Source organism: Pristis pectinata, chromosome 8, assembly GCF_009764475.1.
Source record: "Pristis pectinata isolate sPriPec2 chromosome 8, sPriPec2.1.pri, whole genome shotgun sequence".
In the NCBI taxonomy this organism is placed as follows: domain Eukaryota; kingdom Metazoa; phylum Chordata; class Chondrichthyes; order Rhinopristiformes; family Pristidae; genus Pristis; species Pristis pectinata.
The window spans coordinates 52,789,437-52,861,525 of NC_067412.1; the positions used below are offsets into that span (position 1 = coordinate 52,789,437).

Genomic DNA, 72,089 nt, shown 5'->3' on the forward strand with positions numbered 1-72,089 from the left:
TGTCTATGTCCCGGTGTAATCTATGACAGCCCTCCACACTATCCACAACACCTCCAACCTTTGTGTCATCAGCAAACTTACTAACCCATCCATCCACTTCCTCATCTAGGTCATTTATAAAAATTATGAAGAGTAAGGGTCCCAAAACAGATCGCTGAGGCATACCACTGGTCACCGACCTCCATGCAGAATGTGACCCGTCAACAACCACTCTTTGCCTTCTGTGGGCAAGCCAGTTCTGGATCCACACTGCAATGTTCCCTTGGGTCCCATGCCTCCTTACTTTCTCTATAAGCCTTGAATGGATAAACCCTATCAAATGTCTTGCTGAAATCCATATACACTACGTCTACTGATTTTCCTTCATCAATGTGTTTAGTCACATCCTCAAAAAATTCAGTCAGGCTCATAAGGTAGGACCTGCCCTTGACAAAGACATGCTGACTATTGCTAATCATATTATATCTCTCTAAATGTTCATAAATCCTGACTCTCAGGATCTTCTCCATCAACTTGCCAACCGCTGAAGTAAGACTCACTGGTCTATAATTTCCTGGGCTATCTCTACTTCTTTTCTTGAATAAAGGAACAACATCCACAACCTTCCAATCCTCCAGAACCTTACTTGTCGCCACTGATGATGCAAAGATCATAGCCAAAGGCTCAGCAATCTCCTCCCTCGCCTCCCACAGTAGCCTGGGGTACATCTCATCCGGTCCCGGCGACTTATCCAAGTTGATGCTTTTCAAAAGCTCCAGCACATCCTCTTTCTTAATATCTACATGCTCAAGCTTTTCAATCTGCTGCAAGTTATCACTACAATCACCAAGATCCTGAAGAAGGGCTGCAAAGAAAAACTAGGGAACTACAGACCTTGAGCCTAAAAGCAGTGGTGGAAAGTTACTTTAAGTGAGTCTGATGGGCAAGATCAACCTGCATTTAGAAAGGCAAATACTGGTCACTATGTTCCAGGTAAATCGTGTGTCCCGAATTTAATTGAGTATTTTTGAAGAGAAGTGACATGCACATGGTGGTAGACGGTGTCTAATCGCGAGGAATTTCTGATGGGGTTGCATATTCAGTGGGTTTGGAAAGTTAGATCACTTGGGATTTAAGTTGAGCTAGCCAACTGTATAGAAAATGGCTTGGTGGTACAAGTCAGAGTATGGTAGTGGAAGGGTTATTTTAATATTACAGACCAATGACTAGTGGTTTGCTGTAGGAATCAGTGCTGGGTCCGCTGTTGTTTGTCATCTATATTAATGATTTGCATGATCATACAGTTGGCATGGTTGGTAATTTCGGAATGACACCAAAATTGCTGGTGCAGTGAACAGTGAAGGCTATCTAAGATTACAATGAGATTGCGATCAATTGGGAAATTAAGTCAAGGAATGACAGATGGAATTTCACTCAGACAAATACGAAATGCTTTTCTTTTTGGGAAGTGATACATTGGCAGGTCTTACACAGTTAATGTCAGGACCCTCCAGAATTTTGTAGAACAGACAGACTGAGGGGTACAAATGTATAGTTCCCTGAAAGTGTCGATACGTGGAGACAGGGTGGTGAAGAAGGTATATGGCACGCTTGTCTTCATCAGTCTGGACACTGAGTACAAGAGTTGGGATGCCATGTTATAGCTGCCTAAGATGTTGATGAGACTGCAGTTGGAATATTGTTTGCAGTCCCAGTCACATATCTGTAGCAAGGATGTCATTAACTTGGAAATGATGCAGAGAATATTCACAGGTCTATTACTGGGATTGCAGGATTTGAGTTAGAAGGAGATACTGGATTGGCTAGTTTTTCCCCTGGAGCCTTGAATGTTGAGGAGTGATCATTTTGAGGTACATTAAATCCATGGGGATACAGATACGATGAATAGTCAGTCTTTTTTATCAGGGCAAGAGGGTCTAAATCTGGAGTGCATACATTCCTGGTGAGAGGCGAAAATTTTAAAGGATACGTGAGAGGCCGTGTTTTTTCCATACAGAGCCTCGTGGGTATATGGAACGAGCTGCCAGAGAAAATGGTAGAGGAGGTATGGTGACAACATTTGAAAGACATTTGTACAGGTACTTGAGCAGGAAATATTTAAAGAGATATGGGACTAATGCAGGCAAATGACACCACCACAGGTTGGCAATTTGATCAGCATGGAGGAATTGAGCTGAATGATCTGTTTCCATGACTCGAAAACTCTATGTGTAATTTGTTGAACAAGCACATATATTTAGTTATTTCAACGATAGTTATTGCCTTCCAATGGTTGCTTTTTCTACCTCCCTACTTCCACAACACACAGGCCCAATAAATCATTTCCAGTCAGTTTCCTGCCGATGCCCCTCTTGGAGTGTTTGCTCTTACAGCAGCTGTTTCATCCAGGTTCATTGTTACTGGCTCAAAATCCTGGAACTCCCTGTGCAGCTGCTTTATGGATGCCCCGTTACCAGAATCACTGCAGCATTGGGAAAGTGGCTCAGCACACTACTTCCAGATCCTCAATTTGGCAATAAATTCTGGTCTTTTCAGTAATGTTCACATTTCATAAGAGAATAATTTAAAAATGCATTCTCCTCTACAGTCCCTCCGCATTCCCTTCACACAGTTGGGTCATTCCTCATCCATTGAGATTCACAATTTCTGGGAGAGAATCATCGGGTACATCAACTATCTTGTCATAGACTCATGTCATGAAAAACATGTCATTCGGCCAACTGCGTCTATGTCAACCAGAGGACACCCATCAATGTTGAAGTGTCTTGTGTTACTCATAGGCTTCATGCATAGGCGATTTAAGAGCTCGTTAGATTTTCTATATTTCCTTATGATACAGAAAGCCATTCTACCATCCAGTCTGTGCTGGCTCACAGAAGAATTCCATTCTCCCATTATTTTCCCTGCAGCCTATTTAACTTACTCTCATACATTTCACGGCAGTATTCTCTGCACTATTGCTGGTCAATTCGTTTGCATGGTCTTTATTTGGATTAACGCTCCCCCATGATCATTTTCACCCTTGTCACATACTCATCTAATGTCCTGCTTTGCATCATGCCTCATATTTCCACTACCATATACCTGCCAACGTGCAACGACCACCAATGTTTTCGGCAGCTTTCTGTTTCGTAACTCCACCCAAGTGTTTCTTGTCGAATCCCAACTCTCTGGTTTTTTTCTTCCGGCAATTATTAACACATGTCAGACCCTTCCGTTCAATTTTGCTTTTCTTTGCTGCAAACGAGGTATCATGGAATATTTTACTCACGACCTTTGTTAAATGGAAAGTGCAAGGCCGAAAAATCGTGTCTGTTTTTTACCTTCGAGATGGCCCCAGAGCGTCGTGACTCCTTGCAAGCTGCTCTTACAGATCCACTAATTATTTCTGAGATATTCATTCTACTCTTTTAAATTTAAATTATATGACACTAAGTATTATTAATAATGTTCTTTTAAATCTTCTTGCAAGGCTGGCGATCCTCTGAATTCCAGGAATGATTGAGCAACTGACGCGACTCCCAGACCCATATGGAAACGACCAGCAAGGCTCAGCACGGTCTGTCCACGTGGAAGCAGCGCAGGGTAAAGAGGCGATCCCACAGAGCCACCACCGCCGACACCCGACTCCCTGACCCCACTGGAGCTCCCAACTCTGAGACCCGAGGACCAGGAGTGAAGACCCGACCCTCGTGTACCGACCTATCCGGAGCCTGACCAGTTCAGGCCGAGTCTCGAGGCCCGACCCGACGTGGGGCTCGAGCAGCAGAGGCCGAGTCCAGAGGCCCAACCCGACGCGAGGACCCACCTGCCGGAACACCCGATGCTGGGCCCGACACCTGGCCCCTCCTGATCGGAAGCCCAGCCCTACGGAGCACCTGGAGCCAGTCCTGATGCCTACAGCCCCTTAGACAGAGCACACAACAGTCCCTCAATTCTCTTTGGTTGGTCAGTCTCGACCGTAGTTCATCAACTTTGTTCTCAGTGGCCTGTACGTTAGCTAGTAGTATGCTGGGGAGTGGGTTCCTTTCCCCACTATCACTGATACATCAGTCCTCGACCTTCTCCACTGCCAGGAGAATTCCAAGTGCAAACTGGAGGAACAGCACCTCTTTTTTTCTTTCTTGGACACTTGCAGCCTAACGGCATGAACGTTGAATTCTCCCACTTTAGGTAATCCCCACTGCCCTCTCCACAACATCCCCCCCCCCCCCCCCCCACCAACATGCTTCTTGATTTCTTCCCTTTCCTAGCCTATGTCTTTTTTTTCTCCGCTTCCTTTTCCTTCCTCTACTTACCTTTGATCCAACACCCGGTGCACCTGATCTCACCTCCTCCCCCACACCTCCCCATCACCATCTCTTACCTGCATCTACCTATCACTGCCTTGTGCCCACCACATCTCCCCTCTTTCATCCTCCTATCACTGCTCTGCTTGTCTCTCCTATATATTGAGCTTCCCCTTCTCCTATCTTCATTCCTGAAGAAGGATCTTGACCCGAAACATTGACTTCCTGCTTTTCTCCACGGATGCTGCCTGGTTTGCTAAGTTTCTCTAGCATCATGATGTTTTTCACATTAAAGAAAAGTCATTTAGGACCTTGACCACACACATATGATCATATTGATCTTTATGGGGACTAATTCCTTCCCCTGTCAGCCATTTGCTCTCAATGTACTCACAGAGTCCCTTAGGATTCTCCTTTAACCTAACTGCCAACGACATCTTGTGTCCTCTTTTTGCTCTCCTAATTCCCTCTTAAGTGCACTGCTAAAGCCCTTACACTCATCAAGGGATTCGTTCAATCCCAACTACCTATAACTAACATACAGTATGCCTCCTTCTTTCTTTCCCAAACCAGAGTTTAATATATTTCATCAACCAGGATTCCATCATCCCTCCTGTTTTACCCATTAATCCAACAGGTACATGCTTTTGCTAAACTTTCCCTATATCAGTTTGAAAAGTCTCCCATTTTCCACAGATCCCGTTACCTGCAACTACTCTCTATCAATCAGCTTTTGTATGTTCCTTTCTAATTCCAACAAAATTAACCTTGCCCAATTTTGGACTTTAAATTGTGGACCAAATCTATCTTTAATTAAAATAATATAATTATGGTCACAGGTCCGGAACTGCCCCTCCCCACTGACATTTCATTCACTTGCCTTGCCTCATTTCCCAAAAGGAGTTCCAGCCTTTTCCCCTTGCGAGAAAGGCCACGTACTGTATATATTGCTTGAGAAATTTTCTTCGACACACTTAACAATTTTTGCACCATCCAAACCCTTTGCATTATGGCAGTCCAATTTAGCATTAGCGAAGCTCAAATCATATTATTCTTGCCTTGAATAAAAGACTGAGTATTATTCTTACAGCATCTGTAACCTTCCTACGCATTTTCTGCGCTAATTTCTGGAGGAACAAACAAGGAGGAACAACCTGTCACCAACTCACCAGGAAGAAATTTGCAACATGTCTCAAAGGATGCACTCAACTTTACTGGAAACGCTCATTAGCCCAGGCAACGTCTCTGGTAAGAGAAATAGTGTAAACCTTTCAAGTCCAAGACCCTTCGTCAGAAATGGATACGTAATGACGAATGGTCTGAGCACTGAGACACTGATTACTTGCCTCAGGTGCAGCCTGACTTCTCAACGTTTCTTCTATTTTCTGTTTTCTTTTAATTTCAGGGTCACAGCATCCACCATTTCTTCTGATGTTCACGTTCAATGTCATTGCATTATTATTGATGAATTTTGACATTCATTGAGACCAACATTCACATTCTGTTTTTGCTCTGGGTAGAGAATTGGACAGAAATCAGTGACGTATTCGTCCTTATCCTGAGCCACTTGAGATGATGTTCAATGTGTTTATAATCCAAGAAAGTGTGATGAGGTGTGGGTGTGATACAGGTGTGTCCTCACAATTCCTGGGTTTGAAACTGGCCTTGGGTGTTGCCTGTATGGAGTTTACATGCTCCTCCATGACTGGGAAGCTTTACCTTGTGGAGCTGCTGTTTCCCGCCACACCCCAAAGACGTACAAGAAGTTAATTGGCCTAAGTATATTAACCATTAATAAAGGTTAATGAAAAAAATAAAGAGTTGCCGGTGGGGTCGTGCAAGAGAGGAAGTTGAAGGAGCACAAGGAAATAAGGAGTGGAGATACAAGACTTAAAGTGCTGCTCCCCTGACAGCTGTCATGAACTCGATGGGCTGAATCGTCTCTTTCTGCGGCGCTAAGACCTTAAGAAAAATGGGCGAACATTCTGTCATGGTATCATAGAAATTGTGGGGATTTGTTGTCCTTCTGTCCCCTTGGAGTAGAGCCAACATGTGAAACCCAGGCTCGCGTAGGCCACAACTCCAGGGTCACTGTACCCGAGGGAACTGTCTGCACTCTTTAAACACTCGACCAGCATGACGAAAAGATTAAAGTCACCTGGCAACAACTGATCTCACACACATCTTTATTTCTCATTGGATAACACACATAAATCTTTCCAATCCCATGATAGGGAAGCAGTGTGAGTGAGGAAGAAAGTGCAGAGGAAACAAACCGGAATGGAGTGCTGATCACAGCGGACCTCCACTGACAGAACCGCATTGATCAAAGACCGAGTGCAGGTAGGGACACGAAATTGAACGACAAACTGAGTCCATTTATTAGTAGTACAGTGTGGAATCGTATTAGAACCAGTCAATTCAAGGCAGCATATCCTGTCTCTTTGCAGACAGGGGCTCCGTGTAATCGACGGCAAAGCCAACATATTCCATGAAAAGACTGAGAAGACTCACGAGCCGGTGTTACTTCTGTAATATTTTCTGTCCGTCTATTAATTGCGTATGAAGATTTTACATCGAGGATCTGCCGGATTTCGAGTGAAATTGACACTAAACATGTCAGGACAGCAGCAAAATACCTTGAGCTGATAATAAACAGGGCGTGGGGTTTCTTGGAAATGTGAGTGCTGAGTAACACAAAATAAGATTAGGAGAAATCGAGGGTGTTTAAACCAACTAAGGGAACTTATTCCAAACCGCCCAGAAAACAAGTGAGGGAAACAACAAGCTGCAGCTCACTATTGGTTTCACTTTCCTAGCCTTTCTGACGATTCCCAGAACTATATGAGAGATCACTGCTGATGTCAGAACAAGACTGTTTAACGCAAGGAACAGGTCGAACGACATAATCCTCTGACTCACGGGCCTTGTGGAGAGGATGTGGAGGGCTGGTCGATTGCCTACCTCCTCTTCCAAGTTTCCGCCTGAGCCGGGTGCCCCTCGAATGGGAGCATTCTGTTCGCGATGGCTGACTCGAACATTTGCGAGGAAAGTGACCCAAGAGATTGAAGTAATTCCAGAGAGTGAAGCTGACATTTTAACGACAGCATTGTTATTTTAAATTGTTATTTTAAAAATCTAAGGTGAACTTTTGGGGACAGAGCTAGGGCGGATAGTGAGAAGATGTTCCCTGTAATGGAGATGTGAAAAACCAGAAGGCCCAGGTTTGCTGTGAACAGTAAGCTGTTTAGAGAGTATTTCAGGGGGTAATTTCCCTCAGTTGGGACCGGCAACACAATGCTCCAGACTTTGTTGGAGCCAGGCACTCTCACAATATTAAAAAAAGAACTATCCATATGAACACTAGAATCGCCAAATATAGAATGCTACGGACCAAGTGCTGGTGCATGGCATTTCCTCAAATGGACACCGAATGGTCGTCATGATCATGGTCGGCCAAAGGCCCTATTTCTATGCTGGACTGCTCCATTGCGAAAAGGAACTTCACAGCTGTCCATCAAAATTACCTCAGCCAATCGCTGACTTCGCACAAACGTTTCAATTTTCGTTGCAAATCAGATGAAGGAGGACAGAACTGAGAATGTGTTGTGATTCATTTCCAGGATGTGGGTGTTGCTGGAAATGCCGGCCTGTAATGCCTTTGAAAAGGCGCTCATTTGGTACCTTCTGGAATTGCTGTCAGTCCAGAGATGAAGTTACTTCCAAAGGGTTGTCAGGAGCTTTCCATATTTTGACCCAATCACAGTGAAGGAACAGCAAACCAAATCCAGTCTGGGATGGGGCGTGGCACATAGTGGGACTTAATGTGGTGGTAATCTGCCTGGTGCCCTTTTCTTGAGGGTGGAGTTCCTGTGGGGGTTGTTGGCTGCCAATCAGGCGACGGGGAGCTGCTATGGTGCATTTTATAGATGGAAGGAACGAAATAATATGCTTATGGTGGGAGGAGAGAATGTTTTCCGGATGCAGATTGTGTACCAATCGGTTTTCCCTGGAGGATATCAAAGTGCTTGATTGTTGTTGTAGCTAGGTTACCCTTGCGAAATGGAAAACGTTCAGTCAAATTCCTGGCCACATTTTCATAGATTATGGGAAGGCTTTGGAATGTCAAAAGGTGTGTACTTGAATTGCCTGGACATTAAATTCAATGGGCCAAATACTGGATAATGAGATTAATATGAATGGGTGCACTCTGGTCAACGTTGACAGGTTAGACTGAATATCCTGTTTGAGGGATGAATGTCTCTAAGACCTTATGGCCCACTGCAGGGTGTCAAAACTCTGATCTCGCTGAATCACAGTATTTCTGCATCTGCTCAGATTGTCTTCTATTCTCGCAACGTATTGATGGTTGGGTATTTGGCGCAGGAAATACTGATGCCTGTCAGGCAGTGATGTAAATAATCGGACATTATCTTACTGTCGATGATCACTGTTTGTCACTTGTGACTGTTACTTTCCACCGAATGTAGTCTGGGTCTTGCTGCATGCAGGCACAAAATACTTCATTATTAAAGGGTGAGTGTATGAAATTAAACATTGTGCAATTATCAGAAAATATCCACGCCACTGAAAAAGAAAATGTAGTTTCCAAGAAAAAAAGTGCTGTTTGTCCTGGGAAACCGTCCAGAGGAATTCCTGCATATCTGTCCTGGTGCTGGTGTGAATGACCTCCAACAACCAAAGCCATCTTCCCTTCTGTAAGAAAAAAAACTAAACTCATGATGTCCCTTGCCTTCAGTTTTATCAGGAGACTCCGTCAGCTGCTGCATTGGTGCGAAGGGCAGTCATTCTCTCCATGGCTCTGCAATTCATCTCTCTTGTTTTATTTTTGGACCTGAATGGTTCAAGCAAATTCCAAGAAGAGCATAGGAAGCAGGTTATTGGAGAAACAAATGAAGCATGTGACACAAATGTGTGGCGTCAAGGGTAAAATGTCTCACGATAAGGTTGCTGTTGTTGTTGGAGGTCAATCATCCCAGACTCAGGACATAACTGCGCGAGTTCCGCAGGGTAGTGTCCTTGGCGCAACCCTTCAACAATGACCTTCCTCCCATCATAAAGTCAGAATTGAGATGGTTGTTGATGATTACACAATTTTCCGTTCCTATCAAAAGTTCTCGGCAAATGTTGTCATTACCTCTGCCCACAGTAAGGCCCAAACGATGTTTAACCAATGGAAATCAGTGGGTGCTAAGTCTTGTGCTAGTGCAGCGACCAGTTATCATTAGAGAATGTCCAACCACCCACTTACATCACTCTCTGACACTACCATTACTTAATCCATTCCATCAGCATCCTTGTCAGTACCATCCACTAAAGATTCACTGTAACTACTTCGGATACAAGTGCAGGCAAGAAGCAGTCCGTAACTCCTGACATCCAAAGCTATTCTTTCCCGCAAGTACATGAGTGAACCACCTCAGCATTGATGTTACTCTGGTTGTCTAATGATCATTATGATGCAAGATCAATCTGCACTCCACATTTCAGTCAAATAAAGTTACATTTTTCTGGTGCTGCAGCGAGATTTGAACACATTGCTGCGAATCCTTCGACCAGGTCATTTCACTCATCATCCCATAACAGAATTCTTATGCATTTTTTGTCACTTGACCAAATGCTTCTGGTCATCAATTCATGATGCCCAAGCCCTCAGTCCTTCACAGAGCAATAATAAACTTATGGATGTTTCGCACAACAAATATCAGGTTAATCGGTGTTAGCTTGAGTTTCCTTCTCTTCACTTTGTTAAATAATGGCATAAATGGCTTTAGAATCTCAATAGCGTTTCCAGAATCAGAGAAGCTGTCGAATATCATGACAGAATCATCTTTTAATCTGCTGATCCTGGAGATTATTGAACCTGTGGAAATGATTATATATTGTCTCATTGTATTCTCACATGTCAAAGTTTTATGGACGTAATCCCAAATAATCTTATCCTCTTGATTCAGGTTTATATTTAACCGAATCTCCGGTATTTTATTCCGTTCTGTGAAGACAGCACAAATATTCACAAGGTCATCATTTTCTTTTAATTTGGTTGTAATTTCATTGATATCTGCTGTATATAGAAACAACAACTTTCTGCGAATTTGAGTGCAAAATGGTGTTTTTCCAAAGTGATTGTGACGGGCCTTATATTCAGACAGAACAGTTGCATTTCGCAGCGCAAACATTTAGGTCACCTCACTTCAAGATGATACCTGATTTGTGGATTAATAACGACATTTGAGAGTCCGACAGACAACTTTATTTTTTTGTTAACCATTTCCAATCGCCTGCAGCTCTCTCTGTCCTGTGGTGCATGATATGTCTTTCTTCCTTGGAGCATTGAGAAGGAAGCACAGTTTCCCTCACACTCTCCTTCCTAAGGCTGACTAAGGCAAGCAGAGTCTACGTTGTTTTTTATTTTATAATTGCTTGCATTAACCCCATCCTTATTTTGGGTGATTTGCCTCGGAGTCTCAAACATGTCTGGCATACAAATAGCCACAACTCACTCTCTGTCCTGTCCTGTAGAAGGAGCAAAATCACATACCCGAAGGAAAAGAGGCTCTCCGAGCACCGATTGAAGTCCGGTAATCACTGGATCGTTACATACCAGCCAACAACAGACAGAGATCGAGAATGGGAGGAGCGAGCTCCAGGTAGGTCATCAATAACGCTCATTGTGTCTTCCCAGCTCTCTTGCCTCAACACAACCAGCCAGAGCAGTACACGTACAGTATTTAGCTTCCTCTTCTGAAGTGGACAGCACTGGCCATTCAGCAACTTGTCCCTTTTGTTTGTATTCATTTGTTTTGAGGATGTGGGTATTGAAGTCAAGACCAGCATTTATTACTCCTTCTTAACTGCCCTTGAGTTTGTGGTTGGATCTGCTTTCTTAAAAAGTTTCATTCCTCATTAATCTGATCCCATTATGGGGTTGGCTTGGGTTTTTCCTGAGTATAGACCCAGTAACAATAACAGAGCAGTGATACCTTTCCTAATATGCATGCTGTACGATGGAGATGAAGACATATGTGGTAGTGTTACCTCAAACTAAAGCACTGGTACATTTTATTGGTGGACATTGCAGGTTTGGAGGTGCTGTTAAAATAGCGTAGACAAGTAGCAGCTTGGAATCCTGTGAGTGCCACTCACAGCATCCTCTGTGTGGTCGTGGTGGAGGGTGTGACTGTATCAGGGAGCAGATGGTGTACCAGTACACTTTGTGTGTTGTTGTAGATGCACTCATTTCAGGCAAGCGGGGGTTAATCCCACATATTCATGACTTCTGTCTTTAATGTAGTAGAAGGCTTTGTGCTGTCAGGAGGTAAGTCACTCAGTGCTGGATACCAGGCCTTTGATATGACTTCTCGTCTAGCCATTATTTTGATTTTTCTGATCCAGTTAAGTTCTTGATCAATAACGAGGAATTTAGCAATGATACTTTCTTTGAATGTCAAGAATAAGTGGTTAGATTCTCCCTCTTTGCATATCATACAGGCTGGCATACAGCTGCACGAGTGTTGCCAGTTTTTTTTTCATTATCCCGTACTGAATGCTTTCTATCTCTTTCATATATTCATGCCATTACCTTTGTTATTTAGACTTCACATGTTAATTTATGAGACCTGGAACTATTTGGGTCATGGGATCTTTGCTAGCTCTGGAACAGTCCCATCTTTCCAAATAGCCTTTTTATTTCCTTCTGACCTATTCCTTTCATATGCCCTTCAAGTCGCATTTTCTCGGACCACCCAAAGGATCTACCAATCAGCAGATATTTAGAATGTAAAGGGTTGGGGGGGGGGCGGTGGGTGTGCTGAATCACCCCTGGGAAAACGACATGGTCGCAGGAAGAACATGCACACTCCACCCCTCCACACAGAGACAGCGCCAGAGAGAATTGAACACAGTTCACTGGAGGCATGAGTCAGCTGCACGACCTGAAGTGCCACAACGCCACCTTCTGTCAACTTTTAACATGCATGTATGGACTGGTTTTGAATCATTTTGAAGATAATTGAATATTGTGGTTCTTCAGCAAACATCGTACTTCTGACCCCGGAGTGGAAGAAAGGTATTTATGATGCACTTAAAAATGGCTGAGCTTGGAACTATGAACTGGTGAATGCCTACATTGATATCATCGGGCTGAGTTGAATTATCTGCAATAACGTACAGCTCGGGTTCCATCCTGTCCTCTGGTTCTGTCTGCATAAAATTGGTTTATTCTCCCTACGATTGAGTAGTTTTCCCCAATTTCTGCGGTTTCCTCTCATATCTCAAAGATGCCTGAGTTGCAAGGTTAGCTGGCTACTCTAAACTGTTCACGTGTGGGTTAGTGGAGCGTGAATTAGTGTGTCAGTTGATTGGCGGGTGTAAGATAATATGCTGCAGGGAATTAAGTGGAATAAAGATACTGCTCTGAGGACCAGCCTATTCAATGTGCTGGATAACTTCCCATGTCATAAAAAAGGAAAAGAGATACAAATAAGAAATAAGGATATGAAATAGCAATACACACAACCATCTTCGTTTACGTGGACTGCATCTCTTACCATTGGTATGGATTCTCCCTAGTGCCCACTGAAATAGTGTGGCTCTTTTTTTGCCACACTCGATGAAATTATGCCCTGGGATCAAAAACAGATTTTCATTACCGATGGAAAATTGATCTCTGGTCCACGATTGAAGTGTCAAAAATGAGGTTTGAAGATGAATTGTGCTGGAAAAATCCAAACTGGGCATAGGTGCACAAGTGAATCTGTGCCTCTTGAGATCCCCAATGATGACATGACCCATTACTTTGCTGATGTTTAAGTGTCGACAGATTTGGTGGTCATTAGCCCCATTGGATTTGTCACACATGAATAATGAGTTCTGGAGCGCGGGTGTTCTGTGCTATATCCTGGATGTTGCCTGGTCCCATAGCCTTTGTTTTTAATCAGTGCAGGCAGCCATTTCTTGGTATCACGTGGAGTGAATTGACGTGTCTGAATACTGGTTTCTGTGAAGATACAGACCTGGATGACGGACAACATGCTTGTGAATAATTCAGCCTTGTCCCTAGCACTCACAAAATTTGAGGACAGACATGTTCTTGGAAATTGACTCCCCTTATTTCCGCTATTTAACTGTGCACCAGCATTCATAACTACGTGTGCTGAGACTGTCAAACATTGGCTATGGAATGACATATCAGTGTTAATAACATGCCAGCTCTGATGTGAGCCGTTCCTATTACAATTGCTGTGCCACATTGCAGACAGAGTGCATCCTCTGCATGAGAACCTCTGATAACCTCGCCTCTTCCCCACCCCGTCAACAGATTAGGAGCGCCCCGCACGATACAGGGTTTCATGGACTCCAAATCTCCCTTCACCAACTTCACTTACGATATCAGTTCAGGGAGGTAAAATCTAGATAGCTTTGTTGGACTGAGGGGAGATTTCATGGTGAAGCAACGTGGGAGAATGGAAAGAATATGCTAGAGGGAAGTTAAGTTGCTGCTGTATATTTGTATAGTTAGGCGGACGCTTCTTAATACAGGATTTATAAACATAAGGTCGAGCTCCACAAGCGCCATGGGTTAAATCAAGGGTGGTTAAGCAAAATCGAAGCATATTAACTGATACTTATCCCTATTCACATTACACTATGTTATACTACCTAACAGCTCAGAGCACTTCGACTGTAACTCGGAGGGATTGACATGAGGATGTTCGGTAAATGTCACGATTTGCGATATAAATGGAAATTGTTTCAGTTGGAAACTTTCATGGAACGTTTTTCCTTTCAGTGAACAGACGGCGAAGACTGAGACCCCCGCATTCTTCACACAGGAAGAGCTCAGCAAACTGAAGTCTGAATTTGAAACAGGTGGGGTGGAAAAAGTTAAACCTCTGATAGAGAAGAAGGTCACTGATCTGAACAACACAGAGCTTAACATCGCAGTGACGGGAGAAGCAGGTGCAGGAAAATCCGCCTTCATCAACGCCATGAGAGGGCTCCGGAGCACCGATCCGGGTGCAGCTGAAGTTGGGACCACAGAAACAACAATGGAGCCAAGCGGATACCCACATCCCAATTTGCCCAATGTTTGCTACTGGGACCTGCCAGGGATCGGAACTACACGATTTCCAGCGGGTAAATACCTGACAAAAATGAAATTTAAAAAATACGATTTCTTTATCATTATCTCCGCTTTTCGATTCAGAGAAAGTGATGCAAAACTTGCCAAAGAGATTAAACGACTTGGGAAAGACTTCTATTTTGTCCGCTCTAAGGTTGACCTCGATCTTTATTCCACGAGGAAGGAATACAAGGTTATTAATGAAGAAGAAGAGCTGGAAAAGATTCGGAGCGATTGCATCAGGAAGTTGAGAGAGGCAGGGTTCCCGGATCCAACTGTGTTCCTGATATCCAATTTTGAGCAGGATCAGTATGATTTCAATGAGTTAAATAAAGGACTTGAAGGTGATCTAAAGAATGTAAAGAAAAGGATCTTTGTCCTGGCGCTTCCGAACTTAAGTGTGGAAATAGTTCAGAAGAAAAATGAGATTCTGAAGAAGCATATCTGGATGTTCGCAACGCTCTCGGGAGGATTGGGAGCGGTCCCGGTTCCGGGCTTCTCTCTCGCTTGTGACATCGGTATAGTGATTGGAGCCATAGTCTATTTCCGTAAATGTCTGGGTCTGGATGATGCTTCTCTTCAAAGACTGGCCGAAAGGGCAGGTAAACCTGTGGAAGACCTGAAGGCGGAGGTAAAAGCTTCCCTGCTGGGGGAAATAACCTCAGATGTAATTGTAAGGTTAGGTTGGGGCGCTGCTGTTGTTACCGTTTCTGCCCTGGAATTCGCTCTTGACTTTGTCCCAGTCATTGGTTCCATTTTTGGAGCAGGGTCATCATTTCTCATGACCTACAAAATACTGAGTGCTGCACTGAAGGATCTTACAGAGAGCGCAGAGGGAGTGGTGAAGGTTGCGTTTGCGTCTGAATAACTGGTCTGCAGAAACATCGATCCAGTGAGTTCATATTGTCTTGTGGTTAATATTTCGATGCCGTCTAACGCCAAATCCTGCTGTAATTCTATTCGACATGTTCACTTATGTTGTATTCCTGGAAATATTCCTCATGCATATCCTGGGGATGGGGGGAGGGGGTTCTAAGTTTCAGCATTTGGGGTAAAACATGATGCAAGACTAAAGGAGTGCAACTTTGTCTATGAAACATTAAAGTTAAGACATATATGCCCTCAGAATTGAACTTAAGAGATCGGTGACTCTATTTTGAAAAAAAGCTTATGTGATTTCCCCACTGCGCTGGCCAATATTCATGTGCCAATCAACAGCAGTATTACAGGTTGCCTTATTATTAGGTTGCTGTGTGGAAACTGCCGCTCACAGCATTGAATGCTTCAATATCCCTTCAGTATCTGTGAAGCACTAATTATGACCACGGAAATTCCACCGGAAACAAATGTTTACTTCTGGCAGAAGTGTTTGCATGTTGTCCGAGGAGTAAAATTTATAAATTTGGGATTCGAAAGAATCGTTTCCAATTCCCACACAGGCTGTGCTCAGGCAGTTCTGTATATCAATTGCAAAAAAATAGTAAATTTGGCTTATTCCTGGAACTTTAGAATTAGAGAGCGGAGGAGGCAATTATTCCCCCTCTGACAGTAAAACCTTGGCCCTCTTCCCAATGATTGTGACAAACCATGCCCAGTCCCTCTGTGGTGTCTCTGTTTATTGCCAATCCAGAATATCGTTATTGGTATGGGTTTACCGAAGAGACAAGCCCAATGGTTTTGGGGGCTTAATTTGTTTTGAGAACTGGTAGTTCGTATACTGGTGTATGTTACCACTCAGGTTAGTGCTGCTCACTCCTATTGCATTCCAAGTAGGAGATAAAGTTCATCATTACAACCTGACTCCCAGTGCGCAGTGAACATAATCTGATCACCGATCGACACCTAGGTTAGTTGTCCAATGCAACTGAAAACAATTTCTGTCTTCACTGCATGATTCTCCAAGTGCTGACTTTAAACAGTGGCTGCACCCAAGATGTCTGTCCTGAGTTTGAATAAGTTTTCTGCAGTTCCTCCGCAATCAAAAATATTGTTTTTTCCACTGAAGGAGCATCAGATAATGTAGCAACTGAGGGAAGTGACCATTAATAAAACAAAGCTTATCACAGTGGGAACTGAAAACCTGTGTTGGATGTTGACCCTTCCATCGGTATTCCCTTTGACAGGCCACACCTCACACAGTCATCTGCCCATATTTCAATCACCCCAAATTCTCTTAAACAACCGCTCCTTATGTCTAGAGCTTGATAGAACGTAATATTCGTAGCAATCAATAAATTCTAATACAAATCACTGATTTCTGCCAGCCTCCAATAGCTCTCTTATGGTCACCTACATTATAAGAATGACTAAGTCCTTCATTGGTTATAAATCAAATTGGCACAATCAGCTCAGCTCCAAGGCATGTAAATGTTAGGTACTGCATATTTGTTCTCTGTTAGAAGGCCTGTTGAGTGAGATATTCTTCATGTAATGGTGAAGGGAAAACTTGCCTGAAATTCCGGTACTCATTGTCTGCAATTTTTACAGATGTAAACAGCTGTGAGCAATGAACTGAAAACCAATACGAGTGAAACTTGGAAATGTAGAGGGACGTGTATTGTCTTTAGTTTCAGTCAACATGTCGAATTTTGAATGTTGTTGAGAAAAGCTAGATCTAATATTACTTTTACGAGCACTTTCTTGCGACGGATCAGTATCGTTGCTTGATCATCGGTAGCTGACCGTTAAGAAGCATTTTTGGGCATGGGCATAGGGAGATCGAGAGGTGGAAGAACAACAGCAATGGCCTCCAACCTCCAGGATATGACATACATCTATTTCAGTTCGGTTACTTATGAGAATACAAATGGTCGAAAACACTGTAACTGGGGTCTATGCTTTCTTGTAGCCTTAAAAGCGAAATGATCAATGATAAACATTAGTCGAAAGAAGGCACAGCTAGGGGGACTGCAATATAATAATAAGAAGCACCTTATATAATGCAGCCAATTGCTTCTTTATAAAATTAACAGTGCAGGAAAAAAAGACAGCTGAAACTTGGGGGTAATGTATATATGCCTCTAACAATTGGGATGTCATAAACAAATGGTTGAAAAATCAAGTACCACCCCACCATCTGTACTAACCTCTGAGGTTTATAAAAGGACAGATTTTCACAGCCTGTGTTCAGTGCTCATTGATCAGCTAAGTTTCACTGACCTTCAACAGATCCTCCGAATAAAAACATCCTTAGAGAATTTGACCCAAAGTTCATGGCAAGTGCCGGCGTCTAGGAGGGTCTTCCATATTTAAATCTCGTTTAAAATCTTCAAACAGCTGTAGGTAGTTCACCCTGACGCAGATTCTATGAGTTTATCATGAACACTTCTCGATGGGGTAAAAGGATTCATGACTCATACAGCACAACAACTAAGAATTATTCTAAAAAGTTTATGAACAGTTATTTCAATTATGAATTCATAATGCAAAAGGCAATGAATAAACTAACAACATATTCCAAGATGTCAGAAGAAATTGCATGATATTGAAATAATAAACATAATTTTTACATATTAATTGCAACTAAATTAAACTCACATATTATTCTTTTCAACTCTAATACTGGGTGTGAAAAATCCTTTAGGATCACTTGGAACAAACTGCTCTGGTTGGTACCCGTGCTGTGTCATGCCTAATATCTCTCAAAATATTACAAAGTCTTAAGAAAACGAAACTCAGTCTTGAAAATTGATTGAAAACCCTCCCTTTATGATTGTATAAATGTATCTAGGCTGTTCCACTATAAGTCCAAGTATCCATGAATTTAGTTGGATCCTGCCATTAATTTTAACTGGAGATTTGTTTCGAGAGTAAGAGACTTTGAGGACCCTTGTGAATGCTTACTTGTTGACATGAGATTTCTGTGGCAGTCCTCCCACAGAACTCTTTGTGGAAAACAGATGGATAAATTGTAGCCTTGGATGAGTTGTTTGTAAATGAATACTCATTTCATGGATTACTTTGCTTACTCCCTCGTGTAAAATAAAAAAAAATAAATACTGCAGTTGCTGGAAAAGTGAAGAGAAATCCAAGCGTGGGAGATACTCAGCAGATCAGGCAGCAGGTATGGAGAGAGAAAGAGCTTACAGGATTCAAGACAATTCCCTTCATTTGAGACTGCTTCAAACGTTTTATCAAACATTTCAATGGTTTCTCCTTATAGAGCGGATGAACATATGGATCAATTTCTCGTCAATGTTGGTTTACCGTGAATTGAATGTATTCTTACTTTGACTAAACCATCGCAAAATATAGTTTCATTGATGAACGAATACAGACAAAACAATGAAATACTTTTAAGTAAACACAATTCTTTTAATTTTCTCCAATTAATTTGATACTCTGCTGTATTACATGGTTCTTTATTTTGTTATGGGGAATCTAGATGGATATAATTGAATAAAATGGTACAGCATGATGACCTGGATATTTATGGTGAGCATTGAGTACTCCCAAGCTTTATTCCCTTTACTTTCATCTTCAGAATAATTGGCAGGTCTCCAGCGAAGACGTGATGCGGTTAGCTTTACACCCGATCCGTCAATAATGTTATTACCAGGAATGGTGCCATCAAAGATGACATGAATTTGGCAAGTTCCCAGAAAATTCACCAATAACAAACATAAACAAAACAGCTTTGGATCACTCAACAGGGGCATTGCTTTAGTACTTGGTGAAGTGAAGTGTAATCTATGTCGGGCCATAATGTATATACATTAAAAGACAGGAGTTGTGAAATCGCTGGGAGTGGGAACAAGGAGAGGAAAATGATCCGCAAGAAGCACGTTCAGAATGGCAGCTGCAGTGGGATTAACGTGTGGAAGCATCTTATACCAGCTGACTGGAAAGCTTCCGCTGCATTACGGATTCGAACAGCCGATTGAAATCAGTGATATGATATATTGTCGTGTTCTTCTGTGATAAATTGACAATGTTCCAAATGTGTATATTGTTGATTCATACCATGCCTTAGGAGGCATTGACATTATAAAACATCTGAATAAGTGCAAACTATCGGCGCGTAACTTTTTAAAATTCAGTTTCACCGTGCAGTTTCATCTCAATACCTTCTACATACCATATCAATTGTTGACCCTGCAAAAAAGTATTTCAGCTCGCTGCCAGATTTTAGTCAATAACATTCTGGGCCCACTTTGAACAAATTCTGTCCATTCTTATGCATGCAATATCTATAAACATTAAAATCAGTATCTACGCCCTATTCTAAAGATTGTGGAAGAGCAAAAGAATTGATTAAAAATGGGTAAAAAATGGTTTTCATTACGACCCAGATATGTACGACTTTAAGGAGAGATATGAATTCAGGTTTGTTTTTGGCCGGGGTGGGGTTATATTTGTTCAGAATGCAGCTATTCCGAAATAATTCATTTTGTGAAATTCAGTTCTCTTCAGTAAATGAAATGAAACAGCATTCAAGAGCTGCAAAGACTTTTCTTTGGGCAAAGGACAGGCAAGCAAAACTGGTAATAACAACACGAACAGGTCAAAGTCTTATCAAATTTCAAAACTTACTGCCACCAGCCGGACATCCACTGTCAGGCCACTAAAGGTGCCTTCATGAGCAAATTCGATTGATCAGTAGCTCAGATCAATGGTTGCAAAAATGGTGCAGTTGTTAAGGTTGTTAACTCAGTACTTCAGCGAGCTGGGTTCAATTCTGACAGCAGGTGCTGTCTCTTTGACGTTTCTATGTCTCTTTTTCCGCGATGGCATGGGATTCTCCCAATTGCTCCGTTTTAAGTTATTTGGCCACTGTATGTTGTCATAAGTGCAGGCGTATGGTTGAATTGATGGGAACATGGGGAAAGTTGGTTACAGGGCAAATTACTGGGGAAGAGTATTTTTCTGTGCTGGCATAGACTCGATGGGCAGAATGGATACCTGCCATAAGGATACCTGGAAATATACCTCATGTAAGTTTTTCAAACAAGAAGAAATACGTAAATTATGCCCCGTTAATCATATGAGACTTTGTTGATTATAAAGAACAATAATCCCAAGAAATCCTATCGCTGTACTTTCTTGTGATTAAATGTTAGAAAACGTAAGGTGCAACCCCTTTATCTGGTTTGACTGTTGCACAGATTGTTGGGTGCCTTAAGGCAATGGCTGATGCTGTAGGGCTCCGTGGTTGTGAGCTGCTTCATTCGTACTCTGCCTCTTCAGTAACTTCGAAAGGAAGCTTGATCTGAGTCCTTCAGTATCAGGGAAGGTACAGTCGTGCTTGCTGCAGTTGGTGGGAGTTGTGCACAGACGTAAATTGCTCAGAGAGTACTTGCATTGCCTGCGCTCCTGCCCACCAGATCTAAAATCCAGCAAGGAGGACATCCAAAGAGCTTTGGTTTTCATAGCGTCTGATCTTCTGGGAATTGTGCGAAGTCCCACCTGTAGGAGAGAGTGGAAAGGAAAAGCAAAGTAAACTAGGTGGGGCCCGATGAAAAACAAAATGTAGATGCTGGAAATCCAATACAAAACAAGAAAATGATTCACGTTTTTAGCAGGACAAGCAGCAGCCAAGAGGAGAGAAAAAAAAGAGTGAACATTTCAGGTCAAGAACCTTTCCTCAGAACTGGTAAAGTGACAAAACAATGGTTTCATAAGTTGCTGAAAGTGGGGGTTGAAAGGGTGGAGGAACGAAAGGAAATGTCTATCACCTTTGGGGATCAAAGTTGGCAAGGTCACATTTAAGTTAAAAACTGGCAGGTAGCGACGTATTAGGGAGATGAAAAATGAGTAAGATTGAAGGGGAAAGACCCACTCACATCTATGGAGATAGATAGACAGACAGATAGATGATAGATAGATAGATAAGATAGATAGATAGATAGATAGATAGATAGATAGATAGATAGATAGATAGATAGATAGATAGATAGATAGATAGATAGATAGATAGATAGATAGATAGATAGATAGATAGATAGATAGATAGATAGATAGATAGATAGATAGATAGATAGATAGATAGATAGATAGATAGATAGATAGATAGATAGATGATCAAACATAGAGAAAGAGAGCGCAAGAGAGAGAGTGAAAGAGAGAGAGGGAGAGGTGGTGATTATCTGATATTGTGAAATTCAGTATTATGACCTGAAGGCTGCAATGTGCCCAGAAAAAAGACGAAGTTTTATTTTTCCGTGTTTAAAATGAAAATGAAAACAGGAATGGGACGACGACAAGGAGATCAGAGTGGGAATGGGAAAGAGAATTTACCTGACAGACAACTGGAAACTCAGTGTTGCTCCTGCAGACCGAATGGAAGTACTGTGAGAATCTGTTACCCACTCTTTGATTTCTCCAACGTAGAGAGGAACTGCATTGTGAGGTCTGAAATAAAGACACTACATTGGAGGGTGTGGATTCAGGGAAGGGAAGAAATAAAACGGCAGCTGTTTCCTTTCCAAGGGTTTCAAGGGAATGTGTCGTGAAAAGGGACATGATTGTGAACATGAAAATTTTGACTGGTAAGTCATGGGGGAATTACTCTCTCGGGAATGCTGAAAGCTGGTGTGTGTGTGTGTGGGGGGGGGGGTGGTTGAGCTGAATGGTCCTGGAATCCGATTAATCGTGATGGAAATTATGGATAACACTCCATTGAATGTGAAGGCTGGTGTGCTGGAAGGTGACGACAAGCGATGTACTTTCCTTAATATAGGTTGAGATGGGTGGGTGGGAGAGTAGAAGTGTGGTAAATAGATGCAATTGAGAGCCCCTTCCATTCTGGTAGAAGGGAAGTGACCTCTGAGGATGGAGGACATCTTAAAGGCATCAATGCAGAAGCAGTGGAATTGGGAGAATGGAATCCTTAACAGGAAGCATTGGCGGGGTGAGCTACTTTCAAGATAAGCGAGGAAGACATTGCTCTTAAAACGGATGTAGGTGTCAACCTGTCCCCTGAGATGGAGATAGAGATGACAAGGAAATGAAAGGACAATCGAACAACGGCTATGTGAAAGGGAGAGCAGCCAGGAAATTGGACACAAAGCTAAAGGAATTTTGAAAGTTTTTATATGTGCAGTAAGCAGCAAACGTATGTTCATTAATATAATGGAAGTTGAGGGAGGGATATGATAACGGTTATAACAATGAGTTACCCCATGTACCCAATGAATTGAAAGGCACAAAATGTGTCCATGCGATCTGCAATAACTGCATATTTGACTTGGATAGGTGAGTGGAGTTGTTCAATGTAATAAAATATTTAGAGAGGCAAAGTAGAGAGGTGGTGAAAGTGCACTGGTTAGGCCCCTGTTTAAGTAAGTAATTGGCTCTGAGTCCCACTTTGTCTGGAATGGAGATACAGAATATTTTGATATCCATGCCGAAAACGAGTTGGGACCCGAAAACGGGAAAGTGTTTCACATGTTTCATATTTCACGATAAACCAGAAGGAGGTTATCAATCTCATTGAGTCTATGCTGGGTCTTATATTAATCTGCTCATTTCCGTCCTTACGTTTATTTCCCATATTCTAGAGAGATGATTATTAGCACACACTGACCTCGCACTCAAGCCCCACGATTTTCCTTCGATCTGCATAAACTAGCATTAAGTTGCAGCAGCCAATTAACTCATCAGCCTGCAGAATTTAGGGATGTGGGAGGAAACGGGAGAAACTAAAGGAAATCCACGCGGTCACAGGCAGAATGTGCAAATTCCACACAGATCGCACCCGAGTCAGAATAAAACCTGGGTGGTTGGAGACATGAGGCAGCTGAATTAACTATAGCTTCATTGTCAAAGTATCAGAAAGCATCCGAGATGTGATGGATGCAAATTAGAAGAAACTGGACAGTAGAGAAAAGAATAATGTTAATGTGTAGGAATTATTATGTGGGGAAGTGAAGGTGAAGACAGTAGGTCTGCCATGAGTATTCCGCCCCTGATCTTGGGGAAGGGCGAGAAGTGGATTGAGGGGCCGTGAGACTGAGTCTGGAGGATGTGGCAGAAAGACCTCCAGAAGAATTGTCGTCAGTGTACTGTGGAAGACATTTGCCTAACGTACAGATATGGGTATAGTCCAGCAAGTGGAACGATGTGGTTTCTGATTGGCATGTTCAGTTTTTGTGAGTTAGAGGCAATTCGTCGTACCACAACAGCTCCTACATTTTCGACAATTTTCATGATATTGAGGTGGTCCTTAGTGAACGGAGTGCTGCAAGTCCAGAAGGGGATAGACGAGAGGGATGCGTGCAGTGGACATCAACATTTAGAAGTGGATAGAACTGGAGAGGGAAGAAGCAGAACAGCAGTGGTACAGTTGGATCGGGAATTCTAGATCCAATTATAGAGGGCCAAGGGGTCCTCAGTCTGGTGTATGGTCTCCTAGGCAAAACGATAGGCACATAAGCAAATGTTGGGAAAGAAGAGCTCAAAATCATACTGGAATCAGAACTTAAGAAGAAGGAGGTGAGGGTGATATCATGGATCAGTTTCAATTCGAGGGTGGTGTGAAAACATAAGAACTGTGGGAGAGATATGCTTAGAAGGAAGTGAATCTGGGTGGGGATGGATATTGAGGAGTGTTAGAATTCAAGAGCTGTTCAAATTTGGAAGAAAACGTGATGTTTTTCTGTTGAAAACTCAGATGAAGGATAACGTAGACCTGCGGACAAGGATAGTTTGGACATCGAACTACTTGACATATTCGCCGAGATAAGGCAAGTGCATGAAATTATCAACGAATGGCATTAAGCGTGGAAAGTGGTGTGGCTATGTGTAGTATGAATGGCCAGGGGTCAGATGACCGTGACAACACTACTGACCCCCATGGTTGGATGATAGCATTGTCTATCAGGTCGGAAGCTATACCATTGTCAGTCAGGGGTCCGGCTCCGCCCCACCCGTTAAGAGTACACCTGAGGACTGGCTCATGAATCACCTTTGTTCTTGACCCCGAATCACTGGTTTGTTTCATCTGAGCGGGCTCCACCCCGCTACAGCCCTATAAAAGAGGGTGCATGTGGGCTCTCTTTGTCTTTTCCGATTGCTGCTGGGGTCGAGACCACAGGTGAGAGGGTGCACTGCCACAGGGGTCTAGGAGTGTCCTGAGTAGATTCCCAGTAGCGTAGAGCCGTTGCTTGTCCCGATTCAGGGGGTCCAGACAACGTATTTGCTCGTTCCCTGATAGTTTGTACTAGTTAGTTGTGTGTGTGTGTGTGTGTGTGAGAGTGTGTGCACTTCACCCCCGTTGCGACATCCCCCCCCCCCCAACGTTTCGCTGTCACCCTAGTGCGTGTGTGCGAGTGTGCATTTGTTCCTTCACATTCTGTTCCCGCGTCGGTCTTTGTGGATAAAATCCTCCTTTTAAAGTACCAAGGCTGTGTGTCCAGATACCTTTATATTTAAAATACCAAAAGGGCCTTTCTCATAACACTATGAAAACAAGTTTTGGTTGCTCAGGAAGAAGAAATAAATTACAAATGGAAGGTAAATCATGTTCATAGAGAGGATGAAAGATGCTTTCCTAATTCATGAATTCACCATTGGGTACCGATAGTTACCATATGTCCAGGCTGTTCCTCGAGCTTCAGTTATGTCAATGGAGAAGGTAACATTAGGATTAGTCTGGAGAACTAAAGTAACAGGCATTTGGAGTTTCGCTGTCGCTCTTTGCGATTTAAATTGTAGTGCTCCCGAAGGACTGTTTAGCTGCGATATGATGGAAGGAAAGATGACACAAATACAAATTTAACATTTTCTGTGGTTTCATGGTAACCTGTCATGAGGAATGGAATAGTTGGTGGACTCTGATTTTTCTGCCTTCTGTCTCCTACATTGGTCCAAAAGTGCCCAGAGTAAGCTTGAAAAACAGCAGCTCATCTTCCATTTAAGCATATGACACACCCCTTAGGATTAATGCTGAATTTAACAATTTCATGTATCCATCCTCATTGTCGCTCTCCGTTGATAAAGCTGTACGACCCGGTTTCAATTTGTCTACTTTTCACTTTTACTCTGCCTCCAATTTCTTATGTTTGATAAACATAATTGTCAGTTCTTCAACTTTTCTGCACCGCACCGTTGAAACTCACTTTGTTCCCTCCATTCTTTGTCCACTTTCTAACTTAAAACGTGCTTTTCAACTCACCTTATAATATCTGGCACTTATCCTGAAATGGTGATCATAATTGTATCCCCATGGATGCTGCTTGACCTGTTGTGTGCTCCCAGCATGTCCTTTTTTTTCTTAAATTCAGAATCAGCGTAAAGTTTTTCATTTAACTCGTAACATTACCCCCATGGCAACAATATTTTTGTGTTGAAAGCTGGCGGTGGAAAGCTCTGTCAGTACAATTTCTGGGAGATCTCCTCCTTCAGCTGGTTACCCCTCATTCTCCAACTGAAAATCTGTTCTTGAGTGAGATCTTACCAACTCTCGGATCGTTGCCCACTAACAGTGCATAGAGCAGAGACCCCAGTCCCATTATTCACGGAATCCCAGAAAATATTTCAGACAGAAGGAGGTCTTATGGGCCATGATCAAGAAAACCAGGAGGAGCCGAATGATATCTTCCCGTAAAAGGTTCGTGGCCCTGTAGACCCTCTTCAACAACATACTGAAATTATATTTAAAGTTGAGGTAAAATTCTGACTCTGTCATCCTTTCAGATGCTTTTTAAGTTCCCCACCATCCAGACCATGCCATCGCAACTACCATGGCAGCTATCATTGCATTGGAGGTACAGAAGCCTGAAGTCTCACATCGTCAGGTTCAAGAGCACCAACGTCCCTTCAACCATTCGGTTTTTGAATCAACTTGCAAACGATAATCATGAAATTTTACAACACTATGATCACATTGATCACTTTGCCCTAAAATGGACTTTGAATTCTTTTGTTCTACTTGTGTTTTTTCATGAGCAATTATGTATGATTTATGTTCAATTTCTGTTTTACTTTTGAATACTGCTTATGTGATGCTTGGTGTCTGTGATGCTGCTGCAAATAGAGTTTTCATTGCACCTGTGCATACATGCACGTGTGTGTATCACAATAAATTCGACTTCAATTAACAGTTCAGGAGCTCCAGATCCCTACAACATTTGACTGAACCTGCATGTCTGGATCCAGGTCATGGAGTTAATCCGTAGTTTCATCAATCCCACTCAAATGTTTCACGCCAGTAATTTCTGGAGGTGAGAGATTTTTGTGAACCCTTCCGGAATACACTCAGGTTCAACTTTCCTCAGTGATGACAGAAGGGGACAAATGACTTCACATTCTGACCTACAATTACCATTTGTGCAGCAGAGTGGAACAAATTCTGTGTTATATACTGCAGATTGCAGGGAGAGACCACCAAACTGCATACATGGGCTAAAACTCCTGGAAAACGAAGCGTCATCTCACTCAGCGGTGTGAATCCAATCTGAATTCTGAGTGTTTAATCCAATTGAACAAAATAGGATCCACAATGGAAATCTATCGATAAAGGCCGAGTCCAGCACTTTCACCAACATTATCCAAATAATTCGAATGGAAGCACTCAATTTGCACACTTGCCTAGACAAGGACGCACTTTAGACTTGCATAATCTGCTATGTGCGTGGAGCTTTCAACAGAACACAAGAATGGCACGCCCCAGTGTTGGAAGTGGAATTGCTGCAGATGCTGATTCTGGTGCCTTGTCCAGATCCAGTATTTTTCATAGACTTCCAGCCCAGTGTAATTTTGTGTATTTGTGGCTCTCAGTGAAAAATGAGAGACATTTTATGAAAAATAGTGGATTCAGATGTCACACCAAGAACTTATCAGTATGGAACTCCCGCTATCAAGCATATTATCCCCTCCACAGCCCTTTCCTCTTTTCACAGGGACCATTCTCACCGTGACTCCCTCCTACACTCCTCCCCCCACCACTCATCCCCCTCTGATCCCAGGAACTTTGCACTGACCCCGCCATAGGTTCAACACCTGCCCCTAAACCATCACCATCCAGTGACCCAAACAGTCCTTTCAGGTGAGACAGATTCACCTGCACCTCCCTTATTATCATGTATTTCATTCTGGGCCCCAAGTGTGGCCTCTTCTAAATTGGTGAGACCAAATGAAGAAGAGGTGACCGTTTCACAGAACAGCTGTAGTCTGTCCATAACCATGACCTGCATCTTCCCGTTGCCAGTCACGTCGATAACTTCCCCCACCCCCAAACTATCACTGATATTGTAGTCCTTGGCCTCCAGCACTGATAGGAGAATTCCAAGTGCAAACTGGAGGAGCAGCACGTCATTTTCTGCCTTGAAACATTGCAGCCTCACGGCATGAATGTTGAATTCTCCTATTTTAGGTAATCCGCACCCCCATTCCCCACAACAACCCCCCCACAATGCTTCTTTTTTCCTTCCATTTCCCAGCCTTTTTCATCCTCTCTCTTACCTTTTACCTATCCTCCGGTGGATCTGCTCTCTCCTCCTCGCCGCACTTGCCTATCACTATCTCTTACCTGCATCTACCTATCACCACCCTGTGCCAACCACGACTCCCCTCTTTTGTCCACCTATCACTGCTCGGCTTTTCCCTCCTATATATTGGGGCTTCCCTTTTACGATCATCAATTCTGAGGAAGATTCCTGATCTGAAACGTTGACTACCTGTTTTTTCTCCACGGTTGCTGCCTGGCCTGCTGAGTTCCTCCAACATCATGATGTTTTTCATCTAGATTCCAGCATCTGCAGTCCTTTATTTCTCTAGTATCACTGCTCCACTGCAAAGTCTTTTCAAGGATGCCCACTTTGGAGAAGTTTTCTTTCTCTCTTTGACGGGAGATTCCTGAGTCCCTCTGCCACTGCTCCACCTCTGTGATCTCCTCTGCTCTCCGACTCCTCCAGCATGTGCTCACTCATACTCCGTTCCTCAGCCATTTGACCTTCCTCGCTCTGTGTCTACGCCGCTATCTTGTCCCACGTGGATTCCAGGGTCCATTTCCAGGGCTCCCAGTTCAGCTCCAGCTTGGATCTCAAGTACATTCACTATCCATTGTTGCTCTCTCCGCTTCTTCCTCTGTGCCCTTCGCTCTACCCTCTCTGCCATGCGCCGAAATCTGCCGGCCCTCTTTCGTTCTCTTTCAGAGCTCCGGACCTCGCTCTGAACGATGTGCCTGGGACCCTTATTTTTCGTCATTCTCCGCCGTATCCACGCTCTCAATGGACAATCCGTCGCTTTCCTCACTGCCATCAAGGATCACATGATTGCCCGCCTCGAAACCCCTGTTAGCACAAGGTCCTCCGACCACCACCCCCTTCCCCGCCCGGCCCGAGTCGGAGTTCGCCGCCGCCACGCAGCCCTGCGGCACCCCCATCCCCAGGCTGCCTGGGCATCCCCGCCCTACACCACCACTCTTTGCTCCTCCCACCCCCTTCATCCCAGGGACCTCGCTCTCTTCAGCCTTCACCTTCTGTTCCCTCTGCTCTGCTTCTTCCCCCCATCTACTTCTAATTCCACATCCAACCTTGCACCTCCAACAGCCCACTCCCAGTCCCCTTTATCCCCTACCCCCACCCTGAACTCTCCTTTTCTTATTCCCTCCCTACATCAATCTCTTATCCAAAATCTCTCTTCACCCCATACCACTCCCAACCCCTCTCACCCCTTTCCTCACCAGCCCAGCCCCCACCCTTCTTTCACCCCACAATTCCTCTTCTAGCCCCAACTCTAACCCCTGCTGTGTCTTTACCATCCCCCTGACGTCCCCCTCTGAGGATGAGCGTTCTGTTCTCATCAAAGGCCTTACCTTCGTACCTCTGCAACCCACCTCAATAAAATTCTGTGTCCAGCATGAAGCCGAGGTCTTTTTCCGCCGCCTCTGCCTCCATGCCTTCTTCTTCAGTTAGAAGTCCTCCCACCCCAGCCCTCTTCTTCCACCTGGACTCCCCCACCAGGCCTTTTACCTTCCTTGGACCTATTCATAGCCAACTGTCAGCACAACATCAACCATCTTGACTTTTCTACCCCATCACCAATTCTAACCTTACCCCTTCTAACCACGCTGGTCTCCACACTAATGCTGATATTGGCACCAAACCAGTGGAGAAAAGTGGTGACATCTGGTTTACTGAACTCTACCTTGCAGAGACTTTCTCCTACCTACCACTGAACCATGGCCCCACCGAGGACCACCAAGACATTATCTCCCTACCATCGCTGACCTCATCACTTCAGGGCATCTCCCCCCACCCCCTTCCCACAGCTACCAACGTGATAGGTCCGCGACCTGGGACTGCACGATTCTATCTCCTCCCCGAAATCCACAAGAAGGAGTGCCCCAGTTGTCTCCGTATGCTCTTGGCCAACGAAGCTCATATCCTCCTACCTGGAAACTATCCTGTCCCTCTGGACCAATCCCTTTCCACCTATTTCCGTGACACCCCACATGCTCTCCAACTCTTTCATAGCTTTAAGTTCTCCGGTATTCACAACCTCAGCTTCCCCATGGATGTCCAGTCCCTATATACATCCATTCCCCATAATGACGGACTCACCGCCCTCTGCTTGTTTCTTGACCATAGACAGAACCATTCCCCTTCCACTAATACTCTACTCTGCCTGGTTAAGCTTGTCCGCACCCTTAACAACACTACTTTCAATTCCTCTTACTTTCTACAGACCAAGGGCATAACTATGGGCATTCTCATGGGCCCCAGCTATGCCTGCTTCTTCATTGGCTACGTTGAATAGTCTGTTCCTACTCTGGCCCTATTCTTCAACTCTTTCTCCGCTATGTCGACAACTGCATTGGTGCCTCTTCTTGTACCCGTGTGGAATTCAATCGTTTCATAAATTTCAGAACTAATTTTCACCCTTCTCTCCAATTCACTTGGATTATCTGTGACACCCCTCTCTCCTTCCTCAGTCTTTCCGTCTCCATCTAAGTAGATTCCTTATCCACTGACATCTTCTACAAACACACTGATGCCCACAGATAATTCGATTACAGCTCCTTCCACCCTATCTCTCTTTCTCAATTTCTCCACCTATGCCGCATCTACTCTCATTATGAGGCTTCCACTCCAGAACATTTGAGATGTCCAATATCTTTTTGAACTGGGTCTTCCCCCTGACTGTGGTCGAGAGAGCTCGCACCAGTATCTATGCCATTTGCCACTCCTCCGATTTCACCCCACCCCTCCCAGACCCAACAGGGAGAGAGTCCCCCTTGTCCTGACATTTCATCCCACCAGCCTATGTATCCAACACATCATTCTCCGCCACTTCTGTCTTCTAATGGGACCTGACCACCAAGCATATCTTCCCCACCCCATCACTTTCTGCCTTTCGGATGGACCACTCTCTCCATGACTCCCTTATTCATTCCTCACCCCACCAACCATCCCGCTCCCACTCCTGGAACTTTTCACTGACCCCGCCAAAGGTGCAACACCTGCTCCTACACTACCTCCATCAAGTAACCCAAACAGTCCTTTCAGGTGAGACAGATTCAGCTGCGCCTTCCTTAATATCATCTATTGCATTCGGTGCTCCAAAGATGGCCTCCTCTGCACTGGTGAGACCAAAAACAGACTAGGTGACTGTTTCTCAGAACATCTGCACTCTGTCTGTAACCACGACTTGCATCTCCCCATTGCCAGGCACTTGAACAACCACACACTTCCCCCCCCCCCCACACACACACACACTGATACTGATATAACAGTCCTCGGCCTCCTCCACTGCCAGGAGAATTCCAAATGCAAACTGGAGGAACAACACCTCACTTTTCGTCTTGGACCCTTTCAGCCTCAGGGCATGAATATTGAATTCTCCCGTTTTATGTAATCCCCACCCCCATTCCCCACAACATCCCCCCACCATGCTTCTTCTCTACTTCCCTTTCCCAGCCCTTTTTTCATCTCTTCCTGCCTTTTACCCATTCCCCAGTGGCTCTGCTCTCCCCGACTCCATCGTACCTGCCTATCATTATCTCTTACATGCATCTACCTATCATTTCATTGTGCCTGCCCGACCTCCCCTCTTTTGTCCACCTATCACAGCTGTTTTTCCCTCCTACATTTTGGGCTTCCCCTTTTCCTATCTTCAGTCCTGAAGAAGGGTCCTGACCCGAAACGTTGACCCTCTGCTTTTCTCCATGGATGCTGTCTGGTCTAGCCTGCTGAGTTCCTCCAGCATCATAGTGTTTTTTTCATCTAGATTCAAGCATCTGCAGTCCTTTGTTTCCCTTATCAGTATGGGATTGGGTATTTCACTCACGTGGACAGTGGGGCAGGGGATATGCCTGATTAAGTGATAGTTGTCTCATATGGGTGGATTAGCAGGATTATGGATGACAACAAGATTTGTGGAGTTGTGTACAGCGCAAATAACTATCAAATAATACCGCGGCATATAGATCATTTACAGATATGGACAGAGAATTAGCAAATGGAGTTCAATCAGAGTAACTGTAAAGTATAACCATAAAACACCACAGCACAGAAAACAGGCCATTCGGTGCTTCTAGTCTGTGCCAAAACGTTATTCCGCTAGTCCATTTACCTGCACCCAGTCCATAACCCTCCAGACCTCTCCCGTCCATGTATATATCCAATTTATTCTTTAGAGTGAGCCCGCATTTGCCACATCAGATGGCAGCCCGTTCTTCACTCCCACCACTCTGAGTGAAGAAGTTCCCCCTAATGTTTCCCCTAAACCTTTCCCCTGTCACCCTAAAGACATATCTGCTTGTACTTATCTCTCCTAATCTAGGTGGAAAGAGCCTACTCGCATTAACTTTGTCTATGCCCCTCATAATATTATAAACCTCTATCAAATCTCCCCTTATTCTTCTACGGTCCAAGGAATAAAGTCCTAAGCTTTCAATCTTTCCCTGTAACTCAACTCCTGAAGACCCAGCAACATTCTAGTAAATCTCCTCTGCACTCATTCAATCGTACTGATATCCTTTCTATAGTTAGGTGACCAGAACTGCACACAATACTCCACATTTGTCCTCATCAATGACTTATACAACCTCACCATAACATCCCAACTCTTATGCTCAATACTTTGATTTATGAATGCCAGGATGCCAGAAGCCTTTCTTACAATCCTGTCTACCTGTGACACCACTTTCAGGAAATTATGTATCTGAACTCCCAGATCCATTTGTTCCTCCGCACTACTCAGTGCCCTACCATTTACTGTGTATGTTCTACCCTGATTTGTCCTTCCAAAATGCAACACCTCACACTTGTCTGCATTAAAGTCCATCTGTCATTTTCCGGCTGATTTTTCCCAGTTGGTTCAGATCCCTCTGCAAACTTTGAAAGCCTTCCTCGCTGTCTACAATGCCTCCAATCATAGTGTCATCAGAAAACTTGCTGATCCAATTTACCACATTATCATCGAGATCATTGATATAGACAACAAACAACAATGGCCCCAGCACAGATCCCTGAGGCACACCAGTAGTCACAGGCCTCCAGTCTGAGAAACAATTATCCACTACCATTCTCTTCTCCCACACAGCCAATTTGAAATCCAGTTTACAACCTTACCATGGATACCTAGTGACTGGACCTTCTGAACTAACCTCCCATGTAGGACCTTGTCAAAGGCCTTACTAACGTCCATGTAGACAACATCCACAGCCTTACCTTCATCTACTTTCTTGGTAACCTTCTCAAAAACTCCACCAGATTCGTTAAACACGATTTACCACCCACAAAGCCATGCTGATTATCCTTAATCAGCCCTTGGCTGTCCAAATACTTGTATATCTGATCACTCAGAATACCTTCCAATAATTTGCCTCCTACTGATGTCAGGCTCAGCGGCCTGTAATAACCTGGTTTACTTTTAGAGCCTTTTATAAAAAACAAAAAAAAACTTGAGCTACCCTCCGGTCCTCCAGCACTGCACCCGTGGCTAATGATATTTTAAACATATCTTCCAGGGCCCCTGCATTTTCTACACTAGTCTCTCTCAAGGTCCGAGGAAATATCTTGTCAGTCCTGGGGGATTATCCACCTTTATGCGCTGTAAATACGCAAGCACCTCCTCCTCTTTAATGCCTATATGTTCCATGACACTTCTGCTTGTTTCCATTCCTTCCATATACACTATGCCAGTTTCCTGAATAAATACAGATGCAAAAAACTGTTTAAGATCTCCCCCATCTCCTGAGACTCCACACATAGGTGACAGGTCTGATCTTTTGGGGACCAATTTTGTCCCTAACTATCCTTTTATTCTTCATATTCTTGTAGAAACCCTTTGTGTTTACCTACACATTATCTGCCAAAGCAACCTAATGTCTTCTTTTTGTCTCCCTGATTTCCTTTTTTATTATTTTCTTACTTTTTCAATACTCTTAAAGTACCTCATTTGTTCCTCGTTGCCTATACCTGCAATGCAGCTCTCTTTTTCTTAACCAGCGCATCAATGTCCCTTGAAAACCAGGGGTTCGTATGCTTGTTAACTTTGCCTTTAATTCTGGCAGGAACATGCAAACTCTGCACTCTCAAAATTTTGCCTTTGAAGGTCTTCCACTTACTGAGCACATCCTTGCCAGAATACAACTTATCCCAATCCACTCTTCCTAGATCGTTTCTCATTTCCACTAAACTGGCCTTTCTCCAATTTAGAACCTCAACTCGAGGACCAGACATATCCTTATCAATAATTAACTTGAAACTAATGACATCATGGTCACTGGACCCAAAATGCTCACCTACACATACTTCTGTCACCTGACCTGTCTTGTTCCCGAATAGGAGATCAAGTATTACAATCTCTCTCGTTGGCACCTCTATATATTGATTTAGAAAACTATCCTGAACACATTTGACAAATTCCAAGCCATCCGGCCCTTTCACAGTGTGGGAGTCCCAGTAAATACATGGAAAGTTAAAATCCCCTATTATTACAACTTTCTGTTTCATACATCGGTCTGCTATCTCACTACAGATTTGTTCCTCCGATTCTCCGACTATTGGACGGTCCATAATACAACCATATTAGTGTGGCTACACCTTTCTTGTTCCTCAGCTCCACTCATATGGTCTCTGTAGACGAGCCCTCCGGGCTGTTCTGTCTCCGCATAGCTGTGCTATTTTCCCTGACTAGTAAAGCCATTCCTCCCCCTCTATCACGTCTGAAACAATGGAACCCCAGAACATTAAGCTGTCAGTCTTGCCCCTCCTGCAACCAAGTCTCACTAATAGCAATAATATCATAATCCCACGTGCCAATCCACGCCCTAAGGGTCATGTGCCTTACCTACAATACAGCTTGCATTGAAATATATGCAACTGAGAACACTTCTATCACTTACAAACCTTTGATTTCTGTCTAAACCTGCAGTCCTCGCATGACCATTTTCCTCCTCCACCTCATTATCTGCTCTAACACTCCGGTTCCCCTCCCCCTAAAAATCTAGTTTAAATCCCGCGGAGCAGCACTAGCAACCCTACCTGCAAGTATGTTTGTCCCCCTCCAGTTCAGGTGCAAACCGTCCTATCGGAACAGGTCCTACCTTCCCTGGTGGAAAGCCTAATTGTCCCGAAACATGAAGCTGTCCTCCTGCACCATCTCCTTAGCCACGTATTCAGCTGCATAACCCTCCTATTTCTACCTCACTAGCACGTGGCACTGGTAGCAATCCTGAGTTTGCAAACTTGGAGATCCTGTCCTTCAACTTTGCACCTAATTCTCTAAACTCTCTTTGCAGGACTTCCTCCTCCATCCTCTCCACGTCATTGGTCCCTACATGGACCACGACATCTGACTGCTCACCATCCCTCCTGAGAATATCGAGAACTCGATCCGAGATATCGCAAACCCTGGCACCAGGGAGGCAACAGACTATCTGGGATTCTCGATCTCTCCCACAGAGCCTGCTATCTGTCCCCCTAACTATCGAGTCCCCTATCACTACTGCTCTCCTCTTCTCCCTCCTTCCTTTCGGAGCGGAGCGTCCCGCCTAGGTGCCAGAGACGTGACCACTACAACTTGTCCCTGGTAGGTCGTCCCCACCAGCAGTATCCGAAATGGTATACTTATTGTTGATGGGAGCGGCCACAGGGGTGCTCTGCTCTTTCTGTCTATACCCTTTCCCTTTCCTAACAGTCACCCAGCTACCTGCCTCATGACTTTTAGGGGTGACTATCTCCCTGCAACTCCTGTCTATGTCTGCCACACAACTGATCCGAAGTTCTTACTCCTGCTCCAGTTCGCTAACACGGTTTGTCAGGAGCTGCAGCTGGATTTACCTTTTACAAGTGTAGTCATCAGGGACAAGTGTGCTCTCTCTGACTTCCCACATACTGCATACGGATCACACGACTGCCCTAACTGCTGCCTTCATTATCTACTCCTACGTTAATTAAATTAAAGGAACTTACTCGACCTTACCTCTCTAGGTACAAGCTCTTCCTCAGCCTCTGCTCCCCGAAGCCTCTCGAACCAAAGTCTCAGATCTCCACTCCTACCCTGAGCCACTCACTCACTGGCCCCTCCTCTTCAGTTACCCATCCTTATATTTGTCCCTGTCGATAATCTCATGTACTCACTCCCTCTAATTAACCAATCAACACTCTGTTTTAAATACTCAGCCCCTACCTGCTAGAGACCCGCTGCTCCAATAGCTCCCGGGCCGATCCCGTAAGGGAAAAGCCCGCGCAAAAACAGACAACTTTTTAAATCTTCAGCCCCTACCTGCTAGAGACACGTGTTGCGCTTTGGGAGGTCAAACAAAAGGAGAAGGTATATAGTTAATGTTAGGCCCCTTCATAGCATTGAGTTACAGAGGGATCTTGGGGTCCAGGTCCATAATTGACTGAAGTGGCTATGCAAGTGGATAAGGTGGGAAAGTAGGCATATGCAGTGCTTGCCTTCATTGTTGGGATGTTGAGTATAAGAGAAGGGATATCATGCTGCTGCTCTATTACTTTTTTATCAGACCACACTTAGACGTCAACTATTTATTTCCCCTGATAGATGCTGCCTGACCTGCCGAGTTCCTCCAGCACTTTTCGTGTATTATTAGATATTACAGCCTCTGAAGAATCTCTTGTGTCATACTTGGAGTATTGTATGCAGTTCTTTTCATTCCATTATAGGAAGGATGTGGAGATTGTGGAAAAGCTGCAGAAGAGGTTTACCAGAATGCTGCCTGGATTAGAGGGCATAAGATATATGGACAGGTTGGATAAACTTGGGTTGTTCTTGTTGGGGCGTCAGAGGCTGAGGGGAGACCTTATAGAAGATTTTAAAATTATGAGAGGTATAAGTAGGGTAGACAGTGAGAAACTGTTCCCCAGAGTAGAAACGTCAAAGGCCAGAGGACATGCTTTTAAGTTTGGGCGGAGGGAGTGGGTGGGGAGGAAGGGGGTGGGGTGGTGGTAGGAGTTTAAAGACGAGATGAGGGAGTGGTAGGTGCTTGGAATGGGTTACCAGGGGTAGTAGTAGAAGCAGGTCGTTTGTTGGAGTTTAAGAGGCTTTTAGATAGACACATATATATGAAATGAATGGAGGAATATTGATGATACACAGTAGTCCATTAATAATAAATCGGCATCAAGATCGGCACAACGTCGTTGGACGAATGGCCTGTGCAGAGCTGTACTGTTCTATGTTCCTTATTCTCTCTGTCCCACGGGCATTTGAGCTGGCGTACTTCCTTTTAACTCAGCGAGAGATAACAGGATCTGTAGCAAAGCTGATAGTGCAAGAGCATAGCGAAATATTCAAGTGCAATATTCTGGGAGATGATACTGGCGTGGTGAGGAACAGAGATTCATATTTTGCATGTCACGTGAAGATCATTCATTATTATAGTGGAAAAAGAAACAAAATCTTCTATATGTTCATGGAGGCATTGTGTTTTTTTTCTCAAGAATTTAAGTCCCATTCTCTCATGCGCTTCGGGTGTGTGTGTGTGTGTGTGTGTGTGTGTGTGTGTGTGTGTGTGTGTGTGTGTGTGTGTGTGTGTGTGTGTGTGTGTGTGTGTGTGTGTGTGTGTGTATGTTGGGGGGGGGGTGGAGGGTGGAGGGGGCTCAAAGACCACTTTTACCAGTGACTGCTGACTGGCTGCTGAAAGCAGCTCCATTTCGCTGCAGGTCTGATTATTTTCCCTTCATGACCAAATAGAAGCTTCTGTCCTGGATGTGTCAGCTTCCGACTGCCGTCCCGGCTCATTGAAAGAGGTGGAGAGTAAGTTTCGAGTAGCTGACTGTGGAACACAGAGTGTATGGTGCCGGAATCCATGTGGTGGGAGGTGAATTGTGTATGCCTGAAGGAGGCATCCATGTCTTGAAACTGGCAATCTCTCAACGGACAGGATGGATACAGATTCAATGTCTACCGGCTCCCCGACTGCAAGAGCCTCATTTAAATCTACAGAACAGGATCACCCGTTGAAACACTGTGTCCATGGGCTTGAGGATCCAGGAGCTGGGGAGTGTGGTGTCGGTAGAAGGAAGACAGTGCACATTTTTCCCTGTTGATTGTAGGCCCATGTCTCACTGAAGATAACGAGTAAACTCAGCGAGGGATGGACGAGAGGTGGACAGCAAATTGAATTTCTTTATGTCTGTAAAAATCTCTGATAATCCAGGTTAATATGATGCCAATTTGCTCCTGTTCTTTTTGTTTTGATCAGTGCGGTGGAGTCTGAAACTTCAGAGTGACATCAAATACATTATAATAGACATTTACGTTATAAGGCACCGTGTATTGTTGAGAATGGTGAAAGGTGGAAAGTGAGAAATGACTCACGAGTCCTCAGCCCCCTTCACTACTCCCGATACACTCATGACTGAGTGACCAGATTCTGCTTTAACTTCATCTGCACGCTTGTAGATGATACAACTCTACTGGGCTCTATCTGAAATAACGAGGAGTCTGAGTACAGGAGGGAGATTGAGAGCTTAGTAACATGGTGTCACAACAACAACCTTTCCCTCAATGTCAGAAAAACAAAAGAGCTGGTAGTTTACTTCGGGAATGGGGGCGGTGCACATGCCCCTGTTCACATCAATGGTGCTGAGTTCGAGAGGGTCGAGAGCTTTAGCTTCCGAGGAGTGAATATCACCAGTAGTCTGTCCTGGTCCAATCACGTAGACGCCACGGTCAAGAATGCTTAACAGCGCCTCTCATTACTCAGGACGCCAAAGAAATATGGCATGTCCTCTTTCACACTCACCAATTTTTATCGATGCACCATAGAAAGCATCCATTTAGATTCATCACTGTTTGGTATAGCAACTGCTCTGCCAATGACCGCTAGAATCTGCAGAGAGTTGTTGACGCATCTCAGCACATCACGGAAACTAGTCTTCCCTCCATGGATTCTGGCTATATTTCTAGCTGCATCGGTGAAGCAGCCGGCATAATCAAAAACCCCATCCACCATGGACATTCTCGTTTCTTCCCTCTCCCATCTGACAGAAATTACAAAAGCCTGAATGCACATACTGCCAGGATTCTGGACAACTTCAATCCCGTTGTTATAAAACTATTGAATTTTTCCCCAATACAATGTGGTGGACTCTTGACTTCATAATCCACCTCGTTATGACCTTGCACCTTATTGTCTATCTGCACTGCACTTTCTCTGTAGTTATTACACTTTGTTCTGCATTCTGTATTGTTTTATCATGTACTACCTCAGTGCACAGTGTAATGAATTGATCCCTGTGAACGGTATGCAAAACAACCTTTTCACTGTACTTTGGTACATGTGACAATAATCAAATCAATTGCAACAAATTACAGTTTTGCACAGAGGTTTAGTGAAAGTGTGTTTGAATGTTTGATTATGTGTATTTAAAAATGTCTTACGATATATCCTGGATATATCCTGAAATATCAATATTTCAGTGGAATAAAGGAAATTACAGTGGCATGAGGGAGGAACCGGCCCAAATTAATTGGAAAAGTAAGCATTTTTGATTTTCTGCTACTAATTGAGGGTTCAAGCACAGTCAGGATTCCAGGACACCTGCTCGGAATTTCCATGGACTTCTATTTGGCCTTGAATTTGATTCAGGCATCACAAGAATCCCTGCACTGCTGTGGAAACTCCAATATTAATATCAAGAATTACGTGTCTGGAATAGGTTTAGAACCAACAAGCATCAGTCTCAGAAACAAGCGTGGCATTGAAAAACAAGGCAAACATAAAACTCAACATTTGAATGTTCTGGGACAGCAGGCAAACAAAACATAAATACTGGCAAATACCACAACTGCAGGTGCTTTCTGTCAACAGAACGAAAAAAAATCAAACTGGCCACAGCATTTCTTTGTACCCAAAGCATGTAAAACGTAGCTTCCACAGAGATTTTACTGAACATTATACACAATATCATCTTTTATGAAGCAGCTTCCTTGTTGTTGGTAGAAACACATCACGTCTTTCTCGGTGCAGTTCGTTAATATTAAAACTGTATAATCATTCTGCGGAAGTAAAGGGTTAAAAAACTGTAACTATACATATAGCTGATGGAAAATTACCTCGCAAGCAAGAGCACGCAAGCTGCTGGCTCAATGGATAAGTGTTAATTGCTGTGTCCGGGACCTTAGTGGCAGGCCAATATGCTAGACGATGAGGGTGGTGGGTGTAATAAACAGACAGGTGTAAGCTTCTTTTGAACGATGAAGGTGATACCTGTCTTTGAATCTCTTGATTATAACTCAATTATGTTGGACAATAGGTGCGATGTCTGTCTTTCGTTCTCCGAGGCCTGACCGAAACTCATGGATCTGAATTCATTAATTGTGCATGACAATACCTGTAGAAATTACTGTCTGCTGCTTTAGACTGTGGAGACCTCCGATAAAGACTCTATATGAGAGTTTGAGGAGAATTCTGCGGCAGTATTCTACTAATAAATGCGTTTTAACAGAATTAATCGGTGGCACTGTGTTATTTGCAGCAGACAGGAGTGGGAACTTAAAATCTGGACAACAGTTCCAAATTTCTGAGTGAGTGTCGAACATTTCCTTTAATCTTCGGTAATTTACCACACCCAATGTGCAAGTATTTCATCGGGGATGCTGTTGTAAATCATTTCCGCATGGCGCAGCTCAAACAAATCCAATCCCTGCAGGAAATATAGAAACACTGCAAACAGGTATAAGAGTCAGAATAGGCTCTTGTCACGAACCAGCAACAAAAGAAACACACTGAGCATGATTCAGTGTTAATAACTATTTTATTAATTACTACTTATGATACTACGTAAAATAAAAGTAAAAATGTTAGTATGTTAGAATTCAAAAATGTTAAACCTCGAACGTTAACCCCAAAACTAAACTCGTCGTGTGTGTGTGTGCGTGACAAAGTCCCAAACTCCAAGTTCCGGAATGGTTCTTAAAGTTCAGTTCCGCAAGCCATAAGGTGAAACATGAGCAAGGGATTCTTCAACAACCACCGTTGTCAGAAGATAAGACGTAGATGTAGAGAAACATAGAGAGAGTAAATACGAAATCCAAATGTTCCATGATGGAACACAAACGACACTTCAGTGTTTACTCGGTAGTGACTTCCTCACCCCGAAAAGCATCCGATTCGTCGTCGTCCACATACAAATACCTGTTTCCTTCTACAGGTCAGCAACAAAGTGAACTCCACCGGATTACTTCCAACTTCCATACATGGATTTCAGTGGCAGACACAGTTATTGTTTCTCATCCATCGACAGAGAAAACTAGCAGGCTGGTGTCTCTCTCCCTTCTCTCTCTCTTCTTCTTCTTCTTCTTCTCCTTCTGACTTCTTCAACAACGTCATTACGTCCTTTATCTTCTATTGACGTAAGCACGCCCCACACACACATACACACAGACTCTCTATCTTAAAGGGACTTTCACTGAGTCCGTAACACTCTACACAGCACAACACTAGGCAATAAACAAACGGTTCCCAGCCGTTACGTGTATATTACTGGGCAGCAGGAAATAAAGTACTTACAGGCTGGGCAAACAAGTATGAAACCACAGGAGTTCAGAGGCAGAGCGGGCCGCACAGCCCCTTGGGCCTACTCTGCCATTTAATAAGTTCTTTGCTACGCTGTTGCGAACATCAACTCTGGATTTCTTTCCAACCGTGACTTGGAAAGACTTTGTCTACTATTTCTTACTTGTGCATCCCCGTACGTTAAAACGGTGATATTTGGTTCCTGATTCTCTCACAATAGAAGCATTCTCTCCACATCCACTATATCAAGATCTCTCTGGAAATTTTGCCACAATCAAGTTCCATTTCTCGTTTTTTTTCCGATACCAGATTAAAGGCAAGGCGATCCAATCCTTCCTCTGAAGTCCATTCCAACTGTTCGACTCACACAAGTTCTCAAAGTTCCTTCCAAAACAGAGCAGAGTTAAACCCACTGCAGAACTGAACAATAAATAAGCAATTCTTCATAAGGGGGTAAATTCAGCAAAACTGGGCTGCATTAAAGTATTCACGTGTCAGAATTAGGTCAAATGCATCTTCTGGGTGAAACTGTAACAAGAAACTGACTATGAAAAACAGTGTGGCAGAAAATGATTTTGTTCAAAAATAATTCATCAATGATCTGAGAACTATACGTAAGGGACAATGCTGGTATAAATAAATAAATAAATAAATAGCTGCTCCGGCCTGCAATTACTGAGACCGTAAATTGAGAGGAATAGACGGAGTGGACATCCAACACCTCTTTTCCAGGGCTACAATGCTCATTACAGGAGGGCATGGCTTTCAGGTAATGGTTGGGAAGTTCAAGGGAGATATCAGAGGGAGGTTTTTCACCCAGAGTATGGTTGGTGCGTGGAATGCGCTGCCTGGGGCGGTGTTGGAGGCTGATAAGTTGGTCAAGTTCAAAAGGTTGTTAGATAAGCATATTGAGTAATTTAAAATAGGGGGATATGTGGGAGGAAGGGGTTAGATAGTCTTAGGCGTGGTTTAAAGGTTGGCACAACATGGTGGTCCGAAGGTCCTGTATTGTGCTGTATTCTTCTATGGCTCTATGGAAATCCGTTGTATAGCAACACTTATTTGAAACACTTCCAACAGTCCATTTCTGCAATTTTGCATAATGTTCATTTTAGCGTTCCCTCCCCTTTTTTTAAAAAAAAATGATCTAACTATATAAGTGAAACTATCTTGGTGAGTTTGCATTCCCTTTCTCAATTGATCTCAATACATCGGTTTGAAAGTTTGCTACCTAAGCAACTTCTAGTGTGGATTTATTTTCATCTAACTTTCCAGATCTATCTGACTCTTTATCCAGGTGTCTCGCCTTAAAATGATTAAGTGGCTTCCTCAGATGTCCAACATTTATGCCTCATCTTAATGATCACCTGGTTGAATTTGAATTACCGTTGCTCAACCGAAGGTATGAAATAATTGAAAAGAAAACAACAAAAACGTAAATCTTACTGAAAGTAATATTGATATCTTGGATTTTATGGGTAGAGATGTTCAAATATCGTACACTGCCTCTCCTTCACTCCCAAGAGTAAATGCAATGAAAGGGCATACAGAGAATGGGATGTTGCATCTCTCAGTCATATAATTTTAGACAATACTGCAAGGCGTTGTCAATTTATACTGCGCGAGTCACTGTGGTATCCTTTTCCGGATGGCATGCTGTGTAGGTATGATATTTCAGTGATGCAATGAATAGTTAACGTAGTCGGCAAGCGAAGCACGTGGGCTGTTTAGTTTTTAATGGATCTGCAATCATGCAACAAAATGCAGTTGCCCAAAAAAATGGCTCACTTGGTTCTTGTCGATGGTGGAAAGGTCACGAGGAAGGTCACGAGGAAGGTCACGAGGAAAGATAGTCATACATAACATACAGACACCGGTCTGCTCTTCTGCTTCTTATGTGGCAGATTGAGTTGCATTTCTGGAAAGGGGTAATTCCCAGAGTAGTGAGGTTGGGGAATCTGCAACTGATTTCCCAGTGAATGCCTAATTCACATGGTTTGACCTTGTTTGGAAATGGTCATCTTTGTCACTGTGTTTTGTTAAATCCCTTAGACATTTATCAAATTGTGCCTGAACAACATCTTGGTTTGCATGCATCTAACCATGGAATGTGTTCTTTTTACTGAAGAGTTGGGAATGGAATAGAATTTTCTGCATTATCAGCGGATAATCTCACTTCTGATTTTATGATGAAAGAAACCGTCATTGATAAAGAAGCTGAAAATCTTTGAGTTGATGACACAGAGGAATTATTGTTCGTAAGGGCAAAGATATTTTGAAAATGCTTGAAATAATCCTGTTGCCGACAATTCGAAAAGAAATGTGGAATTTGCAAAGATACCAATTTGCAAGTTATGCCCTCTTCTATGAAGTTCAAGACGGTTTATATTCAATAACATATCGGTTATTTCTTTACGTGTACTTTTTCATGTTCAGCTCTGTTTTCGAATATACTGTGATATTCGAGGAGGTTTTTAAATATATTGTCCATTTTTCCATGCCAATTGATCAGTCTAACAGAATTTAATTCTAACAGCAAAACATGCTGGAAGTACTTTGTAGGTCAGGAAGCGTCTGTGGAGAAATAACCTGTATTAAGTTTTCAATTCGGTGACTTCATTCGAACTGATTCAGTATCTGCAATTACTGTTTGTTTTGTTCAAGAATTGTTCTTATTGCAAATGCTCCATCCTGCACACACATACCCTCATAGACAAGTAGCAATTTTACGGAGAGACAGGTTTTGTTTTTCAGTCCCCTTCTGTTTTGCTTTGGACGGCGTTTCTTATTCGACATTCCAGTTCAGACTTTCACTGCTGGCGTTTTGCATTTGGTTGCATTCGTTAAAGAAAAGAGATAATCGGCAAAAACAGTTTGTCCTGAAATGATTATATCCCAACTTCACGCCTATTTTTGCGATTAACAAAGCATAAAATTGTTGTGCTCAATCTTCAACGCCGTGCACTTGAATTTTCGGTTTCATAAGAAATCAAGTGTTAAAGCATCATAGTTCCACTCCTCTGCAATGGTCCAGAAATACTCCCCAAGCAATAGAATGCAATCCTGTGTTTTCCGTTTTTAAGATTTGGTCTTTTGACAGTTGAATTCATTACATGGCTGTGAGCCACAGTGAATAATAATTCTCACCTTCTCCTTTCAGGCAGACTCGGAGACTGTCAGGATGACCCAGAAGGTAATGCTCAGTTATGTTCACTGTGATGATGTTTATTTTGGAGCAAATGAATGAAAATAAAGATACTAAATTTCAGTTGGGAAGCTACTACTGCTTCCAAACCACAGTGAACAGCACCAATCGCACTTTTGTCGGGAGCGGAGAGCCGTTCACTGTTCATCTCGCCAGTCATTGCTGAGATGGCGATCGCCTGTAAAGTTACCTCTTGTTCTTTCTTCAGAGACACAAGGAATTCTGAAGATGCTGGAATATGGAGAAAAACACCAAGATTACACCTCCCCACTCCCCGTCACCTTGTCTGCACCTCTTCCCATTCTGTCACATTGACTAAACCTCTTCCCACTCTGTCATTTGTAAGGACGCCATCATCTTCTCCCAGTTCCTCCTCTTCTGCCGCATCTGTTCCCATGATGAAGCTTTCCATTCTAGGATATCAGAGATGTTCTCTTTTTTCAGTAACTGGGGTTTCCCTTTCATCTCCATCAATGCTGCCCTTACTCGTATCTCCTCCACTTGCTGCACGTCTGTTCTCACCCCCTCCCCCCACCAAAATAACGGAAACAGGGTTCCCCTTGTCCTCACCTACCACCTCACGAACCTTCAAATACGACACATCATTCTCCGCAACGTCCGCCACCTCCAACGGGATCCTACCACCAGGCTCATCTTCCCCTCACCCTCTCTCTCCACTTTCACGAAGGGACCGCTCTCAAGGCGACTACCTTGTCCACACGTCCCTCCCCACCAATAAACCTCTAGCATTTATGCCTGCAACCGAACCAAGTGCTAGACCTGTCCCTACAACTCCTCCCTCACCACCATTCATGGTCCCAGACAATCCTTCCAGATGTGGCAGTGCTTTACCCATGAGTCCCAAGATGTCATTTATTACATTCGGTGCTCTGGCTGCGGCTTCCTGTACATCGGTGAGACCCGACACAAATTGGATGACAGCTTCTTTGAGCACATTTGCTCCGCCTGCCGCTACAGCCGTGATCTCTCGGTGGCCACCTACTTCAATTCCACATCCTATTCTCATACTGACATATCTATCCATGGCCTCCTCTATGACCACGTTAGGGTCGGGCGCATATTGGAGGAACAACACTTCATATTCCGTCTGGTTACTCTTCAACCTGATGTCCTAACATCGATTTCTCTAACTTCCGGTAACCCCACCCCTTCTTTTCTTCCCCCATTCTTCTGTCATCCCTTATTAATAAGGTTCTCTTTCCCCACCTTGATGATCTGCTGATATCCTCTCCTCCACTCCCCCATCCTTTATTCCATGGTCCACTGCCCTGTCCTAACATATTCCTTCCCCTTCAGTCCTTGGTCTCTTCTACCTATCACCTCTCAGGTTACATCTTCTCCCCATTCCCCCACTACCTCCCCCTTCTCACCTGGACACGCCTATCACCTGAACTAACCTATCCCCTGCCTGCGTGTACGACTCTCCCTTCCACCACCTTCTTATTCTGGCTTCTGCCCTCTTCCATTCCAATCCTGATGAAAGGTCTCGGCCCGAAACGTCGACTGATATCAGGTGTGTCAATATTTCAGTGGAACAAAGGAAATTACAGTGACATGAGTGAGGAACTGCCCCAAATGCATCGGCAAAGTAATCTAGATGGAGGGACAGCAGAGCAGAAATGGATGAAATTTCGAAAAGAAATGAGGAAAATGCAGGATAGATATATTCCAAGAAAGAAGAAAATTATGAATGGAAAAATGGTACAAATGTGGCTAATGAGAGAGCTTAAGTCTAAAATAAAAGCAAAAGAGAGGACATACAAGGAAGCAAAAACTAGTGGGAAAACAGAGGATTGGGAAACTTTTAAAAATTTACAGGAAGAAACTAAGAAAGTCATTAGGAAAGAAAAGATGAATTATGAAAGGAAGTTGGCAGATAATATACAAAAGGATCCTAAGAGTTTTTTTTAAATATATGAGAGTAAAAGAGAGACACGAGTAGATATAAGACCAATTGAAAACGGTGCGGGAGAAATTATAATGGGTAACAAAGAGATGGCAGAGGAACTAAATGAGTATTTTGCATCAGTCTTCACTATGGAAGACATCAGCAATATACCTGATAGTCAGATGTCTAGGGGAATAGAATTGAGTACAGTCAAGATTACTAGAGAGAAGGTGCTCGGGAAGCTAATTGGACTAAGGACTGATAAGTCTCCCGGACCGGATGAAGGGCACCCTCGGGTTCTAAAGGAGGTGGCTTTAGAGATTGTGGAGGCATTGGAGATGATTTTTCAGGAACCAATAGGCTCTGGCATGTTTCTGGAGGACTGGAATGTCACAAATGTAGTTACACTGTTTAAGAAAGGAGGGAGGTAGCAAAAGGAAAATTATAGGCCTATTGATCTAACATCAGTGGCCGGTGAGTTATTGGAGTCAATCCTCAAGGATGAGGTTATGGATTACCTATAGGTGCATGAAAATATACGTCCACGCCTGCATGGTTTCACGAAGAGAAGTTCCTGCTTGAACAGCCTGTTGGAATTTTTTTAGGTAATCTCAAGTAGGATGGACAAGGGAAAGGCTGTGGATGTTGTGTATTTGGATTTTCAAAAGGCCTTCGACAAGGTGCCGCTCAAGAGGCTGCTTAATAAGATGAGAGACCATGGTATTATAGGACAGATATTAGAATGGGTGGAGCATTGGTTGATAGGCAGAAAGCAAAGGGTGGGAAAAAAGGGATCGTGTTCTGGTTGGCTGCTGGTTACTAGTGGTGTTCTGAAGGGGTCGGTGTTGGGACTGCTTCTTTTTACACTGCATATCGATGATTTAGATTATGGAATATATTGTTTTGTGGCTAAGTTTGCAGATGACAGCAAAATACGTGGAGGAGTAGGAAGTGTTGAAGAAACAGAAAGGTTGCAGAGAGACTTAGTTTATGAGAATGGGCGAAGACATGGCAGATGGGATACAATGTTGAGAAATGTGCAGCTGTACATTTTGCAGGAAGAAATAAACGGGCAAATGATTATATAGATGGGGAGAAAATTCAAAATTCGAGGGCAAAGGGACTTGGGGGTCCTCGTGCAGGATATCCTAAAGGTTAACCACCAGGTTGGAGCAGCAGTAAGGAAAGCGAATGCTATGTTGACATTCGTTTCGAGTGGAATAACGTATAAAAGGAAGGATGTGTTGATGAGGCTCTATAGAACACTTATTTGGAATACTTTGTGCCGTTTTGGGCCCCTTATCTTGGGAAGGATGTACTGATGTTGGAGAAATTTCAGAGAAGATTTACGAGGATGATTCCCAGAATGGAAAGGCTCACATACGAGGAGCGTTTGTTGGCTCTTGGACTGTATTCATTAGAGTACAGAAGAATGAGAGGGGATCTCATAGAAACATTGAGAATGTTAAAAGGATTGGACAGAGTAGCTCTGGTGTAATGTGAAATGTTATGGCTGTCATGTGACACCACCGAGTACTGGTCGGAAGTGACACCACCGAGTACTGGTCGGAAGTGACACCACTGTCAATCAGGGCCTAGCTCCACCCAGACATTAGCAGCACACTCCTGACCACTGGTCCCTGTGCACACCTCTCATACCTGGCCATGACTCATTGGACTTGTTGAATTACCTGAGCTAGCTCCACCCAGCTCTCCAGCACTATAAAGAATGCCACATGTGCGTTGCTATTCCTCTTTCGATTGCTGCCGTGGTAAAAACCACGTCGAGTGACTACTGGTAAGAATTTGCGCGTCCACAAGGGTTTAGGAGCGTTTGTAAGTATATTCCCAGTAGAGTAGAGCCGTTGCTTGTCCAGAGGCAGGGGGTTCAGGTACTTAACTGCGTTTTTCCCTGACCATTTGTAACCAGTTTACTCTGTGTGTGTGTGTGTGTGTGTGTGTGTGTGTGTGTGTGTGTGTGTGTGTGTGTGTGTGTGTGTGTGTGTGTGTGTGTGGGTGCATGTGTGTGTGTGCACTTCACCCCCCTTGTGACTCCCTCTGTTGTCCCGATTTTGAGTTCCCATTTCTGTCCGCTGCAAAGTAACACAGTGCCACAAGGTTGCTTCGATAAAGCGAGTTTATTAGCAGTATACCACGGGAGAATTCTCCTCAAACTCTCATGTAGCGTCTTTATCGGAGTTCTCCGCAGTCCAAAGCAGCAGACAGTGATTTATACAGATATTGTCAAACACACTTAATGAATTCGGCTCCACGAGTTTCGTTCAGACCTCAGAGAACCAAAGAAAGACATCGCACCTATTGTCCAACATAATTGAGTTATAATGAAGAGATTCAAAGACAGGTATCACCCTCATTGTTTAAACAAGCTTCCTCCAGTCTGTTTATTACACCCAGCACCCTTATCGTCAAGTATATTGCCCTGCCACCAAGGTCTTGGACACAACAATTAACACCTTATGCATTGAGTCAGCAGCTTGCGTGCTGTTGCGTGTGAGGTATTTTTCTATCAGCTATAGGTATGGTTACAGTTTTTAACTCTTTACCTCCTCACCCCTACGTTTCGTGACTAACCCAGTGCATGTGTGTGAGTGTGCATCCGTTCCCATTCATTCTGTTCCCGCGTTTGTCTTTGTGAATAAATTCTGTATAAAGTTCAAAGACTGTGTCCGGATTCTCTGCCTTTGAGACCCGAAAGAACCTTTTCCCACAACAATTGGCGCTGCGTACAGGGTCTTAAAGGTCTTGGTCGGACACAGACGCGGGTAGGATGTTCTGGAATAAGGGAAAGAGGGAATGTGTAGGCACTGAAGAGAGGATTCCTGGGTGGACCGACGAGACCAAGGGATTTGGGAGCTTGGCCAGACTGCTGGCAGACCACGGTAAGCCAGTGGACTGGGCAGAGCAGTTAGATCCACGTGTTAAGAAACTAAAGCACCACGTAGTGGCCCTCTTCTAGAAATCGGGTTTCCCCAGCGCCAAAGGGAGTCAAAGAGGTGCCTTCTGGCTCCTGGCTTCCCTTCTGAGGCGTCGGGTTGAGATTACTAGCCAGCTGCAGAACACATGTGCACAGACGGAGAAAGAGATAGAGACAGTCCGGCAGCAATGCTGCACACTCCAGGAGGCAATGCAGACTGCCCAGACCCAGGCCAACAACCTCGAGGCCAGGGGTACTGAGGGCGTCTGCCGGCTGATCCAGTTGCAGCAGGCGCAAGCTGCCCGAAGGTCTTTCTGGCAACCAGACCCGTTTAAAATCCCAGCTTTGGTTCAGCGCGGCGACCTGGATGCATGGCAGCTGTATGGGGACATTTAGATGGATGAGAATGAGGAGGGTGTACCCGAAGAACCTGAGCCCCATCACACCCGCCACCGGCCCTATGGACCCGAGCCCCTACAGGCTCGACCCGTTTTCACGCGATCCCAGGTCCACCACAGGAGGGAAGGGAGTCAGGATGTGACCCCTGAAGGGGCAAATGCCCGCTGTCCCTCTGAGACCGCGGAGACCCGGGACTTTTCCATCAAGGAGCGCACACAGCTGGCGGATTGGTACCATCAGCGATCGGGCGAACAGCTGGCCGCATCGCTGCTCCGGCTAAGGGATGAGGGGGCCCCCAACGTGAGCCTCTCTCACCAGGAAGCGAGCACCCTGGGGAGCTTGTCGGATCAGCAGAGTATTAATAACAGTCTGCGGGCGCCACCGGGAGGGATCGCGGACACTACTATGTTGTGGGATCGCGTAATGGCTGCTGTAAGGGTCCGGTACCCCACCCTTTTGGAGTGAGACCTATACGGGAGACCATAATGGAGCACCGTCAGTGAAGACACCAGGGTCATCCGGGAATGGGTGGTAGTGACTGGAATTTACTCAGGGACAGGCGACCTCGAGCTGCTAGAAAAAAAAACCGTGACCAGTGCGCTAGCGGGGTACATGGTTGCCACCGTGCACCCCGACCTGAGGCCAGTGGTCCTGCCCGTCATGTGACCGGCCAGAGGGAAGACTGTTCAGGAAGCCATTACTCTCCTGAAAGGGTTTGAATATATGCAGCGGGGCGCTCCCACACAGGTCCGTAGAGTGGAGACAAGGGTTGGGGACACCACTTCTCATATCACGTGCAAGCAGCTGTACCGCGCAGGGGTGTGCTGCGCTAACGTAGACGGGGTCCCGACCTCCGCTCTACACGCGCAATGGAAGGAGCTCTGTGGGGGAAAGTCCGGCTGGGGGACGACCCGCGACTGCTCCAGGGCCTCAACCGACACAGGGGGCGCCCCCAACCGCCAGACAACGTGGGCTGTCCCTGCCGACACGGATACTACCTCCGCACCTCCCTCACCTGAAACAGCATTCCCTGCCCTCCGGGCTCAGCTCCGAAACCTGCTGCGACAGGAAGTGTCCCACTTTCGCCAGCAGAAACCCTCACCCATGGGGTGGCAGCCCTCCACACCCGCTCCCAGAGGATGAAGGCCAGGGTCCCCAGCGTATCTGCTCCGTCACCCTTCCACGCCCGGGGCACCTGAGACCACACACCCGTAGCTGTACACTGGGGAAATGGGAATGTTAAGAGGTGGATGACACTTGTCGACGTGGGTGCCTAGCACACCATCGTCTCGGGGAACCCCGCTGCGTGGAAGGGGGCCCAAATGCAGATAGAGGGGTTGGGGTGTTCCCTCTGCCCGCAAAGGAAGTCAGGGTCCCCATGACCATCGGGAACCAACCTCCCAGAACTGTGACTGTCTTTATCGCAGACTCTACAGCATGTATACTGGGGATTAATGTATTAAAGGGACAGTCCCTGCACACCAACAGGGACAAGTTCACCTTAGAGTCGCCCGGGCCACGGTGGTTGTCCGGGTGGCCAAGTAGTACAGGTCATTACTCCCCCTCCCTCCAAGGTTGTTGGCAGTCGGCAGTATAAGGTGCCAGGGGGACACCAAGACATTACAGAGGCCGTCCAAGCCCTGCTGCAGGAGGGAGTCATTAGACCCATAGCCTCCCCTTTTAATAGTCCCGTCTGACCCGTCCACAAAAGGAACGAGATATGGCGAAGGACGGTGGACTACCGGCACTTGAACAAGGCTCTACCCCCCCCCCACCCCGCGTCCGCAGTACCCGACATCGTCACCTTGGGGGAGAATAGCAGTGCACCCAGACAAACCGTGGTATGCAGTGGTAGACCTGGCTAATGCATTTTCTCCATCCCCCTCCACCAGATCTCCCAGGACCAATTCACATTCACCTGGGATGGGAGACAATACACATTCCAATACCTACCACCAGGGTAAATCCACAGCCCCACGATTTGTCATGGGTTAAAATCCTGGGTTTTGCAAGCCATTCCCCTCCCTCAGGGGTGTCAGTCACCCATTATATCGATGACGTACTCTTACAAGGGCCTTCGGAGGCTATTGTCTCGGAGGCCCTTGATATATTAATCTCCTCTCTCATGGAGCGGGGCTGGGCCATCAATATGGAAAAGGTACAAGGCCCAGCCCAAAATGTATTGTCCTGGGAATCCACTGGATCGCAGGTAGGAGATACATCCATGTGACTGCGAGGAACAAAATTTTAAATTTTGCTGTCCCAACTAACAAGACGGACACCCAGAGTTTCATGGGCCACCTTGGCTACTGGCGGAAACACATCTCTCACTTGACCATACTCCTGAGACCCCTCTATAAGATCTCCCGCAAGAAAGCCACTTTCTCGTGGGGGTCCGAGAAGCAGGCTACCTTTGAAGCAGCCAAACAGGCGGTAGACAAGCCCTGCCCCTCGCCCCCCAGATCCCCGCCTCCGCCACCCAGTTTTGTACCTTGGCCCACGCAAAATCGGATTGTACCTCCCATGGGACTCCATAGATGGAGAGAGGTACTGCAATCCTGGTGGCGGTACCCTATGAGAGTGTTCAAGTTGGCACTCTTACAGGGCACTGCCAACAGGAAACCCGAGTATATGTCCACCATTGTTAGGGTATATTGCTTTTTATTATGGCTTGGGAGCAGCCCGACGTAATCTACTTGCCACAGGTGACCTGCTCCCGTGCCGCGATGTATGTGACCCTGTGGCCCCGTCGGCCATCCTCGTGGTTTTACCTGCTGGCAGTTGGGGTAGTTTACCACAGTGGTCTTGCACTGATCCACTGTGAGGGCAACACCGAACTGTTCTACACAGTGCCGCATGCCATCAGCCCCTAGGTGACTGCTCCTATCGTGTGCCCATGCTGATAGGGTGCTGAGGTTAGGTTCATCCGGGAGGACGGTAGCGCAACATATCTGGGCAGCCTGGTCCACATTGGCATTATAGTCTCCCGCTCAGTTTCTGGATCAAGTCTCTGCCGGAGGCCACCACCTGCTACAGCCCCTTCGAGAGTCAGCTTCCGGCTTGCTACCTGGCACTCCACGCAACCGAGCATCAAACCGGCACCGACCCTAAGGTCCTTTTCCCACATTTGCCCATAATTCATTGGATCAAGTCCCCCGACTTCACACACAAAGGGGGCCGAGCCCAGAGGTCCTCAGTAGTGAAGTGGAAATGTTACATTGCGGACCAGGCCAAACACAGTCTGTAAGGGGTCAGCTGCCTCCACGAATAGGTCATGTCCTTCTCCCAGTCCCAGGACCCACCCCGGACATAACTGAGATCACACCCTCCCCCGTATCCTGGAGACTACTTTTCGACTCCCTTGACCCTGAACAGAAACTGCATGCCTTGTTCGCAGTCGGCTCCAGCCGCTGGTAAAATGGGAAACAGCATTGGAAGGCAGCGGTACATCATCCCACCACGGGGAAAGCATTAACAAAAGAGGGAGCGGGAGGGTCCTGTCAATTGGCCGAGCTAGCGGCGGTGGCACTCACTTTACAGAACTCCACCGGGTCAGTCCACATCTATACCGACTCTTGGGCAGTAGGCAACAATATGGCAGTGTGGATGGCACGGTGGCACAAAATGGGGTTGGAAGTTCACGGACGCCCCCTTCTGTGGGCAGGAACACTGGTGCTACATCAGGGACCAAGCCTCCCAAAGACACATATCAGTCTGCCACGTGGATGCCCATACAAATAAAAATAACTAGGAGGCCATCAATATTGCCACTGTGGACCAGGCTGCTCAGATATGTTACGCTACTGTCCACCCAGATGAACCTAACCTCAGCACCCGAGCCACATGTGCACGCCGTAGAGGGGTCACCTATGGGCTGACGGTATGCGGCACTGGGCAGAACAGTTCGGGGTTGTCCTCACAGTGGATCAGTGCAAGATCAGTGTCGTAAACTTCCCCATGTGCCAGCAGGTAAAACCACGAGGATAGCCGGTGGAGCCACCAGGTCACATTCACCGCGGCAAGGGAGAGGGTCGCGTGTGGCAAGTAGATTACATCGGACCTCTCCCACGCCATAATAAAAAGCAATACGCCCTAACAATGGTGGACACATACTCGAGTGTCCTGGTGGCGGTGCCCTGTGAGAGTGCCAACCAGAACACTTCCACATGGCTCCGCCACCAGGATTGCAGTACCTCTCCTCCATGTATGGAGTCCCATGGGAGGTACAATCCTATCAGGGCTCACACTTTGCGGGGCCCAAGATACAAAACTGGGTGCTGGAGGCGGGGATCTTGTGGCTTTTTCATATCCCCTACCATCCCCAGGTATCGGGCCAGATAGAAAGAATGAACGGCCTGCTGAATGAAATGATACGCATTCTGACACCCTCCCGCACACTGAAGTGGTGGTCTGGTGTGCTTAAGCAGGCCGTCGATCGGCTCAACACACGGCCCACTGGCCAAGGGGGGGGCGGGTCTCCATTATCCCGTCATCTGGCTCACTCCCCCAGACCAGACTTGCGAGACCCCGCACCGCCCGAGACCGAGGACTCCGGGAGGGTCTGGGTCCGACAGCCACAAGGTCTCTCTCAAAAGGGAGAAGTTGTATGTGGTCCTGGGGACACCCGTTGGGTCGCGATCCGGGTAGAACTAACCTATTCTGCCTTCATACCCAACACCTGACCCGCCGAGAATGAGTTTGTTCCTCCACCATCCCCCCCCCCCCCCCTTACAGGACGATGGCACTACTCCAATCACTCCTCCTCCTCACTGCGGTGATCGACATCGGGATTCCTGCTAACACCTTCCTCCGCATCGCGTACGAATTCGCCAACACCTCCAACCGATCAGACTGATGGATTTGCGTCCGAACCCCAGCATACGCCGGTGAAGCTCTACCACTCACAGCGATTCCCCTCGATGATCTGCAGATGAACTGATTAGACAGACTTCTGGCGCCTGTCGTGTTCAGTATATCGGTCTGGGGGAGGGGGGTTCCCGTTTGTATGCTTAGCTAGTTCAAAATTTCCCAGTAAACTCCCAGACAAGGATTTTGGTCTCGGCCCTGTTAAGGTGCAAACTATCAATTTTTACAGGTCCTGCTTGACCAACGATACTTCCAGTGCCCCAGAAATGTAAAGTTCTCTGTCCTGAACTATCTCTCCAGGCATGTATTCCCTTTCTCTATCCTCTTATTTTTCTAGGTATGAACGTATCCTGAGATTACAACATTTGGAGTTCTCTTTTTCAAGCTCTCCTTCGTCTCCAAACTTTGCCTGTAAGACTTCATACCTTTTCCATTGATGATTTAATAGTGATATGGACCAGTTATCTGGCTGGTCACTTTTCCTTTTCAAGGCTCTCTGTATCCAGTATTTGATATCTTTGGTCCTAACACCAATGAAGTTATGTGCCATCCTGGAGCCATTTCTGGGCTATATAAACGCGTAGCTGTCCCCGAAATATTGAATCTCCTATTACTATTTCAAGTTTCCGCATCCACTCCAGTGTGGCTGAGCCACTCACTGTGCCGCGATCCTTCTTCTGAATGCATTGAACTGAAGAACCATTACCATCTTCAAATATTATCCCAAAAGAAAATTACGTGGATGTAAAATTGACTCAGAGAACTCTTCCACTATATCTCCCCATATATTTATGATCGTCAAGTGATCAAGTTTTCAGTTTTATGCTGTTGAGTGACTACTTCCTTAAAGGTGTCAACCACTAATTTCTCAGTCTCATGGATGCCTCAGAGTGTTCCTGACCTGCGCTCCAGCTTCGCATCACGTAGCTGCGCTCACCCAGACATTGCTGCATGGAGTGCATTCCAGTCAACAAAGCGTTTAATAATGGCTTAGAAACTATAAACTAATATAAACTACAACATAGTATGATTCAATATCCTTCATAAAAGTGAATTGCACAATCGAACGAACACTTCTTATGATATAATATTTGCAATCTATTGACAACTTTTGTTGTCACATTAAAGTTTTCTCTAATAGACTATCTAGATTCTTACCAAGTTTGTAATCATCCAGAATAGAAACGAGAATAAGGAATATTCAGAAGAGACATAATTTGTTGCAGGGCACTTTCTGAAGATTGGCAAAATGAAAGGAGGGAGGGAGGGTAAGCGAAGAGGCTTACTGAGGGGTTGGCAATGACCATTTAAAATCAGACTACCATCGGAGCAGTTTCCACCTGTTAGCAGTGGAGATCTCGGAATAAAACAGTCTCTCTAAAAATGTTGCTTCCGAACATGCAGCGGTGCCGCGACGCCATTCCGTCTCTTGTTAATTACTGCACCGATTGTGAAGTTGGCGAGCAATGGAAACCTGAGAAATGCCAGCCGTTCCTGCCCCCGACCACCCCCAACCCCCCACCCTCCACCGGTGGCAACAATAGGAACAGGCCATGAAAATCATGACTTGAATGTTTCATTTCTTTGACACTTTGAGAGAACATTCAGGGATACAAATACGAACGAAAGACAGAAGCACGGAAGTACTATATGCATAATCCCACGAACATATTGCTCATAAGTCATGGATTTTGCATGCGGGAAACCGTCGCCTAATAGCTCACAAGCCGGTATTTAGATTGCATATCCTCTGTTCTGGTGTGATTTTTTTTCATCTGCAACGTCTGATGAATGAACGTTAATGCAGCTGGAGAAATATTTTGGAACACTTATAACTGATCGGGAGGGTTTACAGGAGTTTGTACAGATTTCATGGATATAGGGTTTGTCTGCCATTTCTGAATAACCTGCATGCATGCAACGAAATTTCCACGGGCCAATATCTATCACCAAGAATTTTCTGAAATTCTCAGATTCATAACTCACGAAGATCTTTCAGAACGCAGCAATGGTTTGTTATATACTTTTCATCGATATTTAACACTGTCTCAGTCAGTTTATCATTGCACCTGTACATGTATGCAGTTGTGTATTTGACAATAACCTCGAACTTTGAATTTGAATTCAAATTGCTCTCCTGAGGATTAAAAGGCAATATCTGAATTAGCAATTCAAGGTTCAGCAGCTATTAAGAAAGAATGTGCCTATCTGAAAGAATCTTCCATTCACCATACGGCGGGAAACATGCTGGCGGTATGTATTTTTTACACAGAAACACCCAATATTGCACTTCTTTCCTCATCAGCACACATATTACACGCCTGAACTTAAGGTTTACTTCCCTTGTCTGGAAACATATGATGAATCGATTAATTTGTAACATTTTGACATTGAGTTCAGTGTGCATTTTTAAGATTAAAATTGCTGACTTTTTTATGGAATTCACAGAACCTCGAAAATCCAGACTGGTGAATGGAAGCAGTTAGTGGGCGGGGAGGCTGCAGGTTTATGGGAGTGGAAATTGGAGGACAATCTGTGGTCGTAAGTCCTGGTCCGGAACGATTGTTTACCGGGTCTCTGAGGAACTGGCATGTGAATCTAGTATAAATGTTATGCTCACGGATCACTTCGGAAAAGGTTCAGGGCCAGGTATTGGTCCCTCGAAGTGAGGACACCAACAGGAACTTGAAGTTATTTGTTCAGGTACAGTCTCTGAGGTTTACAAATAAAACCACGATTTCTCATCAGAGAAGTATGTACTCCCGCCAATACATAGGTAGTGACAGACCAGAAAGACCAACATTCTCATGAAAGGAATGGCTTCAAATGGGAGTTTGGGTTGATATTTTGCCACTAATTAGTTAATAGAATGTCAACCTAAATATTTGTTTAAAATCAGCGCAGAATTTAATTTGGGCGTTATTTTGCGGTCCCGTGAGACGATAGGTACGTCACGGAAACAGAAATACGCAGCAGACTGTTCATCTGAATTTAACGTCCAAGATAGCTTGATTAGCAATGGGAATTATGTTTTTCCCGGAGCTGACACTTTGATAATATCTGCTGCTTCAGCTGCTCATTCAGCCTCTCATTGAACAAGTTACAGTGGTGGTGTGTGTGTGTTGGGGGTGGGGATTGTTAGAAGTTGCAAGTGGATTTCAATAAACTTGTTGTCCAATGAGCTTTGATTAAAGCCCTTCAGTAAGTTTGAATGTTGTTCTGTTTGATCGAATCTGCCGTCCTTCTTTCAGTTCATCGTTTAAAAAAACGGGGGTGTGTATGTATTATGTGAAAAGGGTTTTATCAAGTTGATCACCCCTCTATATTTCATTGATTGGCCGAATAAATACTATTAAAATATTTTACCTAAACTCATATATTTACTTCAGGCTTTACCTGTTTTTATCCGTAAGTCTTTCTTTGACTCTCTTGATTCAATTATATCTTCCTACATATGGAATAACAAACTTCCTAGACTAAATAAAGTTCACCTTTAGAAGGTTCAAAAGAACAGAGGTTTAGCCTTACCTAATTTTAGGTTCTATTACTGGGCAGTCAATATACGAAATCTTACGTTTTGGTTACATTATATTAATCAAGAGGCTTGTCCAGTATGGGTTTCTTCAGAAGCTAACTCTATTAAAAAAAATTCTGTTATTTGTTTGCTTGGTTCTTCACTTCCTTTATCATTAAATAAATTAGCAGATAATTTAGTAGTTAAACACGCTTTGAGGATTTGGTTACAATTTAGAAAATATTCTGGTTTATTGAGTTTTTCTTTGTCCAGTCCCATTTTCTCTATTTTTTTTAAAACATTCTATGACTGATGTAGTTTTTAAAGAGTTAGATAAATTGGGTTTTACTCGGTTTGAGGATCTGTTTGTTGGGGGAAACCTTTCTACATTCGAATAATTGTCTTCCAAGTCTAATTTACCAAAAACTCATCTTTTTCCAATATTTACAAATTATAGACTTTATTAGATCTCAATTACATTCTTTTCCTATGAGTCCTGATAAACAATTATTAGATGTAATTTTTAATTTGAAGCCTTTTCGTGATGGCTCAATATCTAATATTTACCATAGGTTATTAGGAATGAGTAAGCTTCCACTGGATAAAATTTAAAAAAACTTGGAATCAAGATTTGCAGATGTCAATTTCTGAGGAAAATTGAAACGACATTTTTGAATTGCTTAATACTTTGTTATTATGCGCTCGCCATTCTTTCCTTCAATTTAAATTGGTCCAGAGAGCTCACTTGTCTGAAGACAAACTATCCGGTTTTTATTCCGATATATCTCCTTACTGTGACAAATGCAATAACAGAGAGGCTTCTTTAATTCACATGTTCTGGACGTGGCAGAGTCTTAAAAATATTGGACAGAGGTGTTTCACACTTTTTCTGTGCTTCTTAAAATAAATTTTAAACGTAATCCTCTGACTTCATTATTCGGGATTGTTGGAGAAAAAGATATAATTTTGAAAGCTTCTGATCTACACATTCTGGATTTTATTTCTCTTTTCGACAGGAGGGCTGTGTTGCTTAATTGGAAGGAAGTTACTCCGCCTACTCAAGCTCAATGGTTACGGGATGTTAATTTATACCTGAATCGAGAGAATCCAATTCTTGAATCCAACTTAGACTTCCAAACCCTGTGGGGACCTTCTTTTAATTATTTTCAAAACCTTTGATTTGGTGACTAAAATACAGGCATTGGCTGAAATTGTTAGGTTTCAAGTGTTTTTCCTTGTCTTCTGTTTTGTCAAACAGCTTCGGTTTTGGTAGTGGGGGTAGATTTTTTTATATTAAAAATATTCCGTTTTTTTCTTTATTTACTAACCATTACATGCGATTATTAATTTAGAGTATTGTGATCTTAAGTATGATATAACACAATGTATTCAGTAGTATTTTTATCCTCTTTTTTGATGCATGTACTCTATTATTTAAATGGATTTAATAAAAATATTGTGAAAGAAAAAAAAACAAGCGTGTTTGATGTAATTTTGGATTTGCATGACGCAAAGGCAAAGGAACAGCATTTGTGTATTTGATAATTTCCACTGCTTTTGTCTGATATCTCAGTTGTAAAGGACATTTTCATCTAAACCCCACGTTCGCTGCTTAGCTTGCAGTAAGATCGACAAAACTCGGCCTTTGGAATAGCCGAAATATCGCCCCGACACCACTGGAAAAACATTTCCGAAAATTAACCGTCCATATCTGAAGGAAACATTCCAAATTCCAATGTTGTATGAGAATTATTAATCTCCTTCCCTGTTCAGAGAATTTATCGGTCATTAAAAGTCATTTAATATCTCTATCATCAAATTCCGTTACACTATCGTGTTTCAATGAAATTTCACCAAGATATTTCACACTCCAGATTTCATTGGATGCTCCTAAGCAATCACGATTTACAAGAGAACAGACTCTCCCGAGAAGCCACTCAAGTGAATGTACACTGCAATACTTCCAGGAAATATATGTCCTTCCCTTGTGCGACACTGAGAACTCCAATTGCCATCTTGCCCAAAATTCGTGCAATGGCAGCAAATGTTCCTTCCTATGATCTTCCAATCTCCTTGCAATATATGCCGGCCTTGCATTCCATTCCCAAACCTTTGCTATTTATGCATGCTAACATTATCTTTTTGCTATACTTGCACAATCAGATCCATGTTGACAACAAATAATTGATTGTTTTACCACCAGTTAAGATTGTTCTCCTTTTCTATTCTCTAACAATAATGGAAAACCTCCAATTGCCCACGTTATACATCACAGGCCAACTTCATTCCGATTCTCTTAAACCATTTGTTTCCTCATTTCAGGTGAATGATCCATTTCGCTTCGTCCAATCAGAAAATAAATGGGTAGACTAGAAGGGTGACCTCATAGACGATTATAAAATAATGAGAGGCAAAGATAAGGTGAATAACAAGAATAGTTTTCCAGGATAGGGAAATGCAAATCTATAGGGCTGAGGTTTAAAATGAGAGGGGAACCATTTCAAAGGGATCTGAGGGCCAGTTGTTTCACAAAGAAGGTGATGCATCCATGGAAGGCGCTTCTAGAGGAAACAGTGGGGGGGGGGGGCTGTTAAATTATGACATTTAAAAGACATTTGGAGAGGTAGATGGATAAGAAAGGTTCAGTGCGATATGGCCCAAACGCAGACAAACGGGACTAACTCATTTCGGTGACTTGGTCAGCATGAACGAGTTGGGCCGAAAAACCTGTTTTCATTGCTCTACTGGTAGTGTTTCTAAGAATGTTTGATTCAGGGCTTTAGATGGCTGATTTCCTAAAATGATCAGGACCTCTTTTAATGTCTCAACTATTTTTACTTCGTTTTTCCTGCGAGATATTTGCATATAAGATTGAAAATAAATGCAACTGCACACAATGATGTGAACCAATTTCAGAGTGTTAGAAAATCACCGTATTAAATTTTGATAACAATTTTTGCTTTGGAATCTCGCAATTCAGACGGAAATTTTGATATTTTTAAGTGGGGCCACATATTTTTTTTTATATTCAGGTCCGATCTGCCTGCTCCATGTTTGGACAATTGCTTCAATTTTATTACACACATTAAATTCCCAGAGTAAACAGCAGATTATAGATGATTATATTAGCATTAAATTAAAGTTATCTCTTTCTCTTTTATAATGGATTTACACATTCCAAATAATCTAGTGAAAGCGATGACTCAGTAAGTACACATTAATTAATTTTCAGTTCCTGCCATGTCGGTGGAAACATTTTGATCTGAGTTAAAATATTAGACAACAATACGTGGATAGACTTTCTAATATGCAGTCTGGTTTACTGCTTGAATTTAGTTGCAGACATTGCTGAGAAACCATATTTGCAGAGATAAATAGTATAGGATGGCAGTGAGGCTTTTGAGTGCAAGTCCACGGAGTACTGAATATTCTGTATTGTAGTTGATGCAGAACAAAACAAACTTGTTATCTGTTTACCTCATGCCCCGGTCATTATCAACTCTTTAAACGTGTCTCTAGTATTGGAAACAATGATCTCTTGAACTCCACGCATGGGATTAGTTAGTGAATCCATTGCTTGCATTGGACTAGATTCAGAGGCGAAATAGTCTTCATTTTTTGTCGAATTGATTTCAGATAGATTGATATTATTTCATTTTACACAATGGTTTGCTGTCATTGCTAACAGTTGATGCCACGGATGACAAAATGTTAAAGCAATTGTATCAGCGTATTTCCTTTCTGGCTTCAAGATTTTTACAACTTCAACCTTGTCTGAGTATACAGATTTAGGAGACAGGCAGAATTACAAGCTTGGGAATTTATTGTAATTTCTGCAAGTACTCTTCCAAAAATACTTCGTGTGAGACACAACTCTTTTAAGTTTATATTGCATTCATGCACACATTGACGCTTCTATCCATCTGATCGCCCCATTTTAATGCTTACAACTGATCGCGGCTGCGCTAGCAGTGTAAATTATAAAACATTAGGAGCAATGTAGTCCATACCGTGTCCATTTTGTTACAATCTCTCCAGAAAGACTCTGAAGGAAAGCTATCTTCATAGGCGGAGGACGGGTGTTACGACTGTCCCTTTAAGGCATCTGTAAGTAGAGTAGTTGTGTGTGTGTGTGTGTGTGTGTGTGTGTGTGCGTGTGTGCGTGTGTGTGTGTGTGTGTGTGTGTGTGTGTGTGTGTGTGTGTATGCGTGTTATCTCCAAGACGGCAAGAATAATTGGAGCGTGCTGGCTGTTTATACAGAGACTCGGGGGTGGGGGGCGGGGGGAGAGGGAGAGAGAGAGAGAGAGAGGGAGAGATGGTTGAAGAACAATAGCTGTGTCTGTCACTACAATTCAAGTATGGATTTTTGGAGCAATGAAGTAGAGTCCACTTTGTCGTTAACCTTTACAAGAAAGAAGGTTTTTCTGTGGGCGGCCACGTATCAAATGCCTTCGGGGTGGCAAATACTTCGGAACAAAGCAGTGGAGATCTTGGAAGATTGAGGTGTCGTATGGGTTCCATCATGGAACATGTTGGTTTCATAAATTCTCTCTATATTCTCTCTACATTTTCTCTTCAGTCAACGGCGGTTTTGCAAAAGCCTTTGCTCACGTTCTACCTTATGACTTGCTGAACTGAACTTTGACAACTATTCCCAGAGTTGGGGTTTGGGAATTTGCCACACACATTCTTCGAGTTTAGTTTTGGGGTTAATGTTTAATATCTGACGTTTTCATTTTTCTTATTATTACAAATAGTTATTAATAAAATAGTTTCTAACACTTATACATGGCTTGTTGTGTTTATATTGTTGCTGATACGTAACACGGGTAAATAATAAAAGAGAGCTCTACAGACGTCAATGTGGCCTAATATTTGTATTGCATACTAGCCCGACGTTTTCAGTCTCTCACTGTAGTGGAATACAATGTATTTTGCAATGGTATTATTTCCACCTGACCGGGGGGGGGGGGGTGGAGTGTATGCATGGTTCATTTTTTAAAGCTATTATTAATTGCTGAGCTATTGTAAATGGTGGTTTGCATTTGGCAGTGTAACAATATAACGATAAAGAAGGCTGCTGATCCCATGCTGGCTCCCAGTTGAGTAACCCATCAGCATCATTCCATCTATTATTTTACTTTGACCCTCAACGTCTTTCTCTCTTACATCCCCATTAACTGCCCTCAGAATCTTTCATGAAACTTATCTACATTAGAGAAAATTTACATTAACTGGTGAAAATACCAACGCATATTTGGGGTGCATGGAAATGTGTGCGTGTGTGTGGGGGGTGGGGGGTTGGGGGAGGGCATTGAAATATCTGGGACAAATACCGTTATAGGGAGAATGTGGAGACTCAGCACAGACAGCACCCTAGATCAGGAACGAGTTTAGGACATTGGACATATGAAACACGGAACCATCTGCTGTGTCATGTCACAGTGATGTCCATACATTGCTTTAGGTATACATTCGTGTATCGTTATTTTAATGGCCACCCATCACTTTGGTTAGAAGGATAATATTGGCTTTGAGTTAGCATTAAATTTTTAACAACCATATTGGAAAGTGTTGTGACATTGCAGGCGGCCAGAATCAGCACACATGTGGTTGTGCTATTCTTTTTCCCTCTATTGAATAAACACATTGTTTATATATACCGTATTTTATTTTCTGTTGCAACAGATGTTTTCCTTGTCTCTTTCAAATTTGTTTCTCTTTCAATTCATTGTTTATCTCATGCGTTGTTTACATTACATCTTGCGGAGCTCTTATTTGTTCCAAGAATATGGATTTAACAGAACTGTTTTGACATATGTTCGGGACATAATAAAAAACATTGTTTAACTTGCTGGTTTATATTTCTCATGAAATTAACTGCTAACTTAATGTGAATACCATACATATTGAAGACACGAAGTGGAGATGAATGGTTTGTAAATTAATATACTGTGAGATTTTAGAGATATTGTGAGATTCTGTTCCACTAAATAAATGACTATTTTGTATTTCTTTCCAAAGTAGATATCGTGGAGCAACATTGACCCATGGGTTTGCTCCTGGGAAATAGTTTTTTTCTGGACTATATGTTTATTTTATGTACTCGCGTCAGTTTACAATATTTTGGAAATGCACATCTCATGTTTAAATAATTGAATATTTCTAACATCAAATCATTAATATTTTTCAAATTATTTAAATCTATTTCCATCGCTTCCATCTCTGAGCATTACGGACACTGAGAAGCAGTGGTAAATGGATTTCTTCATATATTTTGTCTGAACACCATGAAATTCCTGAGCTCTGTTGCAGTCCTTGAGAGTGGATGTTGTTGCTAGCGGGTGGATGAGTGATGAACTTTCTTCATATGATCACTGGACTCCATCTAAAGACTGCAATGCTTCACGAGATGCATATAGCGACAGGCATTTGATAACAGCACAGACACAAACGGGGCATTGAAATGCAGGAAGTAAATATGAGTCACCGCAGAGAATGAGCAAGATTCAGCAAGTATTTTAAACATCCTTCCGTGAACCAGATACATCCTGGAAATGCTTCAGTGTTCAAGAGCAAGACTGATGTGCATGATTCCTTCGGTTAACTACTTCATGGAAGCTAACAACTTTTGAAAAACCTTATGACGATGATCCATGAGGAATTGTACATGTATGTATCTGAAGTCTTGACATGGTGCCGATGTTGAGTGTGACATTATTGCAATGTGCTGACTATACGCATATAAATATTATGGTGATTTTTTGTCATATAGATCACAAGATTCTGAGTCGTATCTGGGGAGAAGCGGTGTTCTGGACGTGTCGAAATCGAGCAGGGAAATACGCTGGTGACGCTTTGTGATGTTTACTTTGATTTAGAAGACGCCACACTGGTCTGCGAACACCTTCAGTGCGGGACAGTAACCGTAATCCCGAGACGAGCTCACTTCGGGAAAAGAACCGTCCATTCTGGAAACAGAAATACATGTGCCGGGGGAATGAGTCCCGATTATGGGATTGTCCTATTTCATCCTGGGAACAGTTCAGCTGCTCAAATGGAAGGTTAGCCAGCGTCATTTGCTCAGATGAGTTCTCTTAAATTTACGCAGCTGGAATAAAATATTCGAGACACAGAAATGGAAAGAACCAACGCGTGCGCTCGGTGCACAATGCCCGTGCCGTTCCTCATACGGCCACCGACATGAACCTCATTTTTCCTTTCGTATCCCCAGCTACTTCCCTGCTGATTCACCTTCCACTCTGATACACAAGGGGCAAAACACATTAGCCAATAAACGATCGCATTGTTGGCATGTGAAAAGAAACTGGAGCAGCGAGGGGCACGTCACACGATCAAAGAAGTGAAGTGCAAATTTCAAGCAAACTGCCGCCCGCTCTGGTATCGGACCGGGTCGCTATCTCTCTGTGGCAGCAGCACGAACATGGGCACTGCTGTTCGCTCGATTTCCTTCTTGATATTTCCTTTCACACTAAAGGAGCGTGTTAATTAATATTGATCTACCTTGTTTCAATCCAGTATTTCTTCAACAAGCGAGCGCCTTTTGTCACCGCATTGTATGAGTATACATGTAGACATAAGAAGTAGGAGCAGACATAGGCCACACGGCCCCTAGACAGCTCTGTTATTTCATAATATTGTGACCGATCCGATTTTAATCTGAACTCTGCGTTTCCAATTATCTAATATAGTTCATCTCCTTCTGTATTATCAAGAATCTACTGACTTCTGTCCTAGAAATAATCAAAAACTTGTTTCCACTGCCTTTTCAGCCAGAGCTTCAAAGTCTCGCAATCTCTCTTAAAAGATGCCTCTCCGTGATACACACGGATCTGTGAGGAGGATAGCAACGAACTTCAAGGAGATAGAGGCAAACAGGTGGAAAGTACAAAATGGTGGCAGATGGAACTCGGTGCTGAGAAGTGTGAATTGCTGCAGTTTCGTTGGGAGAATGAGAATAGACTATATAAACTGAAGAAAATCATTCCTGGAGCGGGTGAAAACGTGACGAATGGAAGTCAATGTAGGAAAGTGTGCAGTCATAGATTTCGATGAGAGGATTTTAAAGCAGAATGATACCTAAATGGAAAAAATGTACTTGAATGAGCAACGTACAGAGGGACATGCGTGTTCTTGTGCACGAACAGAAATAGCAGTCCAGTGCAACAATATTTTAGGAATGTAAACTGCACATCAGACTTTATTGCAAGAGGATTTCGGTTTAAATGAAATAAGTATTTTTTCAATTCTACAGAATACAATTCACATCAACGCCTAGAGTAATGTGCACAGTTTTATATCCTCATATCTCTGAAAGTATATATAACTTAGAGACAGTCCGAAGCAAATTCTCAAGGCTCAGTCCTGGGATGAGAGGGTTTTCCTGTCGCACATCACTAAAAACAAATTATGTCTGTATTCTTCCGAGTTAAGGAGAATGAATTGTGATGACATTAAAATATTAGGGACTGAAAAGCAGGACAGAGTACATGTCAGGATGTTTCCTAAGGTAGGGCAATTTCGACCAAAAAGAAAACCACAATTAGGCATTTTAAAGATCAAATGGCGCGAATAGGAAGATTTTCACAATCAGAATGATAAATCTCTGGAAGCTTCTAACAGGAAGAATTTTGCTGATCAGGTCATTTGGGGTATTTTTAAAAAAAAGGAGGTGGGTGTTTTTTGAAAGATTGGGAAATTGAGGATTCTGGGGAACCGGCACAGTACGGAAGGGACCTTGTAACGATCAGTCAGTAATGCATTGAATGGAAAGGCAGGGTTGAGGGCCGGATTGTCCTGCTCCAGCTCCTATTTTCTTAGTTTCTTAAAGATCGTGGAGAAGAAATTCTCACTAGTATAATATACACGAGGACCTTTAGCTTTGTGAAAAGACTGGACACGCAGCACTTGTTCTCCTTGGAAGAGAAGAAATTGAGAGAGTATCTCATGAAGGTACTTAAGTGATGAACGATGTAAACAGAATGTTGGAAAATATGTTCCCTTTGGACGGATCATCGTGGAGAAAGAGACATGTACTTCGAAATGGAGAAAGAACGAAAGGTGTATGGGGAAAACCTTTCAATTCAGCGAGTGATAAGGATACGGAATGCACTACCAGGATCGTAATGGAGGAAGAATCAATAGTAACACACACCTGGAAGCAGTATACACATGTAAATGGAAACGGGTTTTTTGGACAATGGAGAGGGGCGTTGTCAAAGTAATCAGATTAGTTTTATACATAGAGTTGGTACAGAAACAAATGCCCATGTTGCTCCTTCTTGATTTTGTGACTGTATGATTCATTACTTCGTACTGGATTATAATAGATTTTGGCACATTTTCCAGGATCTACTTGGAAACTGGTAGATTCGCATTAAAATAACTGTGCACGTTACCAGTTAAATTGCAAATATGTTTTATGTTTCCATTTCTAAAAGTATTTGGTAGAATCAAAGGAAGCAAGGTGTTTACATTTGTTTCTAATTAGAGAAGTCGGAGAATAAATGGAGAATCATGATTTATCATGCCAGGAATGAATGCATGATGTACATTTTCTCAGAACGTTGTGTAGTACAGTTGAGTTGTTAAGCAAGGAATGAACATAACACTGCACAACAGACCAGGGACAGCCCATTCTGCCCATAGACCGTGCCCGACTAAAACGTGGCCGACCTTCTGCATCAACAGCTCATTCCTGCCATTTTCCCCTTTCGCTTTAATTCTCAATCTCGGTCTTGATTACAACAGGCAGGGCAACCTCTAAAACCCTCCAGAATATAGAATTCCAAAGATTCGCCATCTTCCGAGTGAAGAACTTTCTATTCATCTCAGTCTTAAAGAGCCTAACTTTAATATTTATACTGTGACCTTTTGTTCCAGACTCCTGATCCAGGGGAAACGTCATTCACATAACTATACTGTCACGTCCGCTATCGAAGTTGTATGCCTCAATGAGGTCACAGCTCATTCCTATAACCCGCACGGAATAACGTCCTAGTCATTTTATTCTCTCATAAGATGACAGTTCTACAATCCCAGGAATCAATATTTTTAATTATATACTGAACACCATCTCTGGCAACCTTATATTCCTTACAATACATTATACCTGATATACATTCTCATCAAAGCTCTACGTAATTTTAGGAAGTCAACGCTACTCCTGTACTCAACCTTCTGGTAACAAAACCGACAAAAATTGCCTTCTTATTCCCCCAAGCACCTGCATTTTAGATTACAGAGCTTCGTATCAGAAACGCCCAGGGAACTTGAAACACCAATACTCCCCAATCCCCTAAATCTAAAAATATGTCGTAGTTCTGCTTTATTTTTCTATCAATTCCTGTGTACTCACTTTTTTCTTCATTGAAATCCATTTACCACATGGTTTCCCAAAGTCATCTTCTGTACTTTGACGCTCCATCTATCATCATTGTATCAAAGACCGAAATTTAACAGCGTCGATGTCTCTTTTTATAGCGTTTGAGTTCCCATGTAGTTTCATGACATCAGGATATTTAAGAATATTTAATTTACTTCACGTCACTCTGTTAACACACCAAATTTGATTGTGATTAAATGTTGCAAAACTTCGGAATCCCATGGCAGCCCATAAATCACCGCCATCCTGTGAAAGACCCCTACGCTCCTATTTATTTATATCTGTTATCCAATGCTCAATCCACAGTCGTACATTACAGAAAATTGTACATGTTCTACTGTTGCTCGGCAACTAACTATTCAGGATCCTAAAAGAAGTTTTCAGGTAATCCAAATGGTTCACGTTCACTCCACTCATTCATTTACTGGTGTATCAGATACGTTCTCAAATATCTCAATATATAATGCAAATACTATTTAGATTTCACAAATTTAAATCGACTTTTCTCTATCATATTTTTAATTTATATATGTCTTGATATTATATAACTTATGAGGGACCTGAACCATTTTCTATGAACTACCAATTTCAGGCTAACATCTTGGTGTTTTTTTTGGAGAGTGCGGCTCTCCTTTGTTCAACAGAGAAGTTACATTTTCCCCCCGCAACTTGCAGGAAATAATCGCAGCTGACTCTTTCTGATTGATATTGACAGTAACAAATGCTAATGACAGTAAGAATAGACAGATCTGGCAGATGAATGCGTGGCTGAGTGACTGGTGCAGGGGGCAGGGCCTCAAATTGCTGGATCATTGGGACCTATTTTGAGGGCAAGCAGTACCTATTCACAAATGATGGGTTTTGCCTGAACTCCAAGGGGTCCAATATCTTGGCGGGAATATTTAATATAGCTGTTGGGGAGGGTTTAAACTAATCTGGCAGGGGGGTGACAACCGGGATGTTAGGATAGTGGAAAAGGTATATAGGAACAAGTCCAAGACGGTGTGCAGTGAAGATAGTAAGGACAGGCAGGTGAAAAGTCAAGATAATTTGCTGAACAATAGAAGTACAGCGAAATTGGTAGCAGATACTGGCCTAAATGTGCGATATTTAAATGCATGCAGCATTAGGAATAAAGTGGATGACCTAGTGGCACAGCTACAGATTAAAAAATATGACTTTGTGGCAATCACCGAGTCATGGCTTAATGACGGATGTGATTGGGAACTGAATGTTGTGGGGTACAATGTATAGGAAGTATAGGCGAGTAGACAGAGGGGGTGGTTTGGCCCTGATGGTTAGTAATGATATAAGATTAATAGAAAGAAAGGACATTGAGTCTTAAGAAGTGGAATCCTTATGGGTGGTGCTCGGAAATAGCAAGAGTAAAAGGGTAATAGTAGCAGTTATATATAGGTCCCGTAACAGCAACCGGGATGTGGACTATAAGTTACAGTCAGAAATAGAAAAAAAAACGTGCCAGAGGGATAATGTTAAGATAATTATGGGAGCTTTTAACATGAAGGTGGATTGGGAAAGCCAGTGAGGCAGTGGATCTCAGGAAAGCGAGTTTGTGAAAGGTCTACGGGATGGCTTTTTGGAGCAACTTGTTGATGAGCCCACCAGGGAGCAGCTGTTTTGGATTGGGTATTGTTTAACGAACTGGAGGTGATTAAGGAACTAAAGGTAAAGGAACCATTAGGAACTAACGATCACAATATGATTGAGTTCAATTTCAAATTTGAAATGGAGAAGCTGATAACTGTTGTATCGATATTTCAGTGGAACAAAGAAAATTACAGTGGCATGAGAGAGGAGCTGGCCCAAATTGATTGGAAAAGTAAGCTAGTTGGAGGGACGCAGAGCAGAAATGGATGGAATTTTTATAAGAAATAAAATAAATCTCTATTCCAAGAAAAAAGGTTTTGTATAGAAAAAAAGACACCAATGTGGATAACGAGAGAGGTTAAGACTAAAATAAGAGCAAAAGGGATGGCATACAAGAAAGCAAAAATTAATGGGAAACAAGAGGACTAGGAAGCTTTTAAAAACCTACAAAAAGAAGCTAAGAAGGTCATTAGTAAAGAAAAGATGAATTACGAAAGGAAGTTTGCAGATAATATTCAAAAGGACACTAAGAGTTTGTTTTAAATATATGAAGAGTAAAAGAGAGACACGGGTTGATATAGGACCAATCGATAATGGTGCCGGAGAGATTATAATGGATGATAAAGAGATGGCAGAGGAACTAAATGAGTATTTTGTATCGGTCTTCATTGTGGAGGACATAAGCAATATACCGGATAGTCAGGATTCTCAGGGGATAGAACTGAGTTCAGTTAAGATTACTAGAGAGAAGGTGGTAAGGAAGCTAAATGGAGTAAAGACAGATAAGTCTCCTGGACCGGATGAGGTGCACCCCTGGGTTCTGAAGGAGGTGGCTTTAGGGATTGCGGAGGGATTAGTGATAATTTTCCAGTAATCAATAGACTCCGGCATTGTTCCGGAGGACTGGAGGGTCGCAAATGTAGTTCCGCTGTATAAGGAAGGTGGGAGGCAGCACAAAGGAAATTACTGACCTATTAGTCTGACATTGGTGACGGGAAAGATATTGGAATAGATTCTCAAGGATGAGGTTATGGAATACCTAGAGGTGCAAGGTAGGATAGGCCCAAGCTAGCATGGTTTTGTGAAGGGAAGATCCTGCCTGACAACCTATGGGAGTTTTTTGAATAAATCTCAGGTATGGTGGATAAGGGGGCGGCTGTGGATGTGGTGTATTTAGACTTTCAAAAGGCCTTCAACAAGGTGCCACACAAGAGGCTGATTAACAAGATGAGAGGTCATGGAATTACAGGTAGGATATTAGAATGGGTGGAACATTGGCTGGTAGGCAGAAAGCAAAGGGTGGGAACAAAAGGATCCTGTTCTGGTTGGCTACCGGTTACACGTGGTGTTCTGCAGGGGTCGGTGTTGGGACTCCTTTTTACTTTGTACATTAATGATTTGGATGATAGATATTGGGTTTGTGGATAAATTTGCAAACAATACCGAGGTAGGTGGAAGAGTAAGGGAGTATTCAAGAAACAGGAAGGTTGCAGAGAGACTTAGAGAGTTTAGAAGAATGGGCAAAGAAATGGCAGATGAGATTCAATGTTGAGAAATGTGCCGTTGTACACTTTGGAAAAATAAATAAACGGGAAGATTACTATCTCTATGGGGATAAAATTCAAAGTACGGAAGTAGAAAGGGACTTGGGGGTACTCATGCAGGATACCCTGAAGATAACCACCAGGTCGGATCGGCGGTTAAGAAAGCGAATACTATGTTGGCATTCATTTCGAGAGGTATAGTGTATAAAAATAGGGAAGTGTTGATGAGGCTCTATTGAGCACTGGTGAGGCCTCATTTTGAGTACTGTATGCAGTTTTGTGCCTCATGTCTTAGATAGGATGTACTAATGTTGGAGAGGGCTCAGAGGGTA

General features: G+C 43.5%; 1 protein-coding gene across 3 annotated transcripts; it reads left to right on the forward strand.

Annotated features, from left to right (window-relative positions):
• The first annotated feature begins 6,548 nt into the window (after window positions 1-6,548).
• Window positions 6,549-19,392, forward strand: LOC127573695 (interferon-inducible GTPase 5-like). 3 transcript variants are annotated; one of them, XM_052022129.1, is made up of 4 exons: window positions 6,549-6,632; window positions 10,833-10,960; window positions 14,101-15,325; window positions 18,438-19,392. In XM_052022129.1, exons 2-3 carry the CDS (start codon window positions 10,941-10,943, stop codon window positions 15,299-15,301), a joined length of 1,221 nt encoding a protein of 406 aa, XP_051878089.1. In that variant the 5' UTR covers window positions 6,549-6,632; window positions 10,833-10,940; the 3' UTR covers window positions 15,302-15,325; window positions 18,438-19,392. The 3 variants fall into 3 exon arrangements, with proteins under 3 accessions (XP_051878089.1, XP_051878087.1, XP_051878088.1); XM_052022127.1 differs by having other exon boundaries at window positions 14,101-19,392; XM_052022128.1 differs by lacking the exon at window positions 6,549-6,632 and adding an exon at window positions 8,410-8,825 and having other exon boundaries at window positions 14,101-19,392.
• Window positions 19,393-72,089: the final 52,697 nt, after the last annotated feature.

Excerpts from the sequence above, each read along its gene's own strand:
- LOC127573695 (XM_052022127.1), top strand. The coding sequence starts at position 10,941 with ATGGGAGGAGCGAGCTCCAG. Across the intron at positions 10,961-14,100 it reads ATGGGAGGAGCGAGCTCCAG|TGAACAGACGGCGAAGACTG; the intron begins GTAGGTCATCAA and ends TTTTCCTTTCAG.